We start from the raw sequence: 65398 nt of genomic DNA, 5'->3' as shown, positions 1-65398 counted from the left end.
GACCCAGTCTCTCCCTCGGCGTCTTTGTGAGAAGCACCCGGGGAAGTGGGACTGCTAGGCTGTACTGCTGCTAGAACTCCACCTGGGCTCCACCAGGCTCCAGCCCCCCGCGCTGTGCACCTCTCTGACCCTGAGGCACCTCAACTGGTAGGAGCGGCATCACCTTCCCTCCCGGGACTTGTGACACTTAAGGCAGACACCGAAAAGACAAGTGTTTGGCTCCCTGGCTGGCAAAGGGCAGGTGCTCAATTGTCATAAGTGTCCGTATCAGTAAGGGTTCTCCAGACAAACAGAATCCATAGGGTTTATGTGTGTATATATACACACACACGTACATATGTACATGCATACAAAAATATACAGCTGTGTATATAGGCAGTATGCATACAGACATATACACATATAGTATATACAATACACACACATATACACACATAAAATGCACAGTTTGTATATATACAGTATGTATACACACATATACACATATACAATACACACATACATATACACTATACATACACACATAAAATGCATAGTTTATATATATACAGTATGTACACATACGTATAACATGCAATAGACACCTAGGTACATGTATATCATACATATATACACACATACAAAGATATTTAGGTGTGTGTATATATATAGTATGCATACATATATAATATATGCAATACATACACGTACATATAGACACACATATACACCTACATATAAAAGCATGTAGCATAAAAATATATATGTACTGTATATATAAATTCATCATATATATACATATATATATAAGATATATACACATACATATACACAACGTATACACACACATACACACCTATATGTACATATGTGCATGTAAATACACATATAAATACATACACAAGTGTGTCTATATATAGTATATACATATATACATATAATACCTATACAACGTATACACATACAGGTATACAACATATATACACACCTATATATAAATATACACTGTATACATACATACATACAGTGTACCTATACTGTATATATACACACACCCATATATCAATATATGGGTGTGTGTATATATACAGCATGTTCACATTTATAATATGTATACTATATATATACACATACATACATGCATACAATATATACACACACATATAGGCTTGTAAGTATACTGTATATAGTACTTACACATATACTACAAACGCACGCACATATAAACGTGTATACATATATAATATGTAGACACACATATACAAATTAATAGGCTTGTGTATATTCAGTATTTTTACATATATAGTTTTGTTTTAAGGAGTTGACTCGTGACCGTGAGGCAGGCAAGTCAGGGCAGGACTCTGGGCTGGAGACACAGGGAAGAGCTGATGTCCCAAGGCCATTGGAGGAACAGTTCCCTCTTTCTAGGGAACCTCATTTTTCTCTCCAGTCCTTCAACTGATGGACGAGGCCCACCCACGCCACGGCACTGACAATCTCCTTTACGCAAAATGGACCAATTTCAGTGTTAATCTCTTCCGAAAAATACCTTCCTGGCCACATCTGGAATAATGTTTGTGGTTGCCGGGGCCCCACGCAGTGCGCACGTGAGATTAACCATCCCCGTGGCGATGATGACACTTTATTTTCTCCCTTGACCATTGTCACTACTATTCCAATTAAAATGGCAGTGCCATGAGGGCAGGGCATTTCCTTTTTTGCCAGTACTGAGCGTCCGTGGTCTGGTGCCTAGCATAGGCTACATACACGGCATTTTTGTGAACAGAAGCCGGGATGCCGGCTGTCATATTTAATGAGGAATTATAGTCTTCTTATTGGGGGGGAGGGGTGTGTGTGTGTGTGTGTGTCACGGTACGTCAAGGGCGGGAGTCGAACCCGCCACCCCAGGCACCGAGGGCTCTCCTCGGGTCCCCACTTCGGGCCGGTGGGGGTGGCCGGGGTCAGCCGAAGACGTGCGTGCGTGCGTCGTGAGAGCGGGCGAGTCCACGGGGTGGGCCGCGCGTGCCGTGAGTGGTTCGCCCCGGCCCCCGGCTCACTGTGCTCGCCTCACGCCGGCCCGAGTTCGCAGCAGCGCTGGAGGCCCCAGGCCTGTGACCACAAAGAGGGAACCGGGGGCCGGACGGGAGCGCGGCGGCGGCGGCGGCTGAGGCCCAGGCCAGGCGCCCTCCCCTCAGCCGCCCGCCTGCCCGTGTGCCCCGCCCCCGCCGGCGGCGCCGCGCCCCTCCCCCAAGCGCCAGACTAGCACGGTGCGGGGGCCGCGCGCGAAGACATGGGGGAGAAGCTGGAGCTGAGGCTGGAGTCGCTCGTGGGGGCCGAGCCCGCCGTCTGCCTGTGGCCGCTGCAGGTCTACGTAAGTGCCACCCGTCCCCTCCTCCCGGACCCCCGCCCCTCTTCCCCCACGGCGCGCGCTGAGCCCACCGAGAAACGGAGCGACTCGAGTCGCCAGACCTTCTTTGGAGCCCCCCTTTCCCCCGCGCCGTGGTTCTCCGCGGCCGTTTCCAGCCCCCGCGCGCAGGGTGGGCAGAGGGGAGCCGGCGCCGGCCGGGGGCGCAGACTCGGCCGCGGGGACCCCGCGCTTCCGAGGGGCGCCCGAGCCGGTCTGCGGTTGGCTCTGCAGGGCTGGGGACCCCGGTCCCCCCGGGCCTGGACTGCCGGCGGGCTTGCCCTTCTGTACTTTAGGATCTGACATGTAGGGATTCTGTTTCCTGGTAGTTTATTCTTAGCGCTGTCAACGTGCTTAGGTTTTTTTTTTATTTTTGAGGGCACCCTTTCCTCCCTCTCTCCAGTTTTTTGTGTTTCTGTTTTGTTTTGTTTTAGTTAGGCATTTTGTCCCTCTGATCTTGAGTGGGTGGGCTGGCAGGACACTTGGAGAGGAGGCGTTCCGTCCCCTGATCTTGAGTGGCCTTTGGAAAATGACACGCCAAAGGGAAATTTACACAGAAGTCCGGTGATTCCAGAAATGCAGGGTGTCCGGCCAGGTGGGCGCCCGGCCTCTCGTCCCCTGTGGCGGCGTGGTGTGCGTGTACCTTGTCTCAGGGTTTACGCTTGGGCCCCGCAGCCCACCTTCCGGAGGGAAAGCGCAGCGGGCGCCTTGGGCCGGCGCCTTTGGGGCGCCCTTTCGTGCGCTCAGCTTGCGGGGGACCGGCCTCCAGGCGACCCGGCGGGGAAGCCCGCGCGACCCGCCCCTCGCGCGGGCTCCGTGTGTGTCAGTTTTGTGGAAACTGTGTCGCGACCGGGGTCGGGGTTGGGACGCTGGGACCGCCTGGGAGCCGATGTTGACTCCGAGGCCCGGTTCTCCGCAGTTATCTGAGGTCCGAGGGTTTCCAGCCCTCCACCGCGCACTGGCGCTTTCTATTTTTGCCCTTCCTGTGCCTGGAGGCGTGGCTGAGCCTGGGCTCTGGCTTTTCCGGTTGGGTAACTCCGGGTGTCCCGGGTGGGCGACCTGAGCAGCAGTGGGCCGGGCGGGGAGACATGCCAGGGGAGGGAAACTGAAAGTGGGGAGAACCTTCAGAACTCCAGCTGATCCACTTGCCTCGCCTCCCCGCCCTTCTTACTGCACTTGTCATGCACGGGATGGCTGGCCGGCGCATTTTTCAAAATGTAATAATTTGTGTGTCCTTAGTAGCCGTGAAGCATAGTTCACTTGTAGTGCACAGTTGTAGGAGTTTTGATCGCCATCAGGCGGCAGAGCGATCCTGTCATCCCATTTGCTGCCCTTTGGCGCCAGGGTGCCTCTAGCCTCTTGGCCACTAATCTCCTCTCTGTCCCTAAGGTTTTGGCTTTTCCAGAAAGTCAGATAAACGGAACAACAGCATGTAGCTTTTTGATTCTGGCTGCGTTGGCTCAGCAAAACCTATGCGAGATTCCTCCCGGGTTTGTTTTGTTGTTGTTGTTGTTTTAAATATTTATTTAGTTAGTTATTTACTTGGCTGTGCTGGGTCTTAGTTGCGGCACATGGGCTCTTCATTACCGCGTGCAGTATGTTTTAGTTGCGGCGTGGGGGATCTAGTTCCCTGAGCAGGGATGGACCCCGGGCCCCCTGCATTGGGAGCGTGGAGTCTTAATCACTGGACCACCAGGGAAGTCCGTCATCCCTGTTGTTGCGGGTATGAGAAGCCACTCCTTTTTCTGGCTGTGTTGTATTCCATTTTCCGTTTGTCCATTCGCCTGCGGGTGGCAGGACTTGTGGGATGTTTCCACTTTTGAGGGGATCGGGAATAAAGCTGCTGTAAACATCCCAGGGCAGTTTTCCATGTGAACTTGGGTTTTTACGTCACTTGAGAAAATACTCAGGAGTGGGACTGGGGTCTGTGCTAAGTGTATGTTTAACAACCCTCCTGCATCTTAGAAATGGATATTTTTGAATATTGGAAGAGTTGAGAAATCCACTGTGACCCAGCACCCAGGCACTTGAAACGAAGTTGGAAGTTCATCTGGAGATGGTCACGTTGTCCCCGTCACTGTCTTTTATTCGAGGCAGAGCAAGGCCACAGATGTGTAACCCTTGTAAGGAAGGCCTCGTGTGTCCAGGCCCTGGCAGGACCTGGCTTTCTAGTGGTGGGCGGTTCTGCAGTGGAGAGCGTCTTTCCCTTGCTGGCCGGACCTCGCTTGGCAGGGTGCGGGGTGTGCTGCCTGAATGGCCGGGCGCTCTTTCTGCCGGTCAGCAGCCGTTCCTGGTGTGTCTGTCCTACTACCAGGCAGGCGGTCAGGGGCCCTAGTGAAGTGCTCAGTGAGCCGCAGCCTTCCTAAAGTTTGCGCGTAATGTCTGCTACCCTCCCATTTCCCTGCTGAGGAATTTTGCTCTCTCATGGGAGGTGAGGGGGCAGTGCTTTATAAGAGTTCATGTTTTGTGATGACTCGATGCTGAGTACATTAAGAAAATGGGCTCCTTCCAGAAGCTTAACTTCTCAGAAGGTCAGATTACGCATGTGACTGCACGTTTGAAATGAGTGAGCTTGTTTGTTCATTGATTCATTCATTCTGCAGGCACCTCCTGGGTATTTACAGTGAGTGTTCCAGGGGGCGTGGAGGACAGTAGACAGTATTCTTCTTTCTTTTGATTTTTGAATTTTACTTTATTTTTTTATACAGCATGTTCTTATTAGTCATCAATTTTATACACATCAGTGTATACATGTCAATCCGACTCGCCCAGCTCAGCACACCACCATCCCCACCCCGCCGCGGCTTTCCTCCCTTGGTGTCCATACGTTTGTTCTCTACATCAGTGTCTCAACTTCTGCCCTGCAAACTGGTTCATCTGTTTGAGACAGCTTTGTACTTCCCGCTTCCAGGGGCTCTCATGTGGGCGCTGCGAAGCGGGGTTTTAGATGGTGCAAGGTGGAGGGTGGGCACTAGAACCGGAGCCCAGTGCCCGGGTGTGTGTGCGCTGGATGGGGCGTACGGCCTAGGACTCCTGCCAGCTCGGTGACCCCGGCCGAGTGCCTTAAGGCTTCTAGGTCTCAGTGTTCTCATCTGTAGCATGGGCTGAACAGGACTCACTCTCTCTGGAGGTTACAAGGTCGCACTGTGTTCATGTTTGTAGACCCTACAATGTAGAACACTTAGGACAGTTTGGAGCATCGTTAATTGTTCCACAGATGTTACCTGGTCTGTTGAACGACTTTGCCTGGTACACGCCAAAGCGATTAGGAAATGGATATATCCCAGCTTCATTTCCTTTCCATTAAAACAGGGTTCAGGAAAAAAAATCTGTTTTTCAGTAGTCGTATCATATAGTGGAAGGAGCACTGGTGTGAAGGCAGCTTAGGGTTTGAATTCCAGGGCTTACGCTGTCTGTGGCCTGGGCAGGTTACTTTTGAACTGCAATCCCCACACTTGTAAAATGACATTAAAAACCACTCTTTCTGTGGGTTCTTAGAATGAATTAAGCAGGTTATGTGTGTAAAGTAGCCTGGCACTTGAATGAGTTGTCAGAACCAAGGGCTGCTGGAGACGATGCTTCTGCCCTAGGTAATCTCCCCTTCTACTGGGCGGCAGGTAAACACAAGCGCAGTAGTCAGTGCTCTGGAAGAAGTGAGTTCTGGTGCTACAGAGCACAGAATCTTTTTTTAAAATTTAATTATTATTTTATATTGGAGGTTAGTTGATGTACAATATTGTGTTAGTTTCAGGTGTACAGCAAAGTGGTTTAGTTATTCATATATCCATTCTTTTTCAGATTCTTTTCCCATAGAGTTTGTTACAGGATATGGTGTAGAGTTCCCTGTGCTATGCAGTAGGTTCTTGTGGATTATCTGTTTTATATAGAGTCGTGTGTGTATGTTAATGCCAAACTCCTAATGTATCCCTCCCCCCCCACCTTTCCCCTTTGCAGAGCACAGAATCTTGGAAGGGAAAGTTCAGGGTAGGCTTCTTGGAGGAGGTGCCATCCTTTCTAAGGATATGTAGAAGCTCCTGGGGTGGCAGGAGGGAGCAGTGTGTGTCAAAGTTTGAGAAATATAAGAAAATATGGCAAAACTAAGGTATAGGACTGGAACTCAGGGTTTGGGAAAGAAATGAGAGTTGATACTGGAAAGTTAGTGGGGCCCAAGAGAAGGGGGCCTTGTTTGTCCTGTCAGAAGTTTAGATGTTTATCCTGAGGGCTATGGGAAACCCTAAAGAACAGTGAGATGGACTTGTGGTTTAGAGACTCACTCGGACCTCCATGTGCAAGGCACTTGATTGGGTGCAGGGTGAATTGTAATCTAAGGTTCCCACTTAAGTTATAAAAGGTTGGACTGGATTTTGCAGATCTGAGAGAGAATGGGTGGGGCCTGGTGACCAGTTAGAAAAGGGAGGGCAGCAAGCGTGGGTGACAGTTTACAGCTGCATCTTTTTGAGAGAGACAGAGCACAGTAGGAAGGGATTGGGGGTGGGGAGAGGATCTTACTTCATCTTCAGTGCTTTAGAGGGGCCTGGTAGACAGGTCTGGGCCCAAGGTTCATATCTGGGCTTTTGGGGAGGAGAGGTGTTTGAAGGCATGGGAGAGACTTAGGTTACCCACAACAAGATACAAAGAATCATAGGTCTGAGGGCTTTTTAAGTGGGTATATTGAGGAAGTTTATAAGCTGAAAGAAAGCAACCAGCAGATAAAGGGTGTGAAGATGTAGAAGAGGAAATGATTGTTCATTTGTTTTCAAAAAGCTGAATACTTATCGTGTGCCTGGCCCTTTTCTAGGATCTGGGGTTCTCACCATGTGTTACCTCTTCTGCAAGGACAGTTCCACACATCCCCTGGTGAAGAGAAGTCAGATTATTCTTTGCATCCCATTCAGGTGTAGGAACTGTTCTGTACCTCTGAAGGGACTTTACTTAACCAGAGTAATAAGTTAGAAATCAAAAGAAATTAGAGCTGGAAGGGACCTTAAAGGCCACTGTACTTAATTTTGCCTAATATTTTACATTGATTGTCAGAAAAATGCAGAGCCCATTCTCTTCAGAATTCCTTCCCTGAACTTTCTTTATGACTTTCATCCAGTGGGTCTAGCTTGTAAATTTTGGCCTCCTCCTAAATTTGCTTCTTCGTCCACATTACATTTTGCCCCGACTATGGTAGAAACTCCTGGGTGGTTTCGTGGCCCCTGGTCTCAGTGCCTCTAAGTTCATCTGCCTACTCGGGTTGAGTGATCTTCTAACATGACAAGATATGCCTAAAATAATGCTGCTAATGGCTTGCCCACACAGAGTTAGTGCATACTAGCCGCCCAGCATGTGCTCTGCACAGAGGCCTGTAATCTGAACTGTGCTTTGCCAAGCCTCCTGGGGCTCTTTGGCCCTGAGGAAGGGGAGCTTTTTGTGATCACTCCCTTTGTCTAATTGGTCCTTCAGAAGCGGGGAGCCTTTTTCTAATCAGCGGAGGCACCCTTACTCAGCCAGTGGTAGCCCCAGGCCTCATCACCTGTGGGATACAAGCCATGCTCTCTCCCAGGCTTGCTTGGGCCAACATGTCTATTTTTATTTCTGTCTCTTCTCACACTTGGACTCCTGGTCTTTCGTCATCCCCACCTGCAGTATTTACAGTGCCCAGCAGGTGTCAGGCTCGAGTGTCTTTTCACAGATGTTTCCTCTGCAGTTAATGCACCTCCTACTCCAACTCTGCATAGCCTCATCTTTCTAGACTGTACTTCAGGGTTATCATGAAGCCGTCACTTAGCTATAACTTTTGGCCTCCATAGGCACTTCTGTGCTTAAAGGTTCTGGTTCTTTATCTCATGTGATTGAAATTTTGAGTTTATAGATCTTCGTCCTTAATGAGGCTTTAAGGACAGGAATCATTTCTAATCCTTAGCACAGAGCAGATGCTTTTTAACGGTGATAAAATGTATGGTTTAAATGACTCATTTTACAATAATTTTGCTTTAGCTTCTGATAGAAATAAAGTTTCCAGATGTTGTGTTCCTGCAATAAGAAATAAAGATGTGACCTTCCAGTTGCGTAAAGCTCATCAATGCTGTGTAAGTGCGTCGGGTGTGCTAAGGAACGTGGATCCAAGTGGGCTAGTTGTGAGAGAGAGAGACTTAACTATGTTAACAAAGGTAAGCCTTCATTGTGTCCTGCCAACATCTGATAGTTGCTTCTGGGCAAACTAAATTTATAAAATTTTAAACTGTTCCTCACCATTAAAGGGATTGAATATTGGGCCACTTTGGTGCACCTGTGTCTTGCGAATTGTCCTGTTGGAGATGGAGGTTTAGAAAGTGAGTTTCAGTCTTGTTTAAGTCTCTTCCCATCAGACTGGTCTTGTGATTTCCTACACACCATGTTACTTCCTGTCTACCTTTCCTTGGTGTTGTTCATGCCTGGATTGTCTCCTGTACCTGCTCAAACCTTGGTCCACTCTCATTTGTACCATGGAAGTTTGTCATGCCGGATACTGTCAGAATTAATTTTACTTAAGTTTGTGTTAAGGTGCAAAGCACACGTTTTGTATATTATCTGTTTTTTGTGTTTGTTTATATTTTTATGGTTTCTCTTCAAGAAATATTAGGAGTAGGAAATAACAAGATGTAAAGAGAAAAAAGTCATCATTCTCTTTCAAGTTGTTAGAACATCTACCTGCAATCATAATGCACTGTGGTATGTGTTAAAATAGGAAATATATGTCATGTCCCGTAGGAGCAGGAAAGTCAGTGGTGTTAGGGTGTGTCATGGAAGTAATCACAAAGCAGGTGACTGCTGGTTGGGGTCCTGAAACATTAGTGTGTGTTCCTTGTGTCCAGTAGTGGTCTGGAGGGGTCAGGAAGCGTGCCTTTCAATTTGAGGGAACAGAGGGTTTGAGGTCCTCTCTGTTCTATTGCTCTAGTATAGTATACTGCATAGCAGCTCATAAAATACTGTGTTTATAGTTGATATTTAAATCGCTGATTGATCATCAAGATTGGGATGTATCATTGGAAATGAAAATAGGAAGAGTCTTATGCTTTTTAGGTTTTTCCTTTTTTTCCGATGTCTCAGAAGGCTCTTTGACGGGGGACTTTATATTCTCCCATACAATTCCATGAATACTTATACCCTGGCACTTATTTTAATGGCATTTTCAATTTATAAATGTCTCTGAAACACGTACTGTAAACTATTTGAGGGTAATGACCATGGCCATGGATGACACATCTTAAATGTGCATCGTGTTAATGTTTGAGTGTCAAGTGGTCTACCATCAGTGCTTCCTTCTTTCACCCAGTTTTCTTCCTCATTTCCTTCTCCAAATTTGTCTCATTTTTCTACTCTCCCTTTTGCTTCTCTATTCTTGCTTTCTCTTTCCCATTGCGTGTGTCATTCTTCTTCTTCTTCTTCTCCTTCTGACTTCATTATTATGGCCAACTAAAACCTTTTCTAGGATTGTCTCTATCTTCCTTTCCTCTTCATTGCCATCCACAAACTCTTAGAGAATATTGTTGCTTGAGTCCCTTACTTCCTAGCATACCCATGTACTTCCTGATCACTTTAGAACATTGAAAAGGGTTGGAATTTTTAAAAATAGGTAATTATAATCAGTCTTCTTTCCCCTCTGGCATAAGACTCTTCTTCCTCAATCTGACCATTCTGAAATCTAGAAGTACTCCAGCTCATTGGTCTCCCTTACCCCCATGTTTAGGCCAAAGAACTTGTGAAACCTTAGCCCTGTTTAATACTTGAATTTATCAAAACATAAGAGGGCTAATTCTGCCTAAGGGCACCAAAGAAGAATAAAGATGCCACAGATAAACGTTTAGTCCAGATTTATAATGGACTCTTAAGTGCCTAGTTGAGTGCTAACCGTTAACTCACTTGAACAACAGGGAGGTCATGACACAAACTAACATGTTAATTGTATAGACACTTCACTTCACCATTCCTCAATGTAGCTGATAAACTGCATCCAGTTAGCTTAAATACATGAATGATGAATTTCCCTGCGTATATAAATCGGGAGTTCCTAAAGTTTTCTTTTTCCCTTTGTACAACTACTGACTGCCACCTCGCTTGGTCAGTGCAATAGAAAATGATGACTAAGAAACACATTGTCTCAATATCAGTGGACATAATGTCCTAGTAGTCTATAAAAATCTCAAAATTCTTAATCTAAAAGGTAGTTCTGCCAATCTTATAACCTTTTCCTTTGTTAATATAAATATCCAATCTATGAAGGTCTCAGTTTCCTTACTTAGAATATGAGGTGGATAGATTTGCTAATATCTAGGGACCTTTCCAATTTTAATATTCCCTAGTTATAAGGGCTGAGCCAAATACAATGGCTCCCTTAATCATTAACCTCGCTCATGATGAAAGTTATCAGCAAGTTCTACTTGTAAGAGATTAAACATTCATATCCATGTATATTGTAGCACATTGACTTTTACAGAACTCAAAGTAACACAACATAGTTACATTCATAGACTTAAGGTCACTGTGGTATACTTTACAATTTTTCTTCTCCCTAGGAAGGAAATGTAGATCCCTAGGAAGGGATTTCTTTCTCTGCCTTTCAGTAATGTAAGCCTTTTATTATCTCTTGGATCCTAAAAATGGGTAGGGTTTTGGCAGGTGGAGCTTAGGACAGACATTCCAGGTGACAGGGACAACACAAGAAAGGGCAGAAGGAAGAATGGATTTTCAGAAAGACTTGATATCTTACATGATGAGAGCAGCGTTTCACAATCTCTGTCCTGCAGAACACTGGTTTTAGATGATGTTAATGTAGTTAGAAGACAGAAGCATTTGGGAAGAGCCGTACTCTACATCCCGACATGAAATTCAAGTTTCACTTTGTTACATTACATACTCTGAAAAGTTTTGGAGGAAGGAATTGATTTATTTTTGTTTAATTCAGTCTTACTTACAGTTACTTGACAAACCTATATTCAGCTGATGGGACTGTATTTTGTGAAAGGCCAATCGGAGAAATGGTGAGATGGAGCTTAGGATATTTCTCTGTTGGGACAGGCATGTGATTATTTTTCTTATAATTCTTTACTGTTTGTCCTAACAATTGTTACTTTGCAGGAGTCAGTTTTTTTTGTTTTTTTTACATCTTTATTGGAGTATAATTGCTTTACAGTGTTGTGTTAGTTTCTGCTGTATAACAAAGTGAATCAGCTATGTGCATACATATATCCCCAGGATTCAGTTTTAAGCCTTCTGTTTTTACCTGAGTTATTGGGACTCTTAGAAAGCTCAACAATCCTGGAGTCTTCATCTCTGATGTAGTTTCCAGAAGCTCCTGGCACTTACCACTATTTCCTCTTGATTCTTTTCCTCCGACTTCAGACTTCTTACGATTATGAGCTGATGGTTTTCTCAGCCTCTAGTGTCAAAACCAGCTACCTCACTCATCTTCATTGTCTCAGTTACAAGGTGCAATATTTCCCATGTTTATATGTGTCAAAATATCAGTCAGGAATTGATACATAGCATATGCGTAATAAAAATTGTATTTCTTTTTTTTCTTTGTTCAAAGGTATCCAAACACTGGCCAAGTTCTTAAATTGAAAGTAGAGTGATCTAACTTATTCAGCTCATCCAACCATCAATATTCAATACTTGTCTTTTTTCTTACACATATTTCTTGTATTCCAATTGTGACATTCTAGAGCACAGTGAGTACATTTATAACTTATTACTGCATTACTACCTTGGCTATTCCTTGACCAAAATTTACTTCATACAACTGACAGCCTAATTAACCTACTAGAGGTTTTTTTAATGTACGCATACATTAAAAAAAACTCTAGTAGGTTAACTACATTGCTAATAACTGAATTTTTACATCTCTATGCACCCATGTATCCAACACCAGATCAAGATATTATAAAATATTTCTAACTGCCTACACGGTTCTCTGTTACTTCTTTCTGTTCCATACTCTCCCAGGGCAACACCTAAGCTGACCTCTATCTATCACCATATATGACATATGTGGAAACACACAGTGTGTATTCTTTGGTATCTGGCCTCTGATTACATATCATTATATCGGTAGTTTATTCTTTTATTGTGTTTTCCTGATTTTTTAAACCTAGACATTCATACAGTGTCAAAGTACCACTGAGTTCTTCATATTATTATGCTGACCTCCATCTTCAGGGGCTTTCCACAGTCTTCCACGTGTCTTTCCACCTACTTTCTCTTCTGTCTAATTATGTTTCATTTAACCAACCTCAGCCAGCCTTCCCCCATATTCCCCAACACGTAGCACTCCTGTGTTCAGCCAGTTTTGTCCCGTATTCCATAAGGCCTTTGTGCCATTCCTGACACTGTGCCTGTTCCCTGCCCGGAAGGCCTGTTCCCTACCCTCTATATACTTGTTCAAGACTCAGTTTAAATGCTACCTGTCCTGAGAAGTCTTCTCAGAAGAAGCCAGTACTTTTTGGAATCCTTCTTTAATGAAATCCCATAGCAAGTGTAATCTGTCCTCCCTGATCTGGTAATTAATTATCCATTGTTCCTATCATATAGTGTTTGTTTTCCTTGTGTGCTGTTATTATTTATTGAAGCAGATTGCAGTGACTTGAACCAGGAACTGGGTCATTTTCCTCTTCATTTTAGTGCAAGTTTCTGTGATATGAAGTTAAACTCTTTTTCCCTCACTTCCCATTCACCCTCAGCAGTTGTTAAACATGAAGTACAAGTGAAACTTATTGGTTCACAGGTTTTTGTGGTCCTTGGTTCTGGTCCCTAGGTCTAAGCTGCACTTCTGTAGTGCTAATTTGACTGATTTCTTATTGTCACGTAACTCAGGAATTAACTAAATCATTACAAATTTAGATACATATAAGATAGTATAAAAAAACCCAGTGGATATCAAAAGTTTTGGCCTGGAGGAGAGTGTTGTATGAGTCCTAATTTGGTGGGGCTCACACTTAATGAGCGAGCCTTCCAATATTCCACTGTAAGTAAGAAAGAGGTATGCAAATATATGGTTAATATTTAACAGTGTTGATAAAAAAGAGAAGAGAGAAAGGGACGACAGATATTTTGAGGGCCTTTTGGAATTCATGAACAATTATGATTGGATGGGGAAAAAGAAGAACCGAGGGCTAACCTCCCACAAGTGAAGTCAGGAAAGAGAGAAGGGCTCATCTGGTATGCAGGTAGAGAGGTTTGACCTACAGAATCTTAGAAAACCTCAACAATCTGAGCAGCGTTTGCAAGAGGCAAACTAAAGGGCTAACAAAAGTCTGCAAAAGTGTCACACAAAGAACTCTGGCATGGTGTTCATCATCTAGCTAATCCTAACATGCAGACATTGTTGAGAGTAAAGTCAGGTCTTTACCAGAGTGGGTTTCTTATTTGGGCAACTGGGTCAAATGAAGAAAGGCAGGTGTAGGCTGCCAGAGTAATAAATAAGGAGAGGAAAAAACAAAAAGAACGAGACATATCATTCATCAGTGATTTCCCCCCAGTATTCTTAGCCTCCACCTTATCTCCATCTTGCTGCTAACACAGGAACTAGACTGAACAGGGAGGTAAAAGGTCTCTACAGAAACTGAGGTAATATAGAAAATGAAAAAATAAAACATAAAATTGTAAATTTTCTTCCTGGGGTAATTGAGATGATAGTTGAATAATAACATAAGATCAGGCGAAGTCTAAAGGAATTTTAGACAAGCTGGATCGAGTAGGAAAACTTCTGTTCGCTGGCGTCTGAATGTTAGAGAGACACCAAGACATGTGGGCCAAGTTGTGGGGAGAAGGGAAACACAGACGCAAGCTTGACACTTGGTGCAGCTTTTGTCCTTGGGGCATTTGCTGATTCAGCTCATACAGCCTAGGAGCTGAAAAGCCAAAGAGTTCAAAAGACTGTAACCACAGAAGCCAATGGGCAACAGCTCAAGCTAAAGGCAACAACTAATGGAATGACAAGCTAAGTGTATCTTTAGTCTCACAGGGCTGCGGGAACCATTACATTTAAAGCCTAACAAATACAAGGGTAGTTGGGAATAGGGAGAATCCAAACATTCACATGGTAATCCCAAAGGGCAACACCCATAGAGGAAGGACAAGACAGAAATAGACCAACCTTCACACAGACTGAAAAACGGCTTTGAATGAGCTGAAACTGAGAATGGACTAAGGTTACCAGTCCCTATAGTAACTGTCTGCCATGGGCCAAAGTAAATCTTTTCAAGAGAAAGATAACAACATCCAGAATGTGGAGGTATCTTTATAGTTTCCTAAAATAAGTTAAGCCCAATTTTAGTATAAAAAATAATAGGACATAACCAGGAAAAATACTAAATGATCAAATGTTCAAAAAAAGAAGAAAGAAAGAAAAAAGACAACATAAATAGACACAGGAGGACAAGAGTTAGCAGGCCTTGGTTTAAAAAAAAACAACAAAACTACTATGGTTAAACAAAGAAAATAGACACATGGCAAATAAGCATATGAAAAGATGCTGCACATTCCATGTCATCAGTGAATTTTGAATTAGAACAATAATGAGATACCACTACACACCTATTTAAATGGCTAAAATCCCAAAACTGAAATACCGAAGTTGGTGATAATGCAGAACAATTGGAAATCTCATTTGTGGCTAGCGGGATACTTGGCAGTTGCTTACAAAATAAACATACTTTTACCATACAGTGATCTAGTAATCATGCTCTTTGGTATTTACCCATAGGAACTGAAAAGTTATGAAAAGTTATGAAAGTAAGAGCCTTTACAGTGAGAAAATTCTATGATTCTATGGTTTTTCAACTCATTAATTTGTGTAGTTCATCCACTTTACTCATTGTATACACTTAAGTATATTGTTCCTTGAAATGGCCATTCAAAGTTGTTTCCTGTGCCACACACTATGAATGTTAGGGTTGGTCCTGTGTAGATCTTACCCCCATTGAATTAGTATTATCCCTAAACAAGCAACTTTCTTCCATAAGGAACAAAAAAGAGGTTCAGAAATGTCCAAACTAAGTTTTTATAAAACTGTGTTATCAAATCTTATTTATCAAAAAACTTCAAACATAGCAGTATGAGTTCCCATATACCCTTTACTCAGCTTCCCCAAATGTTAACATTTTATATTACTAGAGTATAATTATTGAAAGCAGAAAGTTTACATTGTCACAATGCTACTAACGATTTATAGACGCGTATTCAAATATTGCCTATTGTCTTGTGGTCCAGATTCAAATCTAGGATCCCTTATTGCATTTGCTTGTCATATCTCCCCATTCTTCTCTAATCTAGGATAGTTCCTCAGTCTTTTTTTGTCTGTTATGACCTTGAACTAATGGAAAATCTTATCCAGTCATTTTGTAGAATTTTTCTCAAATAGGGTTTGTTTGATATTTTCTCATGGTTAGACTGAGGATATGAATTTCTTGACATGAACACATCAGGAGAGATATTATGCCATTTTCAGTACATATTAGAGGTACAAACAAATCTGTATGTCTCACTACTGGGGATGCTAACTTTGATGACTTAGTTATAATGATAGCTGCAAAATCACTATTTTTCCCTTTGTAATTATTTGAAATTGTTCAAATATTCTGCTTCTTGTTTAATTTTCCCATACTAATTTTAGCATCCATCAATAATTTTTGACTCCACCAGTTACTGTGGTGTTTGATGGTTGTTCATTTTCTATTCCCATCATTCCCTCTACATTTATTAACTATAATTTGAGTATAAGAAAGAGCTGTTCTTCTCGTTCATTTATGTATTTATCTGGTTATTTGTTCATATATATACATACATCAGTGTGAACTTGTGGATATTTATTTTATTCTACGGGTTAAAATTTATTACTATCATTAATAGTTTTGTTTCTCAAAGTGTTCCATATTTGGTCACTGGTACTCCTTCCAGCTGTCTCCTATATTTTTCCTACATGACCATACAATTTTTGGAGTAATATCTTACTTTCTGACACCACAAAATGCTCCAGACCCATCTTTTACTTTCCTCTGTCTCAGCCTTGAATCAGTCATTTCTCCGTGAAGTTCTTGTTCCTTGCATTAATAATGGTATTCAGAAACCAGAATCTTGGTATGAGGTGGATTTACCACTATCCAAGCTACCTCATTGTGTTTTCAGCAGAGAGAGCTGAAAAAATATATACGAATACATAAAAATATACAAGTATCTCTATTTTCATATTATCTATCTGGGTGTGTGTGTATACACACACACGTGTGCACACACACACCTTATCTATCATCTGTCTACCTACATATATATATAACTTCAAATTGATATATGAATTCAAATTGATACCTTGATTCCAATCCAACACCACAGGGTTTATTCTAGCCTCCCTTACCCTTTCCTTATTTGTCACTCTTTAACAATTAGAAACCTGATTCTCATTATTTGCAGTCTATTTAGTCATTTGCTCAATTCTGGAATACACATAAAATATTTAAAAATCATTAACCTGTACGCGTGTGAAAAATAAATTTACTAACAAGTTCAATATTTGTGTACATTTTTTTTTGTCTTTAGCTTTTCAGTATATATTCTGCATGGTTAATTACAGTATATTAAAATACTGTTTTCCAAAGTTACTTAGGTTAGCTCTTTCCCACCTCCTTCAGTGTGTTTTTTTTCTTCTGCAGTGTGAGAAAATCCAGTACTTTGTGTTCAACTCAGACTACCAAACCAGAAGTTCTAGCAGAAAAGGTGATAATCCATATGTGCAATAAGATCCCCAGGTGATTCTTTTCATTGGAGAAATATGAGGAACGCTGCTTGACGTCTCTACAACTAAGATGTCTAAAATGAAACTTCAATTATTCCTTCTTCCAAACTGTCCCATCCTGCAAATCTTTTCTTCCTCAGTGAATGGTGCCATGATTCACACAAAAACTAACTCAGTGCAAAAACCTGGGAATGGTCCTCAATTCCTTCCTTTTCTTCACTTTCTGCATAGACTGCATCATTAGGTCCTCTGGAATCTCATCTCTCTCTCTCTCTCTCTCTCTCTCTCTCTCTCTCTCTCCCTCTCATCACATACATAATGTTTCTCTTCATCTTCATTGCCACCATCTTAGCCACTACCATTTCTCCTTTGCTCTACTTGAACAGCCTAGTGTCTACACAACTATCTTTTCATTTAATTGCTTTCTCTTGCATCTAAGATAAAGTCGAAATCCTTAGCCTTATAGATTCTGGCCTTGCCTTTTCTTGTAAGATGTATTTTCATACTTATAAGTACAGGCACACTCACACGCACACACATATAGTTGGTATTGTTAGTTTAGGTTTGGTTTGCCCTCCCATCCTAGCATGAGAAAATTAAGAAACAAAGTCAAACCAAAAAAAAACTTTAAAAATAAATTTGAATAATATCCTTTCCCTCCAGAACATTTCTCTAAAGCAGTATTATCATTAATGGCAGTACAGACCAGAATTTTTTCCCTTAGACATAAAGGCATGGTGAAGAAGTCACATTAAAAACTGGAATCTAAGCTTTCAATGTCAAATTCTGTCTCTAATCTTCTGCAGTAAGCCATAATGATTAAAGTATAGGAATCTGAATCAGAGGTCTGGTTTAGTATAATCTTTTTTGTAATAAGCTTTGTACCTTAGACAAGTCATTTATCTCTCCATTCCTTAATTTCTTCATTTATAAACGGAGACGTTAAGAGTATTGATATTCAAGGCTAATGAAAAAAGAATGCATCTAAGTACTGTATCAAACACTTTAAAAAGTAACGAGTTCAGGTTCTCTGCCGATTTTTAAATTGGAATATCTGGGGGGTTTTGATATTAAATTGTATGATTTCTTTAGATAATTTGGATATTAACTCCTTATCAGATATATCATTTGAAAAAATCTTTCATTCAGTAAGTTACCTTTTCATTTTGTGATGGTTTTCTCCTCTCTGCAAAAGGTTTTCAGTTTGATATAATCACACTTGTTTAATTTTACTTCTGTTGGCCATGCCTGAGGAGATAGACCCCCAAAAAATATTGCTAAGATCGATGTCAATGTATTTTTCCTAGGGGTTTTATGGTTTCAGGTCTTAAATGTGAGTCTTCAATCCATTTTAAATTTATGTTTATGTATAGTGTAAGGAAATAATTCAGTTTCACTCTTTTGCAAGTAGTTGTCCAATTTTCCTAACACCATTTATTGTCTTTATTTCATTGTATGTTCTTGCCTCCTTTGTTGTAGATTAATTGATCACATAACTGTGGGTTCATTTCTGGGCTCTCTATTCTATTCCACTGACCTATGTGTCTGTTGTTATGCTAATACCATACTGTTTTGATTACTATAGCTTTGTAGTATAGTCTGAGATCAGTGCATGTCATACCACCAGCTTTGTTTTTCTTTCTCAATATAGCTTTGGTTATTGGAGGTTTTTTGTTTGTTTGTTTGGATGATTCTATACAAATTTTAGGATTATTTGTTCTAATTCTGTGAAAAATACCATTGGTATTTTGATCGGGGTTACATTGCTTTGGGAATACATACAAATGACCAAAAGACACATGAAAAGATGCTCAATATCACTAATCATCTGGGAAATGCAAATCCAAACCACAGTGGGATATCACCTTACACCTGTCCGAATGGCCATCATCAAAAAGGGAACCCTTGTGCACTGTTAGTGGGAATGTAAATTGGTGCAGCCACTATGGAAAACAGTACAGAGGTTCCCCCAAATGTTAAAAATAGAATTACCATATGATGCAACAGTTCAACTTCTGAGTATCTATCCAAAGAAAACAAAAACACTAATAAGAAAGGATGTATGCACCCCTCTGTTCATTGGAGCATTACTTATAATAGCCAAGATATGGAAGAAACTAGTGTCCATAAATAGATGAATGGATAAAGAAGATGTGGTGTACATATACACATATATATAATGAAATATTACTTAGTCCTAAAAAAGAATGAAATATCTTCACTTGCAACAACATGGATTGACCTAGAGTACTAGGTGTGCTAAGTGAAATAAGTCAGACAGAGAAGAACAAATACTGTATGATTTCACTTATATGTGAAATCTAAAAAAATAAAGCAAAGAAAAGAAAACAGAAACAAACTTGTAGATACAGAGAACAAACTGGTGATTACTAGAGGGGAAGGGGGATGGGGACTGAGAGAAATAGGTGAAGGGGATTAAGTGGTAGAAATCTCCAGTTATAAAATAAATGTCTTGGGGATGCAATCTACCGCATGAGGAATATAGTCAATAATACTGTAATAATTTTGTATGGTGATATATGGTTACTAGTCTTATCATGGTGACCAATTCAAATGTATTTAGATGTTGGATCACTATGTTGAACACTTGAAGCTAACATAATATTGTATGTCAACTCTACTTCAATAAAAAAGTGACCAGTTAACATTAATTGGTATTATAATTACATTTTCTCTGCATAAAGGCACATTTTATTGATTTTTTCATTATAAAGTATAAAAGTACCTTTTACTTTCAAGATGAGTTCTAAGATTACTTGTTAATGTTAATATGGTAACTTAAAAGACCTCTAGATATAATTTAATTTTAATTGCCTAACACAAATATGTCTGATATTCACCAGTATGAATTCAAACCTATTAGTAAAGATGTCAAATGAGTCACCAAAACATTTTTGTTTATTGCCTCTCATTGAACCCTAAATGCTAACAAGACTTTTTGTTGGAATGAGGGATCAAAATTTTATACTCTTTAAGAACTAATGCCATAGCTGTTTTATTTTTATAAATAAAGCTCTTCCTGTTTACTTTGTAGTGTACAATTTTTGAATGGCCTGGAAAGAGAAAAATTATTCTTTGGGCTGACAAAAATGATAAAGAGGCTCATTGCTGATGAAGGGAAGAAGACAAAGAAGAATAGAGAAAGAAGGATTCGTTCCTCTTTCAAAAGGGGGGCAAGATACTAGAGCTTTCTGCAGGGAAACTGAAGCACACCTTTCTTTCTGAGATTTGAAAGGAAGAGATGCCCTACGTTGAAATATCTAGAGTATATCTTCCATTTAAAAATGAACCTAGCTAATCATCCAGTGAGGAAGAAAAGAGTAAAATAGCCTTTGATCAAGTCCTTTCTGTGGTGTTAAATGCAACTAATTATAATGAATATCACATATCTAATGAGTTCAAGAATTCCCCTTGGAAGAATCGGTCTGTCCTTTACAAAAAAGAGAGTTCAAGTGAGTTATTTGCATTTGGTAGGGAAGCTCTACTGTCTAAATCATACTCATTTAAAGGTGAAGTTCAGGGCTTCCCTGGTGGCACAGTGGTTGAGAGTCCGCATGCCGATGCAGAGGACACAGGTTCGTGCCCCGGTTTGGAAAGATCCCACATGCCGCGGAGCGGCTAGGCCCGTGAGCCATGGCCGCTGAGCCTGCATGTCCGGAGCCTGTGCTCTGCAACGGGAGAGCCCACAACACTGAGAGGCCTGCATACGGAAAAAAATAAAAGGTCCAGTTCAAAGTCTGCCATAATTTGTTATTATATATGTAATTTTTGAATGTAATATACAGTTATATATGTATATAACATCAACAAGAAAGTGACCCACTTTAGAGTCAAGAAAATATATAGGTGAAGTGTAAAAGTGTTGGAATAGATATACCATAACAGTAACAACACAACAAAACAAGACAACAACAGCAAAACTGGAGTGGCTAAGAAAATATCAGAAAAAAATATATTTTAAGATGAACATTTTTACTAGAGACAAAGATATTTTAAACTGATAAAATGATTATACCATCTAGAATGTATAATAATTATAAACTTTTATGCACCTAACAACAGAACTTCAAAATACATTGAAGCAAAATCAACACAACGGAAAAGAGAAACAGACAGTTCTACAATAATAGTTGGATACTTTAATACCTTTCTTTCAATAGCAGAACAGACAGAAAATCAACAAGAAAAAAAAAAACTTGCACAACATTATCAATCAACTAGACCTAACAGCCATCTATAAAACCTTCCACCCAACAGCGTCAGAATATACATTCTTTTCCAATGCACATGGATATACTATATGCTAGGCCATAAAACAAATTTCAGTACTTTTAAAGGATATAAACAATACAAAGAGTGCTCTCAGATGACAACAGAATGCAATAAGAAATCGTTAACAGAAAGAAATTTGTTGAAAATCACAAATGGAAATTCAACAATATATTCCTAAATAATTCATGGGTCAAGTAAGAACTCATAAGGGGAATTAGAAATAATTTTAGATGAAGTAAAAGGAAAGTATAACATGTTAATATTCGATTGGTCGCACATAGTCTTTTGAAAAGCAGAGGGGTTAGACAAAGAGATCTAAATTAATTAAAAAATCATTTATTATTCTGGGAATAAAAAGAACTGGGCTTAGTCTCAGTTTTGCCTTTCTTTATCTTTGTGTCTGTTGATCATCTTGGAATAGTCATTACATAGCCAGAATACAGTTGCCATCTCAGGAATCAAATACTGTTATCTCTAGGGCTACCATAACAAGATACCACAAACTTGTTAGCTTAAAAGAACAGAAATTTATTTTATCACAGCTCTAGAGGCCAGAAGATCAAACTCAAGAGTGTTGAGAGGGCCATGTTCTTTCTGACGCCTCGAGGGGAGGATCCTTCTTTGTCTTAACCAGATTCTGGTGGTGGCCATCAATCACTGGTGTTGGCATTTTTTGATTTGCAGCTGCATCACTCTGGTCTCTTCCACTGTTGTCACATGGAATTGTCTCTGTGTGTTTCTGTCTCTGGAAACAATTTAAATAGAAATTTCTATTTTTAAAAAACAAACTGTTGATTACTATGCTCTATTTAGATAGTTCCTCTAACCCACACCCAGTTCCATTTCCCCATATGTATTTGAGAAGGAAAGAGGAACTCCTGTGAGCTATCCTATTGGAAAAAATCAATGATACAGTGCTTTACTAGAGATGCCTCTTACCTAAAATATTTGAATTAAATATAAAATCTGGGGAAATTATCACCCAGTTTCCCTCTTCTAGAGGCATGACCTGAATGATAGGCAGCAGAATATTTTATACCCGTGAGGTTTGCTGACATTATTGATTTGATCCAGAATCTGTATTTTCTCTCTAAAGAAAACAGTATTCTCTCTTTCCTTTCTTTAATTTATAATGTTGATGTCTTAAGATTATTGTCAGAGAGGATGCTTGTAGTTCAAATGATTTGGCTGTATTTCACCAGTATTATTACAAGATAGTCAAACAATGGCTGGGCTCCAGTATAGACCTCGGTCCCTTTGTTCCACTGGGATACGGATGTGAAAGCCACTGTTTCCTTATATTCCAAAGACCAAATAAATAAAACAAATAAATAAACACAAAAAAACAAGTAAATGAAACTATCTTAAAACCAACTCTCTTTTCTTCCTCATCCATGTTAATTCTCTTCTACCTAAAATTACTTCCTGGAAGTGATTTTTATGTTTCTTAGAGCCTCTTTATGTATATATCCACACTAATGCATATAAAACTGTTCCTTGTAGATCTTTTACTTTTTCCATTTGAATAATTATTTTCACATGTCGTATAGAGTTTATCCATTGTCCTAGATATGCATTTCTCCTGTGTATTTGAGCATCATAGGAAGATAAATTCTACTCTTGAAAATGTTAACTGGTGACTGAGACACAGAAAGCTATTCTTCTTACCATTTTTCAATAGTGAGTAGTAGATTCTGTAGGGGTGGAATTTTAAGATGTAAGTATACTGTTTTTCTACACTCCAATTACGTTCCCCTTATCATAGAAATTGACCAGTGAAGTGTGCTGCTGACTTTTCAGAATCCATGTACATACAATCCATTAAGTTATTAGATATAACGTTGGTCAGAAAAGCATACTGTGAAATGTTGCTTTTATTTAAACTCCCACTATTTTCACTCCATGGTTTCAAGATTTGACTTCTTTATTGCCCTCTGGTGGTGGGCTCTGTGAACTGCATATTTACGGGTCTGGGGCACGTATCTTCCCGGAGGTATTCAACTCCTCAGGGACAAGCTAAAGAGTAGATGATAAGAAGCATTCAGATTTATTAAAACTAATTACGAATATCAGTAGCCTGACTGTTGTTTCTAAAAATATAAAATATTTATCCTTCTGTTGTCAAACAACCATATTTCATGAAAAGAAGTATAAATCCTTTTTTGCTTGCAATAAAAGAACAATAATTGAGGGTATTCTTCATTTGGACCAAATACCTTCTCTGAAAATATAAGTGAAAATAGGAGTTGAACTTTCCAAAATATTCTTTAGTAAATAAAACTCCACATATAATTTCAAATTATCATTTAATTTTACCCTAAATTTAAATATCTATATTGACTTAAATGCTGTCCTCTGTAATTTCGGATGATTCCCTCCTTTATATCTTCTTCCTCTCTTCAACAAATAAAATACATATGAATGCCTAACATGAGGTAGGGTATTCTCTGTGAAATAATGATGTTGGGATACTTGATTTTGACTTAGCAGAGGGGTTGAGCCTCTGTGTTGGTGAATTCTCCCCAGATGGTGCGTGTGGAGAGGGTCAGGCATATCTCTGTGCTCCTGAAGTTTTCTCTGTGAAACTGTCAACCTCCAATATCAGAAATAACTTCCTTCGTGAGAAGGGATTTTCAGACATGAAAAGTTTTCTCTTAAAGTGCAAGTATTTTTAAACTCTATAAAATATAGAGCATTATAAATTTTCTTTAGTTACTACAAGCTGAATTTTAACTGAGAAGACTGGGAAGTCCATGTATGTGTACATGCATGCATGCATGCATGTTTGTGTGCTACACGTGTGTGTGTGTGTGTGTGTAGGTCTACTGAGGATACAGAACATATTCTGGACATGACAGAGCAGTGGTGTATCAGAAGGGAAAAGAGTATAAAGGACCAGCTTCACCTGCTTAATTTGTCCCCTGACCTGGTGTCGTCTTATTTTCCACCATCCTTTGCTGATCTGTATACTAAATACCCAGGGCTCCTGGGTACCTCCAGGTACCTCTGTAAGTTTTACAAGCCTATCAATATCCCATGTACAGTGGATGGAACCTGGACTTTTTGCCCATATAGTTTTCCTTTCCCTCAGAGTTTTCGTCTGAGCTATGTCATGGGGTAGGTACTGTTGTGAAAATTTGTGCTCACTTGTTAAATAGAAACTACTCATTGAACTGTTTAAACAAATAAACAGTATCTTGAGTCAATTGCAGGGCACCTCCAGTCTCCACAAAGCAGAGTTACTTTGGGACAGGAAGTTCGTTTAGTTTCCCCTTAAATCAAAATACAAAGTTACTGAGCAATTGTAGGACCAACCCTGTAGTTGCAAACTTGGGAAGAGATCACAGGATTCTGTCATCGTCTGCTTATCCCCTTATTGGGACAGCAAATAGCTCAATAGTTCTTATACTGAAGTCAAAACGAAGAATAATACCGGAACAAAGTCTGCATTGAAAGTCTGTGTCTTATTTTTATTTTCTCTTGGCACATAGTAGGTAACTGTTAAATGTTCTCTTGATAAATGTGAAAAACACACAAGGTACTTCATCTACTAGGGGTCATAAAATTTCAACTTTTCTTTTGGTGTAGGGGTTGATGATGAAAAGTTTGGAAACTTCTGATCCATGTTAATGTTCCTGCTTTGAGAACTGCAGGGTGCAGCTTTTAGATGGAAAAAGTTGCCAAGAGGACCAGAAGTAGAATAAAGGCATTTATGTAATTCTTCCTTATAGTTTCATTTATTGGTTTTCAGCATCTAACTTTGAAAAGTTGCCTGAGGCTGCCTAGGGTCTGCAATAAGGATCACAGCTGTGCTGTCCTACCCCCTCCCCACACGTGGGAACAGAACCTACCCAGCAGTGCTAATAGAGGCCCATGGCTTTCCGCCCACCTCCGCCCACTGCTCAAGGCAGTGGCTTTTTTCTACCAGCCTCACCCTTCTCCATGTGAATCTTTTTCTTCTTTCCAGTTTTATTAAGATGTAATTGACATGTAACACTGTATAAGTTTAAGGTGTACAGCATCATAATTTGATACATGTATATATTGCAAAGTGATTACCACAATAAGGTTAGTTAACACATCCATGACCTTACACAATCAATTACCTTTTGTGTGTGTGTGTGTGTGTGTGTGTGTGTGTGTGATGAGAACATGTAAGATCTACTATCTCGGAAACTTTTGAGTATGCAATAGAGTGTTGTTAACTATAGTCACCATGCTGTACATCAGACTCCCAGGATTTATTCATCTTATAACTGGAAGGTTATACCCTTTGACCAACAACTCCCCATTTCCTCCACTCCCCAGCCCTTGACGGCCACCATTCTACTCGGTTTCTGTGAGAGCAGCTTAGATTACACGTAAAAGTGAGATTATGCAGTGTTTGTCTTTCTCTCTCTGACGTATTTCACTTAGCATAATGCCCTCAAGGTTCATCCAAGTTGTTGCAAATGGCAAGATTCCCTTATTTTTTAAGGCTGAATAACATTCCATTCTACATATGTGCCATATTTTCTTTATTCATTTGTCTGTCAATGGACACTATAGAAACAGAAACTCACTCAGTTCCTACAAGTGTCCAAGGTAACAATAGACAAAATATGGATGTTGGTGGGTGTAGATCCAGGCAGTAGGTTAGACTACATCCCACAGGCAGGAAGGCCGCTATTTTAGGAGGAGCTGCCTTGAATATGAATCAAATAATAATTGATTTATATATCACCAGTTCAGAACTAACTCATCTGTTTTCAACACCTCACCATAGATATGAAATGAGAATGAGTGGAAAAAGAGGCTTCTGAAGGCAAACAGTCATAAAACCCATTATTATTCTGTAAAAAGGAGACTATACAGTCTTACCTTCAGAACCTCAACTCAAACAAAGACATGTAGCAGCCTTAGTAGGATATAATCGCAACAGAAAAAATACAAGCAGAAGGCAGAGGAAAAAGAAGTGCCATTTGGTATGGGAATAAATAGCTCTGTATGTCTCAAAAGCCTCCTATAAACATGTCTGGGTGTCAATATAGTGTAATAATTAATATCCATAAACCCTGAGTCTTAAGAAAAAAGAACTGTATCTTTTGCTTTCTTTTAGAAAGGGACAGAAAGGTAACTATATTTGCTTTAATAAATACAGAGACTTAGTGCACTTAAATATTTGATCAACTAATTTAAAAAATGTTTCTTACAGTATACATCATTTTCTGATGAAACGGGTAAAATAAGGTTCTAGGGTGTGAGGAGGGCATGCGGTATTCTACACATTTTCTTTTCTGTCCTTTTGTAGCTGAATATCCTTTTCCAGGCCTAAAGAAGTAGTAAAATTATGCACCTAAGATTGAATAAAAGGTTTCATAGACATATTTTACATATATGCCATTAGATTTCCACAGAGTTATTTCAGGCTGCTGACAGGTTGCTTGCTTGAGCTGAGACCCCTCTAAACAAAGCCCAGGAAGAAGCTAACAACTGTGAAAGCCAACTTATTTATTCTGTGAGTAACTTGGCTGCAGAGCAGACTAATTACCCCTTTAACCACACTGTTTGAACTCATTGTACTTATCTGGGAATCACTATTCTGAAAGTAGAGAAGGGGACTAGGGAAGTTAAAAGAGACAAAAGATCTAAATATGGTCTCTTTGCAGAATCTCAAAGGTCAGGCAACAGGCTTCTTTCTGATGGTTTTAAAAAGAGAAGATGAGCTGTGGTTTAAAGGTCCACTTTGGAATTCAAATTCTACCTCAGGTGTAGCCTGAATGCTAGTCTCCACCTTGAGTGAATCACTGAAGGATCATTTCTCAGCACATAGTCAGTGTTTGTTAAATTTTCATATTATTTTATCCCAGTGAATAATATTGCTGAGGGATTTTGAAACTATTAAATTCCGCCAAAGGACTTGATTCTGTAATGATACCAAACCTTGGAAAATAAAGGAAGTAGAGATTGGTGAATCCTTGACAAATTATTAGAGTTGTAACTGATTGTTTCATAAGGAAAGATAGGGAATGGATCACTTAGGAAACTGAATGAATACTTTGAATCTCATCTATTTCTGTTAAAACTACAGGTTAGTTGAGCTCAAAAATTGTAGGTATAAAAATTGTGTTTTTTGGTAATAAAATTTGTTTTAACCCTTGTCTCAATTATGCATTTAAATGTTGACCAATTCACAAGTAACTGTTTACAGTCGATGGATTGGCCAGTGGCTTTGGGATCATTCATTTTATAGTCTGGGATTTCCAGTGTGATCTTTATTTTCCCATTTATACTCTATTTCATACATTTTATTAGCAGTAGTAGTAGAAATAGTAGTAGTAGTATCATTATTATTTAGTTAGAGTAGAAATGTTTCTATAACTTCTTACGATCAGACATATACTAAACAACACACATTTTGAAAGCACTGGTGTTGGAGTAAATTCGATGTTGATGAGACTAGTCACTGCCCTTAAAGGAGCTTGTCTTCTAGTTGGAAAGATGTGACATATACAATAATCTGAGGCATTAAGTAAATACATGGGTCTGAGGGCAGAAGATCCTGAAGGAAGCAAGCTACAAAGAACTCATTTTGAATCCTGGCATTAATATTGGCAGATCTCCTCACACCTTTTTACGACAGTTATAGACAAAGCAAGTAAGACTGGAGAATACACTGCAATGGCCCAACTAAGATTTAACGTCATTTCAGCCTAGGGGATTCTTTCTAGGCTTTGAGTATATGATAATTTAAATGCTACCTAAATAGTAAATTTACTTTAATGCTGACAACGTAGAAAAGATACTTTGCTGCAAAAGTATACACAGTAGTAACAGGTGGATTTTGGAAGAAACTAATATTTTGTCTTATACTGGTAACTACACTATTGCCCCAGACCTAGCAGCAGCCTTTACTCTTTGTTGTTTTCTTCTAAGACTGAAGAGCCTCTTTATTGTTTGTGCTGATTTTTTCCCACCAACAGATCTCAGAGCAATCTGAGTGCACTGGCCAGTTGGGACAAAATTATCATTAGAATTCTTGGCTAGAGAAGAAAGCTCCTAATTTAAGAATGGCTTTTTGCCTTCTGAGAGCTCAGAAGAGCACATTGCAAGCCATCTACATTTATAAAACATGTTTTAGTATGGAAAATTTCAAACATCTACAGAAATAAAGAGAAAGAAGTAGAAACTTTCATCCATTGTTCTCATCAAATGTCCATTTCAGGCCAATAGATTGTCTCTGCACCCTCTCTTACTACTACCACCATCATCCCCAGCAATTTTAAAGCAAATCCCAGATTTCTTTTTCTCAGTGAAAACGTCAGTATCCATATTTCTAAAATGCAAGAACTGCCCTTTTTAAGCTCAACTATGTCATTATCACACATCCGCAAATAATAATGATTCCTTAATATCAACAAATAGCCAGTCAGTTCATGTTTCCTTGATTGTCCTCTAAATGTATTTTTATTTTAATAACCATTATTTATTTGATTGCTGATCCAAACACAATTTCTTTTAAAGTATAGGTTTAAAAGAACTCAGTTTGCTCATTTTTCTTGCAAGTATTTGTCCTTGAATTCAAAGCATTCATCCAGTAGGGTTCCCAACTGTCTGGATTATGCTGATTGCATCCCCTTTCTGCTTATATGTTTATCATGCTCCTTTGGTCCATGTATTTACTGTCAGTTGGTAGATAGATCTAGAGCACTGACATAATTCAGGTGTGATTTTTTTGTCAAGTTTACTTCATAGATAATACTGATGAATTCCAAAAGGAACTATAAAGTGTCTGTCTTACTGTGACGTTGCAGCCATTAATGATCAATGTCTAGATCCATTAATTTATTAAGGGTACCAAATGGTGATATTCTACTAACTAGATGATTATTCATTTACTAGCTAGAACATTATTTCATCAACTACTTGGTTGCCCTGAGTTACAGTTTAATTAGGAAAGGAAGAATAAATGTTTCTTTTATTTTATTTACCAGTTTTACAAAAAAAGAAAAAACAAGAGAGAGAAAGGTTGACTCTTCCAAAGATGACTAATGAGGTATTTTCTTGCTTTGTTGTTGTTTTCAGTGAGGTTGTTATAAATATCGATGCAGAGATTGTCCCCTCTTAGGTTCACGGATCCTGTTCAAGTTGGCTCCTGAGTCCTTTCCACACAACCACAGTAGTCTTTGAAGTCTTCCCAGCTCTCTTATATGACAAGAGGTACCAGGAACATCTTGTTCATTTCTTATGCTGGATTTGAAATCAGCTGTTTCTCCAAGGAGACATTATCCACTGTGTTTATTCAAACTTGTGTTCCTTCTAGTTTAACCTTCTCTCGAGACATGATTTTTTTTAAACAAATTACTTACTGAATTTTTCACCTTTTCAAATCTTGCTATTCTCCAATCACTTCATTTCTGAATTTTTCTAATTTCTTTTATGTTTTTCTTAAAACCAGTTTCTATTCCTTTGAAAATTTCTTTTACTTTTTCCGCAATATCAGGCAATAAATTTCATTTGTTCTGTGGACGTGTCTTTCTGTGACGTTTTCAGGATTTGCTGGAACTTTCTTTTCACCCCTCTTTTTTCTTTTTTTTTCTCACTGATTTTCTACAGGATGTGAATGGAATACTCTTCTGTCGCTCATTTTTAAATGAAATAAGTTTCCACTTTAGGAGGGAAACATAGATCAGAATATAATTTCTAGCTTCAGAACTCCAGGGCTCACTATCTTCTATTATTTTCACAACATAATTTTTTTTATTTATTTATTTTTTGCGGTACGCAGGCTTCTCACTGCTGTGGCCTCTCCCGTTGTGGAGCACAGGCTCCGGATGCGCAGGCTCAGCGGCCATGGTGCACGGACCCAGCCGCTCCGCGGCATGTGGGATCTTCCCAGACCGGGGCACGAACCTGTGTCCCAGCAGGCGGACTCTCAACCACTGCGCCACCAGGGAGGCCCCACAACATAATTTTAAAAAATGACCTTAAAATTTCTAAAATCTTCCTCCTCGGCCCTCCTATGCCCATTTACCCAGGCCTCCTCTTTCCTGTCCTTGTTGAGTATGGGGATTTGTTCTGGAATGGTGCTTTGGTTTGATAGGTGTCAAGGTTTCACAGACCCCAGAACACTTGGCATCCTCAGAACATTTCAAAGTTCTTGCACTCAGCTGCAAAGTGGAGCCTGCAACATTCACTCCCGGTTTCTGCCGCTGTTCTCAGTGAGTTTTTCAATCTCAGTGAGTTCATGAACCATAGTAACCTTTGGCTCTCCTTAAAGAGAGAGAGAGTCCTTCCCTCGTCTTCCTCCCACACACCTTGGGATACACATATGTAGGTCTTTTTCCTGTTGTTGGTTTGTTCCTACCTGGCTGTATGTTGCAGTTAATGTGGACACCTTGTTGTAGATGTTGTCTGTGGGTTTTTGATCTTGCTATCCTAGATGCTTTTCTTTCTTCTTTGTGGGGGTGGGGGGTTGTGTATTTAGGGGAGGGGTGGCATATTCAGGGATAAAAATCTTCTCTGTAGCCACCACCATTTCCCCAGAATCCTCTGCCATTAATATTTAAAACAAAATCATGGGAATCATTATCCGGATCCTTAGGATAATCATTACACTGTATCTGTCTTTTTTCCAGGCTTCAAGCTGCCTGTGGCTCGCCACGTTAGTATACTGACATGACTGGGCAATGCCTAATTTGATGGGCTCTTTCTGTACTACCTTCCTCCTAATCATGACAGTCTTGTACGCTATACATAGTCTTCTTCACTGATAGGGAATTTAGAAAATACAGGAAGCCATGGGTTTAATAGCTGAAAGTGGAATTAATGTGTTCTTTTTCTCAGGTAAAATATCATAAGACTCCTTAGGCCAAAGTTGTAAAATGAAATCGCAACTTTCCTGGAATCATTTTGCAAACGTGAATGCCCACATAAAGTACACTAGGACTTGAATCCAAGGAATAACACATTTTTAGAGCCTCCAAATGTATAAACTTAGTACAATTCTGCATTACTTCTTAAGGCAACTGAAGAAAATAATTTTGTGATCAAATAAATATTGATTTTATTAACAGTTATTTTAAAAGTTTACAAAACTTATAAAAAATGTTAAGGCTCTATCAGCCTCATCAGTTGTTAATTTCTTTTCTAGAATCTTGGATTAAGGAACAGTCGTTTGAGGGGAAACATGGTATAAAATGGGAAGATAATCTAACAGTAAAGATAGTTATATCTCTTCCTGTGTGATGAACTACTCCTAAGCTTGGTGGTTTAAAACAGCAGGCACTTTATCTCCTCACAATTTGTGAATCAGCAGAATGGGCTGGGATCTCCTGGGTGGATCTATCTTGCTTTCACCTGAGGTGACTACTGAGGCTGCCATCATCTGGTTGCTGGACTGGGGCTGGTTGCTTTCACATGTCTGGCCATTGGTGCTGGCTGTGGCCTGTGCCTAGTCTCCACTAGGTTAGCCAGGCTTCCTAACATGTCAGGTTTCCATGAGGACAAGCCCTAAAGCACGAGTGCTCTTCAAGCTTCAGCTCTTGATATGCCATTGGGCCAAAGCAAGTCACGTGACCAAGCCCAGGTCAAGGTGGAACAAAACTACACAGGGTGAGAAAACGGGGGGAGGGGCATTTGCACTGGGGGTCAGTAGTCTAACAAACTGCTGCAATAACTCTATAAAGAAAAACACCCCGGAGGACAACTGGTAAAAAATGAATGTGTGCGGGGTGGGGTGGGGTTTGGCATAGGGGGGCAAAGGCAGTAAACAGAGGCTACCAAAATCTGAAGATTCTGGAATTTTTGGAAAATCCACTGGGATTAAAGGAGTTACACAACCATGTTCTGACACCAGAAGAAAGGTGCCAGTTGAGCATCAGGGAAGTCTAGCGCTCTTCCTCCATCGCATCAATTTTCACGTTTCTTTGACTCAGCATATTTGTAGAATGAATCATGACTTTCTATAAATTTTTAATTCAGTTTTTCAAAGAAATAGTGACCTCGCTTCTATCTGCTGTGCCGCAAAAATGCCGTAGAAAAAAATTCCTTCTGTTAAATCGCTCACTAGGTGAAACTGTATGTGTAACCTAGTACCAAAGAGGTATTAAGAATCGCCACAGCCGAGCCGGCCCTCCGCATCACGCACCCTATAGCAGCCAGTGGGTGAGCCGGGAGTCGAGGAGGTCACCGTGGGAAGGAGGGGCACGGGCAGCGTGGCAGCCTCCTTCCGTCTCCGTGGAGCCACCTCCGGCCTCCGGTACAGGGAGTCGTCTGCAGCAACCAGTGGTGGCCAGCCTTGCAGCGCTGTGTTCTAGGTCAGTAGCTTCCAAGACTCCAGTTGGATTCATTGGAGTAGGCAACGTGGGGAGTCCAGTGGCAAAAGAGCTCATGAAACATGGCTAGCCACTCACCATTGTTGATGTGTTCCCTGATTCATGCAAAGAGCTTCTAGATGCAGATGAACCCTGTAGTGTCTTCTGCAGGGGATGTAGCCGAAAAAGGTGACAGAATTATTACAATGCATCAATGCACTAGAAGCTTATTGTGGAGCAAATGGAATTCAAAAAAAAGTGAAGAAAGACTCACTATTAATAGATTCCAGTACTGTTGATCCTATGGTTTTCGGAGAATTGGCCAAAGAAGTTGAGAAAATGGGAGCGGTTTTCACGGATGCCCCTGTTTCTGGTAGTGTGGGAATGGCTCGATCTGGCCACCTCACACTTAGGATGGGAGGGGTTGAGCTGCTGTGGTGCATGGGCTCCCATGTGGTGCATCGTGGAGCTGTTGGGACTGGCCAGGCTTCGAAGATCTGCAAAAACTTGCTGCTGGCTATTAGTAGGATTGGAACTGCTGAAGCTATGAATCTGGGACTCAGGTTAGGGCTTGACCCAAAACTCTTGGCTAAAATCCTAAATACGAGCTCAGGACAATGTTGGTCAAGTGACACTTATAATCCTGTACCTGGGGTGATGGATGGAGTTCCCTCGGCTAATTACTATCAGGGCGGATTTGGAGCAACACTAATGGCTAAGGATCTGGGATTAGCATGAGACTCTGCTACCAGCACAAAGAGCCCAGTCCTTCTGGGCAGTCAAGCCCATCAGATCTGCAGGGATGTTGTGCGTGAAGGGCTACTCAAAAAAAAAAGACTTCTCATCCGTGGTCCAGTTTTTGCAAGAGGAGGAGACATTCTGAGTTTGCCCTCTGGCTGTGAACACTGAAACATTGAAACCAAACTGTGTCTTGGAGCCCCTTATGGCTCACTCCACAGGAAAATGGGCTTAATCAAAGGTCAGCTGTCTGCTTTTGAGTGTGTAGGTCAGGGGTTCCCAACCCCTTGGCCTTGGACGGGTACCAGTCCACAGCCTCTTAGGAACCGGGCTGCACAGCAGGAGGTGAGTCGCAAGCAAGCCAACTAAGCTTCATCTGCTGCTCCCTATGCCTCACATTACCGCCTGAACCTCACACACCCCGCCCCCCCTCCCTGGAAAAATTTGCTTCCAGGAAACCGGTCCCTGGTTCCAAAAAGTTTAGGCACCTCTGGTCTAGGTCACAGTAGATCCTGGGATTTTTCACCCATTCTAAACTGCTTATTCTTTTTATCTATTTAGCAAACATATCATCTGTAATTTTTTTCTCTGCAAGCCACTGATGGTAACTGCTAGCTAGCTAGCTGATTGGCCTTTTTCAAAAGTTTGATTCCTAAGCATCTTCAGCTAAAACGCTGCCTACTTCACTCAGGATATTATTTACTCCACTTTACAAATAAAACTAAAATTGTTTTCAACAGGATAAAATCTATCCTCGAGGAAAGAAAAGAAATTGGTGTGAGAAAAGATATTAGAGAAAGGGGAAGTATAGTGAGTTACTACCTGTGTCCCTCAGAAAATTTGTCCTGTTAAATAACCCAGTGGTGATATTCTTGCATTGAGATTACTGGTTTATTTTCTAGGAGTTGTTAAAGCAAGAGAACTCCTTGCTGCATGTTATGTAATTTGGACTCTGTTACATTATCTTGTTGTGCCCCTCTTGTAACAACTTCCCATACTCAGCAAACTTGTTTTTTCATATTTTTGCTTCCTTGTCCATTTTTACTGCATATTTTTTGACTTCAAAAGAATGACATCTTTAGAACTGTTTCAGAGCCAACGATGATATGTGCTTTAGATAATTATTACACTATGCTAAATATAACCATATTCTTTTGAATTCAAATAGATTTCTATGCTGATAAAAAAAGAGAGGCACATTTCATCAATGTTTAAATAGTATCCTTCTTCCTCTAAAACTTAAAATAGGATTCAGTCTGATTGCTAAAGGGTTATTTTCTTCAACAACAAGAGCTGACTTAGGCCATTTCTTGGCAGTGGAATCTGAGCATAGAGGTCCCTGTCTGACTGCCCTTTGTTTCTCACTCACAGTATCCTGGGTGAGTGTAATGGACGGGCGTGCCCTTATGACTTAGCCCACTGCTACTGCTCCTGATGAGGGCTAATGGTGTGGGCCACTTTAAATCTTGCCCAGCAAAGTGCTGACATCTGGGGTTTCCTATCAAGTTTACCAGATATTTCACAGTAATTTCATAATTTACACAACATAAAAACACTGATTTTGAGCTTAGGAAAGCATTTCATTTAAACAGATAGAGAACACTACTCTACAAAATGGTTTAAAATTTGTGAGCAATTGCATTAAATAAACTCTAATATAAATTAATCTAATACAAGTAAACTAATAGTTGCAAAGCTACTGGTTGCTTCAGAAGCGGTGGCTACGGATAACTTCAAAGTTGTTTCCTCAATTCATTAAGAGGAGAAACTATTTGCTGTCAGCTTCTTCTTGGGGAAGCTTAGTTTGATGCTGATTCGCGTTATGAATGTATAGGAACCATTACTGGTTCTTCCTTTCCATATTCAGTGCACCATTATACTTCTATCCTCTTAAGATCTGGATATCTGTTACTGCTACTGTTGGCTGGAGCCTGGGAGGAGGAAAGCTATCAAGAAAAAAGGTCAACAAGTGTTAAAGATTTTTAGCATACCACTGAGCCTTTTTATCAACCATAATCATAAGAAATAATAATTAAAATTACTTATAGCCTGGTCAGTGAGACCTTGAGTAAATTGTGGAAGCATCCATGTTTCATACAGTTTCAGGGGATGGATATTTCCTGTTATTAACTCTATATCCTCTTCAACTGGAACAGAGAGACCTTTCTCTGTTGAAGCAGTTTTGTCTTTTTCCTGGGCATTTTCAGTTTTCTCTTAGGAGAGACTTGTAAAGCTTACATATACAAACTTACACATACACGTATAAAGCAAAGAAGGGATAGGGCAGTCTTGAGAGGACACGGTTTTGTAGCAGGCACACAAGACAGAGCTAATACTCCCTGATTGCATTTGCCTCCCTAGCCCCATCTCCTTTGTGGAAAGCATCAGCATTCTGACTGGTCTCTGCACCCCACTAACTGGACGGAACACTGCATTGGCATTCTTAGGGAGCACTGATGGTCCCTCCGGAAACTGTGGTTAGAGCTTGTGCAGCCAAAGTGCACAGGAAAGAATCAAATATACTTCAGATAACATGCTTACTCTGTTTTGCTTAATTAGCACTTACTCCCTGTAAGAGGCTGATTTCTGCTTTGACAGGGAGTAATCGAACTCGGTATTCACGCAAACCATAAAATTAAAGTTAACATACCTCAGCTTTTCATCCTACTGGAAGAAATGTATGAAATCTAAAGTTATTTTTTAATTGCTGCTGTTTAGAATGCCTGAAGCCCATTTGCTGAACTTGTTAAAGAGCAGTGTTAATGAGGGTATTTTTCGTTTCTTTCTTTTCCGACCACAGCATGAATTCTCAGCCCAAAGTGTGCCCTGTTTCCCACAATAGAGACAGGGGAAAAAGTGCGAGTCTCTCACCACAAAGCATGAGACAACTACAAATACTTCTCTCCCAGAGTTAACATTGATGAGAGTCTTTGTGGAAAAGAACTTCCTCTTTTTGCGGGAATACAGTAGAAATGCAAGATGTATTCTCCACAATTTCACTATTGGAAAAATAATTTCATAGTCTCTCTCTCTCTCTCTCTCTCTCTCTCTCTCTATATATATATATATATATATATATATTTTTTTTTTTTTTTTTTTTTTTTTTTTGCGGTACGCGGGCCTCTCACTACTGTGGCCTCTCCTGTTGTGGAGCACAGGCTCTGCACACGCAGTCTCAGCGGCCCTGGCTCACAGGCCCAGCTGCTCCGTGGCATGTGGGATCTTCCCAGACCGGGGCACGAACCCGTGTCCCCTGCATCAGCAGGCGGACTCTCAACCACTGCGCCACCAGGGAAGCCCCATAGTCCATATTTTTTATTGGTCTTCTTAAAAACATACACAGTGTTTACAATAAGGAGTAAAAGAGAAGATTTTCAATGTGATATTTCAAGGAGCATTTTGTAAAGGCAGGATCCAGTGCCAACTTTGGAAAATTAACACACACCTATGAGATCAAAGAGTCACCTGCAAAAAATTTTATTATGTTTTTCTTTCATACTAGTTTCCTAAAGGTGCATTGTTACTTCTTGGTAATGTAATAGTCAGAAAATACAGCAAATAGTTTCTCCTCTTAATGGTGGCCATTTGAGGAAGAAGTAGCTCTTACATAAGTGTCTAGTGACCTTATCTCTTTTGATACAATACCTCTTGGTTTCAGAGGCTTGCACAGATTTCCTCTAAATGAATAAACTTAGTAAGATTTTTCTAACTATCAGTCTAAAAGTAGATTTAGAAATCTACTTCTGAAGCAGTTTTGTTAAGTAATTATTGGTCAGTTCTCTTTCTGATTGGTACTTCTTTCTGCAAAACAAATCCCTGTACTTAGAACAATTAATACCACCATCCCTGGCTCCTTGATTATTACACAGTGATGTTTCTTGAGAAAAAAGCTTACCCTTTTTGGGGGGAAACTTCAGTCCCTGAAGTAATACTTCATTAAAACTAGATCTGCTTCTAATGCCAGTGTGATGCAGATCAGTATCCCCTTTCTTTTGACTTTCCAGGATGTGTGAAGAGAATGGTATGGTTTGGTTTAGGAAGGGTTGTAGCTTAAGAGGATTGCATTATGTTTCTGTGTCACTTTGGGGGATTTTATTTCAATATTATATCCTGTTCTGTAAAAACACCCTAGTCATTCTCTTACTTATTATTAAATAATTAAACGCTGCCCTTTGTTTACTTTCCCCTTCTGATCAGAAGACTCCTCTCCACTCTAGGCCTTGATCTGAGTTCCCATTCATCAGCTTGTAGTAGCTACACTTCTGGTTTCTGAAGTCAGACAGATATGGGTCCCATTTCTGTCTTCATCAGTTATAATTTAGCCTCTGATATATGCATACCAGAGCTGGGAGTGACAAACATTTTGCTTCTCCTTATTTTCCCAGGGTTCTGTGCATTTTAATAGAGGATCACAATATTTGAAGTAGAGCTGGGATGGGGTGGAACGAAAGAGCAGGAAAACATGCTTTTAGGAAGGTCTGATATACAAATCACATGGAGGTAACTGCTTGAGGGAAAACCACCCCTACCTGAGTATTGTCAATAAAGTAGCACAGGGAGGCAAACGAATCAATTGTTCACTAAAAATATTCTTCTTTAGAGGAATAAAATTCACAAGAAAGCCTCATTGCAAATAAAATATATTTGTTTTCCTAAAGGAAGATATTTGGAAAGTCGTAGTAAATACCTCTTTTGACCTTCTGTGTCCCTAGTGTTCTATCTCCACTAAGTTTTATGAACACTACATAGAGGAGGAGGCTGAGTCTCAAAGGCCATAAGTAAGAGATGGATTTCAGAGCCTTTGCAAGGTCCTTTATGCCCCATGACTTCCCATTGCTTGTGCTTTTCATCCAGATAGGTGCTTAGGATACCAGAATGAATACATCTCTTTCGAGAGGTTTTTAACAGACATTAGATCCTAAACAAGTACAACACCTAACAAATAGGACAGAATGCTTTATTTAAAGCAGAAACAGAATAAATGCTCACCTAGTATCATTTAAATCCCCATTAAATTATTTTTTGAATCAACATGTTTATATTTGAGGGTATTTTCTTATTTTTTCCTAGTTCCCTTTACTTGCACCTCCTTTCTTTTTCACTTTTCCCAACTGAAATGTTTATGGTTTCAAAAGTAATTACTTCTTGAAGAAAGTTTTCATGTATACTAAGTGCTACCTAATGGAAGCCATAGCATAGAGTCTGCTAGCGTTTAGAGTGGTATAATACATAGCCAGGTTGAATCAAGTGGGAGAGAAGGTTCATCATTCTTTTAAACTGGCAGTGTTGCCAGAGGTGGATTAATATGCTCTTTGAATCTCTTATGTGCTGTAAGTCTCCTTGATCACAATCACTGTGTTAATGGTTGAGGTTTTGAATTAGTGGTGTCTCCTGGGCTCAGCTGGGCCAAGTCCCTTCACCTCTCTGGCCATATTAGGTGATGGTTTTCTCATTTCAATACATGATCTATGTTAGAGGGAGTGTTGACTATACCAGACTTTTAACGTGGGCACCCAGAAAGTGGAAGAATCTCTCTACTGGTGATGAATCATAACTCTTTTCATTGTGAATATAGTCCTTCCCTTAGGTAAGGTAGGAACACCATGAGAAATAGAAAGTTCTCGGGTGTCTGTGGAAGCTGGAGTGCTCTCGACCTGTCAGCTCACTGGCAGAGCAGGCTTCGTCCAGACACTAGAGAACAAAATGTGAAATTGGCACCAGCCAGCCTCTCCATTGCACAGGATATCCCTATTTAAATTTGACAATCGGGATATTTTATAATTTGAAATTCTTGTCATCTGGTTTTCTTTAGTTTTTTCTTTGGGTTGAAAAGACTGAGAAGCTTGTTAAAAAATCTGGAATTCTGACGGTGAGGCTTAACCAGATCTATTGAGTCATCAATCAGCAAACATTGACCAATGCTTACCATTCCCTCAGTTACTATACTAAGGACCCAGACACGTCTCAGATAGTGGCCTTGCTCATTCACTGTATTTACAGTACTTTTTTCTAAATGTAACCAGAGCTCAGGTAAAGACAAGACATTGATTTGAGTCTGAAGTAAACAAAGCTGACTGGTCTGACCCCTTCAGTTTCCAGAATTCTTTTGTTTCAGGTAGTAATTTTCCCAGACCAATAGAACAAAGTCCTATCGTCTATTTATTTAATATTTTATCACAATAGTCCTTGCCCCTTTGACCTCTACTGAGGAAACTTGCATAAGAAACTAAAATATGCTTAGGTTCTATGGGTAAGTGCAGATAATGATATGAATGAAATTGAAAATGAAAGCAAAGGTAGAAAAGCCAGTTCTGAATAGATGAAGTAAGACAGAGGTATTTGAAAAATCAAGTAGAAAAGATACAATAAGGAATGGAGAGCTTCTGGAAGTTTTCCAATAGGTGAGGGGTTGGTACATCATTTTCTTTTAATAACATGTCTGGCAGTTGTATGCCAGAGAAAGTTATAAGGGGGTTGACTATGTGCATGAAGTCCAGTGAGAACACTGTTTCTGTAGGCCACTGACGGTGTTCTGAGTGTACATTCTATAGTACTAGAAATTAAGTTAGGAAACAAAGGGTAATCTGATGTCATTTTAAATGACATTTCACAAATGATTAGAGAGCTAAAAGGTGTCTTTTTTCACTCAGCCAACACGTTGAGCACGTACTATGGGGCAAGCACTGTGCTTATGGGTAAGAGATAAAAGAAAAAATAAAGGCCAGAGGAACTCAAAAGAGAGTGTGAGAGATGCATAAACAACTCATTACAATCAAATAGGGAGAGGCTATTAAATAAATAGATCATAAAAATGTAACTTTGTAAAACAGAACTTAGAGTCACTAACCCTGCTAATAGGGGATATTAAAGAGAATGCCAACAATGAGGGGGTTTGGAATTAGGTTTTGAATGTCAGTAGGAATGTTCCACGTGGAGAGAAGGTCAGGGGCATACCAGGCAGAAGGAACATCCTGGACTTGAGAACCAACACAATATGTTTAAGTGATTGTAACTGAGATTTTTTTGACTAGAGCGTAGGGTATAAGTTGCCAAATGGTAGAAAATAGAGTATAAAAGTTAGGCTGGAATAAAAGTATAAAGTGTCATAATTCTTATGATGAAAGTTAGGTGTTTTCCTACAAAATGGGTTACTTATAAATATTTTAAAAATAGAGACTGCTGTGTAAGGCTTGAAAAAGCACTAAATCAGAGTTGTACAGAGCTCAGGCTTAGTGGTGAAAATTTCTGTATTTTGTTTTCCAGGTTGGATACTGTTACAATTCTTCAACATTTCTTTTTCCTAAGTAAAGGCATCTGGTGAAAATATGGGATCCATTTTATCCTGGGGAAGTTTTGTCTTAACCTTTCTTCTATGTATTTTTCCTATTTAAAATGCTTTTGCAGAATCAAATCGTACGAAGTTCGGATACTTGAAGTACCTGCTCATATTCTCTCTTGGACATAATGGGAATAATTGGGAAGTCTTCTCTAATTTTGAGACTACCATGACTACTCTCTTATGTTGGTTATTCCTGTAGATGAACCAATTTTAGGTTCATCTGAGTGATTAGTTAAACTTACTCCTCACAGATTGATTCAGCAGGTCTGAGAAGATATCTCAGAATATGTATATAGAGAGATAAACAGTAAGAAATTACAGTAAGCACAAAAACAGATAAAGATCATTCATAATTCTTCATAAGATCTTATTTTCTCTCATTTCTCTCTTATTTTTTTCATAACTTTTCTTTAATCATATGAAAAAGAAGGGAATTTACATGGAATAACAAAAGATATGCAAAACTTAAGGAAACACAATTTTCTTAAATTTCTCAAACTTATTTGTATAGGATTCAGAATGCACTTAAAATGATTAAATGACTTAAGCTAAATCTTTTTTATTGCAAACTGTTTTAACCCAATTAACCAAGCAAGAAACTGAGAGTCATTCTTTACTCTTCTCCCCACCCTTAAACTCTGGAACAATCCCTAAGAATCGTCATAATTATACTATATATATATATATATGTGTGTGTATATATATATATATATATATATATATATATATATATATACACATACATATATATATACACACACATATATATACACACATATATGTGTGTATATATGTATACACACACACACACACACACACACACACATATGTCCATTCTTCTCTATGTCCATTGTCATATCTTTTACATTTCTTACTCGGATGTAACATCCCAGTTCACTTTTTCCCTGACTCCAGTATTATTTCTGTCTTGTTTATTCTCTGCATTGCAACCTAAATTTCACTCAACGGCTTAGAGCTCTTTGATAGCTTCTCTTTAATTTTGGGGAAAAGGCTTCAAGCACTGTGCTCTTGCCTACTAGTCCACCCTCATCTGCTTTCTCTATCCTTACTTAGCATCTCCTTCTTCCATAAATTTTCAGCAATACTCAGTAGACTTCAGGGTTAGACTTCTCTTACTGATGAACTTTCTCCAGGTAATGTCATCAATTTGTATCATACTTTACTCATTCAATCCTTGGTTAATGCACTCTCATCATACAAGTTTCAAAATAAACATTGAATCTCTGGCTTTTCATGACTTCCATTAGAGATTAAATTCCCTTTCTACGTGTTCTTATAAAACTTGGCTGTCCAGTTACCTATGAGAGGTAAAGTTCTATTTTATAGTTCATTGCCCCTACTACATTGTAAACTGCATGTGAACAATGTCCTTATTTACCAGTGTTGTAGGTACTCAATGAATATTTATTCTGTTAAAAGATTTATTCTGTTAAAAGTTAAGAGACTGTTTATGTTCCATAAATAAGAGAAAATGTAGCTCAGAACCAAGTAGTGGCAAGAGGCTTGAATAAAAGTAGACAATATTGAGAGAGAGTAGGAATTTAGGTTAGAGAGTACTTGGTTACTGAATTAATTGTGAAGGTGAGGGATGATTATACAGCGTCCAGAGTTTTATTATTCCTTTAAATTAATTTTTATTAGAGTATAGTTGCTTTACAATGTTGTGGTAGTTTCTGCTATACAGCAAAGTGAATCAGTTATACCTATACATATATTTCCTCTTTTTAATATTTCTAACCATTTAGGTCACCAGAGAGCATTGAGTAGCGTTCCCTGTGCTGTACCATAGTTTATCATTAGTTATCTATTTTATACATACTGGTGTATATATGTCAAACCAAATCTCCAAATTGATCCCCCCCTTCCCCCCGCCTTGGTATCCATGTGTTTCTTCTCTACATCTGGGTCTCTATTTCTGCTTTGCGAATAAGTTCATCTGTACCATATTTCTAGGTTCCACATATAAGTGATATTATACGGTATTTGTTTTTTTTTGATATTGATCTGCATGAGTTGCTTATCTAGTTTACAAATTTATTTATGTTTATATTTTTTGGAGATGAATCCCTTGTCAGTTGCTTCGTTTGCAACTATTTTCTCCCATTCTGAGGGTTGTCAGAGTCCAGAGTCTTCAGTGTTCCCCCAGTATCCAACTTGGACAAGTGTACAAATAGTGGTGGTCTAAATGATGTAGAGAGATGAATAGTGGAAGTAAGTATTGAAGGTAAAATTAATCGTTCAGTAACATCACATAATTAATTTTAAGTGCCCATGTTATATTTGGGCAGAGTTGTTCAGTTGGCAATTAGTTAAGTTTGTAAGAGACTCAGGAGAGAGAGATGTACGTTTTAGGTCAAGATCTGTGATATATATGGTGGCTGGAATCACAAGAGTAGATGAGACCATCTATCAAGGGCAGAAGAGAGCTTCTGAGAAATACACATCTCTTGGCAGAGGGCAAAGTGAGAGTGCCCAGTGAAAGAGATAAGGATGTCCAGAGGCAGGAGGAAGAAGTAGCAGGTTAAGATGCTACTGTTGTTAAGGTGAAAGATTTTTCTGAGATGACAAGTTTGATCAACAAAATCAAATATTGCTGAAAGGTGACATAATGACCAAACAGCATTCACTCAATTTAATCACAAATTAAATGTTGGTGAATGCAATTCCAGTGCAGATAAGTAAGAAGAAAAGAGCAAAATTGTGTGAGTCACGAGGTACATAAAGATAAGAAAATACAGACAGTGAGAATAAATACAATTTTTGATAAACTGCACTGTGAAATTAGGAAGAGAGAAAAGGTAACTAGAGAATTACTTGGCATCAAGCAAGAGTAATTTTTAATGGGAGGAGGGCAGCTTTTTAATGGGAGGGGGCCAAAATAAAATCGCTAAAGAGGAAAACCTTAACAATCCCAGTGAGGTGGGAAAATGAATGGAAGATACTGAGAAAGTGAGAATAGGTATTGATAAACTATGTCGAAAAGCTATTCATGGACGTAAAGAGAAAAAGTTAGTTTGGGGTGTTTTTGCTTTATAGTCTGTGTTTTCTCTGTGAAATAAAAGTTTGATGGGAGGTGATGTCACCTCGAGATAGCACTCATCAAATATCCTATGTGCTTATCTACATTTTTCATCCTCCTTTGTAGTTCAACTGTTTTCCTTTGATTCGTTGTGGCCAGTGGCAAAGAAGCAGAATCAAGTGTATCACTTCTGAGCTGAGGTCATTAGGAGCCAGTGTCCCTCTTGTCTGGTCCTCTGCTATTGTGACATGGGAGGTCAGATAGTCCAGATGACGTGGCTGCAAGATGGATCAGGACCATGTGATCTGTAAGGGCTTTACTCAGTAGAGAAATAACGTACTCGTATTTTCCACTGAGATTCCTGTGTTCAATAGATCTGCCTGTGAGAGCTCAGAGAGCATAGCGAAGGCTGAAATGACAAAGACAGAGGGAGAGATGTTGGTAACAGATGGAAGGCGCCTGGCAGATAATATATTAAATGGTAAACAAAGCTGCTGGAGTAAGAGAGAGAGTATATAAGAGATGAGAAGAAGGCCAACTGTCTGTAGTATCTAACGCTAAGGAGTGAGGAGAGAAACAACTGAAAAATAAAAATAAAAAGAATGATGAGAAAGAAGCTAGGTGGTATGCCAACAGAAATCATAAGATGGCTATAAAACATAAAGGAAGGTAGTTTTCAAAGAAGCGCCATTTAATGGAGTCAGTTGTTTCCCAAAGGCAAAATGCTATGGGAACTGAAAATAAAGCATCTGATTGGATGGCTAAACTTTTATGAACAAAAGTGGAACCATTTCAGGAAAGTCATGGGAGAAGATGCTGTGTTACAGTGGGGAGAGTAATCAATGTATTGTGAGGAAAGTTGCCTTCATTTGCAAGAAATGCCAATTAAGAAGTGAAGAGAGCCTTTAAAGGGAAGGGATAATGTAAGAAAATCAAAAAAAAATTTAAGGAAACTTGAATAATTCGTAGACAAAGAGGGAGGTATTAGTGAAAGACTGAAAATCAGAGAAAGCTATCTTAAGTTGTTGTTATGGACTGAATTGTGTCCCCCGAAAAATTATATGTTGAAGCCCCTCCTAATTTGACTGTAGAAGATAGGAGATAGGTCCTTTAGGGAGGTAACTGAAGTTAACTGAAGTCATAAGGGTGAGGAAATAATCTGACAGGGACTGATGATGCCTTTATAAGAAGGGGAATAGATTCCAGAGATCTCTCTCCCTCTGCTCGTAGAGGAAAGGCCGTGTGAGGACACTGCAAGAAGACAGCCATCAGCAAGCCAGGAAGATTGTTCTCACCAGGAACCAATTCTCATGGTATTCAATACCTTAATCTTGGACTTCCACCCTCCAGAACTGTGAGAAAATAAATTTCTGCTGTTTAAGTCATTCAGTCTATAGTATTTCACTATAACAGCCCAACCAGACTAATACAGACCTTCATGTACACTGCAATATACAGAAGCTAAACAATGATTGTGAGCCAGAGATTCCATCTTGAACAGAAGTGTAATGACGCTTGAGGTACTCACAACTTCACGAATTTTGTCAGAAAGATGTGAAAAAATGTCAGTCAACCAACGGTTCTGATAGTGGATATTTTCTTTATGTGTTTGACATAAAGCAGTGTCTGACAGCCTCCCTGATACCCATCAGTATCGCAGTTTTGATTCTGTGGCTCCAGTTCCACATGGCACCAAGGTGCTCTGTACTGTCCATTCTTGGGTTTTTGGGTGCTGTACCTATTGCCAATAGGTGGGTCAAACCACTGGGGCTCTTCTGAAGTCCTCCCTAAATTTGGACCCAGCTTCAGCTCCAAATCCGAGTCTTCAGAGAGCCCAGGCTGAGGCTCGCCTGCCACAGTAGACACGTTGGCTAACGGGTTGCACTGCAGCACCCGCTCAGACAAGGGCACCATCACGTTGCCACCGTTCTTCTTCTGCAGGGGTGGACCCGTGGACAGTCAGCTTGGCCCCCAGCACAGCCAGCTGCCTGTTCACTCTCTCGGCCCCTGTGAGGAAGGTGTTCAGCCCTGGCTTTGAGGTCAGAGTCGTCTCCTCTCTGGGTTTGTGTGAATGGAGGAGCCGCAGCCCTGGTCTGGGTGGTGTGTTGGCCCTGGGTTTCCGGGTTTGGAGGAGTATCTTACCACCTAGACCCCCACCTAGGGCTGAAGAGTTCAGGGGCTGTGGACCGTGGGTTTTGGGGGCAGAAGATATTTAACCTGGCGTTTGAGGAAATGGAGGGAGAAGAGGCTCAGGTTCAAGGGCTCCTGGTTTGAATCTCTTGCTTTAGGTTTGAGGGCCAGGGCAGTCTCTCACCAGAAGCTGCAGGATATCATCAGGAACATTGCGAGTGTTCTTGCACATACCCCGGGCAGCTGAGTGGGAGAAGATGACCGGTGCCTGTGACACTTGTAGGGCTCGCCGTGTCACAGCATCCGAGACATGGGCCAAGTCCACCATCATGCCCAGGCGGTTCATTTCTGCCACCACCTTCTGCCGGGACAGGATGGGGAGAGGGCATGAGGGCTGCATTTATCTTGTGTGTATTTATCTGTAGGGAACAGGCGGGGCTGTACATCCATGTGGGGCAGGGTATGGAAGCCGGGTCCTTACCTCGCCAAAGCCGGTGAGCCGACTGACATTGCTGTAGAAGGGGTGGATACCCTTTGCTGAGCTCTGTGCCCTGCAGGATGGCCAGGAGGCAGTCTAACTGGTGGCCATGACTTGGCTACAAGAGCGTAGAAAGAGGTTCTGTCGAACCGTCTACACCTGCAGCTCCCTGGTGCAAGAGGAGGGACCCAGACTGGACTGTGCCTGGCAGTAGGAGGGCCCTTCTGGGGATTCAGTCTTGTTCTGCAAACCTCCATTCCCCTCCCGACCCCAGGTTCAGGGCTGGATCCCAGGGGTAAACTTGCTTTGGGCCCAGCGTGATCTTGGGCAGATCCCTGCCTCACTGGGCCCTTACCACCTGCACTGTGCTCACCAGGGCGTGTTGCAGGTGTGGGTGAGTGTCACGTAGTGCACACCCAGCGCATAGAAGGTACGCAAGATGGAGAGGCTCCTGTCCAGTGAGTGGCCGCCCTCCACACCAATGAGGCTAGCCAACTTCCGGGTGTTGTTGAGAGCTGGGGGCAGGTAGGTCAGATGATCATTTTCAGAGGCAGGGGTAGCTAACTGAAGTCCCTAACACCTACCACCACCAGTCTCTTTACCATTTTTTTTTGTTTTTTTGGCCGTGCCGCGCAGCATGAGGGCTCTTAGTTCCCCCACCGGGGATCAAACCCGAGGCCCCTGCAGTGGAAGCGTGGAGTCTTCACCTCTGGACTACCAGGGAAGTCCCCCGTCTACCTTTAACTGAGGTCACAAGCTCCAGCTCAGAATAGGAGGCACACATGAGGCAGATGAGGTGAACTTGCTCCAGGGTGAGGCGCACAGCATCGCGTTCGTGGGTCCGGCATGGGACGTAGGCTCACCAGAAGTGAGGGAAGGCAAGGGCTTAGTTTGGGCTTTGGAGCTCCTTGGGCTTCTCATAGCCTCCTCAGCTGGCACAACACTCACTGTGCCCAGAAGTCACATGTAATGCGTTGCTTTTTCTGTGGTACTTGGATGCCCGTCAGGTTGGCTCACTGTGACCCCTGTTCCCCCAGCATCCATGGCATGGCACTTTCTAGGTCACTATGGTAACTTAGTTCCAATGTGACTAACCTGTGGTCTCTGAGGCCCCCAAACTGCCCCACATTCCCCAGCAGCCATGGTGGCACCTTGTGTGTCCCTTTGGTACATGGGCACCCACGAGATCATTTTTTCAGCCTGTCCAAGCTGGTCTGGCCATGGCTGAAATTGCACAGATTAACATCCTGTAGCCCGTGGTGGTAAAACTGCCTCAGGACCAGGGGCATGTCGTTGTGGCTGGAGGGAGGTCAAGGCAAATAGGTGGGCTCCTTAGGTCTTGGGATCAGGCAGGACACATTGCCTGGCCTGGGCCAGCCTGTGGGTCCCCCACCTCCCACTGTCACACAGACTATACTAGGAGCAGCTGAGGCCTGGGCTGAGGGGTTCCCACCAGGGAGGGGATGACAGAGAAGGGGAAGGGCATCCATAGATGATGGAGAGGACATCCAGGGGTGGTGTGAGGGAGCCTCCCCACTAGCTCTGCATGCTCCGGACCTCCTGCCCTCCCCGGGGCCAGGCTAGGCACCCAGCGGCCCCCAGCAGCCTGCACACACTGCAGCCACCCGTCCACAAGCGGGAAGTCCCGCATCAGGGCCCGCGTGCGCTCCCGCGGACTTGGGGTGCTGGAGGTGCCCGGCGTGGTCTTCACCGGTAACCGGCCGCAGCAGCAGACCCAGCAGGAGCAGCAGACACAGCAGAGGCCGCTGGCTGAGTGCGCGGGGACCATCGAGGCGGGCAGAGGCGGGTCTGAGGGGGCGGGCAGTGGGGTTCTGCCTGTCGACACAGGGCACCCAGCGGCGCGGCCTCGCGCGGGGGGCGGTTTGAGGGAGGGGATACAGAGTCACAGGACCCTGCAACCCCTGCGCAGAGAGCCGCGATCCGGGAAGCCCAGCAGCCACAGGGCGGCAGTGCCCTCCCGCCCCCTGCTCACAGGCAGCTCCTGCTGGCTAAGCTGGCCTCTGCGGAGAGCCCACTCACCTCCCATCGCGGGTTCCCTCCACCCCTGCCTCTCTTCCCACTCTCACTGCTCTGAGGGGGCGCCCTAGGTTGCTCTCCCCGGCCTGTAACCTTCCTGTCCAAGCTGGGGTGCTTCTCTCAGAGGGCCACCTTCAGCCCGAGGCCTCCCGGGAGCACACCTTGTCCCCATCTGCCTGCAGCCGGCCCCGCCCACCCTGAGGGCTGCGTGCCAGTGTCTCTGTGGCCACAGGTGCTCTGGGCTCCCGGTTTCCCGGGACTGGGCCATGAGGGCTTGTGTGGGGAAAGAGAGAGTTTCTGGAAATGGGGGGGTAACCATGTGAGCTGTGGATTCAGGAAGGGGCCCTCTGCCCCCGACCTTCTCTCTCCACCTACTTGACTCCCCAACCTGCATGACCATTCTCTGGGGACTTCAACCAGCACCTGGGAACTATCAGGAACCTCCCCCACTTCTGTCAGCCAGCCTCAGGAAAGAGCGCCCTCAGGAGCCGCTACACCTCCCCAGGGCCTGAATAGAGGGACTTTGGGGATGTGAACTGAACGACCTTCTGGGGAGAGTCAGCGACCCTTTTACTCAACAGAGCAGGAACCCAGTCAGCAGGCTATTTGACTGGAAGGAAATGAAGTGATTTCCATGGCAGCAGAGCCCCCACCGCAGCAACCTTCCTCCCAGAGCTGCTGGCTGACCTTCTGGCCAGGATCCCTCCTACCTCAGCGTGGAAGGCCCGGCCTCGTGGAGAAGTATAGGTTCTGAGGAAAGACCTGGCACCTGGGTTCTGCTGCTACACTTGCCTTATCTCGTGGCCCTTGTGGCTCTAGCTTTCCCAGAAAGCTCAAGGGCTTAAGTGCCTGTGCTTACTCAGAGGCCACACGCCATTCCCCATTTCCAGCCTCAGGCCCTCCCCCTAGCTGCCTCCTCTAGAGACCCCTTCTCCTCAACACACACACTCTCTCTCTCTCTCTCTCTCTCTCTCTCTCTCTCTTTCTCTCTCTCTCTCTGTCTCTGGGGATGTGCCTTCTCACAGAAGCTCAACCACAGAGATGCTTTAGGGACTGTGCCCAAACTCCTTCATCCCCAGCCTCTCAAGTTTTTGCTCTGATCCCTGGCACCCCCTGGAGCTGTTCCACCTTTGGAACCTTTCCCAGGTGGCAGGAGTGCCTAGCACAGGGGTAGTGACCTAAGTCTGAGCACTGGCGACCCTAGAAATCTGTAACACACAAACATTTTATTGAGCAGTAAGGGACCCCAGTGGGGACAGAAAGGGCTGGCAGTAAAGGAGCATGTGAACCTCGGGGCAGGGTGCATGCTGCTTGACTCTCCATCCTGTTCTTGCTTCAGGGAGCAGGTCCACCATGCTCCAATCGCCGGTTTTTGGGTCTGGAGCAGCCCAGCTCTTCGTCCGAACTTTCTGAAGAGTGCTTTCGTTTGGGAGCACGTCTGGGGACTGGCTTCACTGCTTCCACCTTTGCTGGTGGGGCCAAAGGGACATCCCCGTAGGCCCGGTAGCCACCAACCAGGCAGTATGTCTCCCCATGCCAGCCCAACTGCGTTTCTCCACACCCTCGGTAGAGGACATGGTAGTGCCCGGGTGTGGGAGGAGAAACGGGAGCCACTGCTGCTGCAAAGAAAATCAGAACTGATCAGTCACTTGTGCTGTGCACAGTCTCCTGCCACAGTTTCCCCCTCTCATGTCTCTCCCAGTTTCTGGCTGAAGACCTTTAATGTACTTGACATCCAAAACACAGCCTTGGCCCATCACCTCTATGAGTCCCTAGAGAAGGGACACTGGCTGCAAAAGCAATCCCTAGAGCCTACGGCTGCAGCAGATGAGGAAGTCTCTTCACCGTTTCCAGGGAAAACAGTAGAACCCGAAAGAAATTGCACTCATGATGCTCTCCATCTCTGCCTTCCACAACAGAGAAAACATTTCTTGCCGTCTGTCACTTCTGAGGCTTTAATGGAAATGTCTTTCAAGTTTTGGAAAGAAATAATCTAATACAAATCTGTTAAGAACCCCTCTCACCTTGGCAACCCCTCTTGGGCCCCAGTTATACTGCCTGTTTCAACCACACTGAACTCTAGCCCTCTGGTACTTTTATCTAGATGAGAACAAGGCTAAATACTGAGGCCGAGTGATCAGGAGACTCAGAACCGGGGTCTGGGTACCAAGTCTAGGCTCACATCAACGCAGCCTCCTGGGACACCATCTCCTCAGCCCTCCAGTCTCATTAGCACTTCACCACCCCCCCCTTCATTCTTCCGGTCTTCCCATCAATATGGCACCACCCTGTCCCCGAGTACTCAGCAACTCAGTACGGGATGTGTCTGAGGGGACCGCTAGAGATGTCTGCATGACAACACAGAGGTGCCTGGGTTTGAAGGTGTGCTTCTAATTGTGGCCCCTCTTCCTCAAACTGCTCCATTTACCGTCTGCCAACAAAAATGCACTTGTCTTTTGCTAAGAGGCCACTCAGGAAAGGGTCTGAACGGAAGCATCCTGTAGCCCAAAGGGGAAGGCTACATTATAAAGCTTAGAACCGTCCTGCACACTTGTCCAGGGATGACCTTTCACTTGTCCTCAGCAGTGAGCCCTGTGGGTCCCTGAAGGTGTCCCAGGTCACTGGTATTACTTACATGTGGGAGTGTGCTCAGTTGTACATGGTTGGCAGGCCCCACAGAAACATGTGCCAGCCAGGTGAGGTGGATTGTATCCCACACCTCGTGTGGAGGTGGCCGGTCTGGGTGTACCTGCTGCACTACCCACCCAGGGAACAGAGCACAGGGTTGAGTATCTGTAGCCTATGACGTCAGACATGGGCTCTGACCGTCAGAGAAACTTCCCACCAGTTCTCCACCAGGTACGAATCTGCTCGGTTGTCAGTTACCATGGAATCTGTTACCATGGAATCTGTGAGAAGGCCTGCGAGGGCATCACTACCCAGTGAGGTCATATATGGAACCTGTGACTTGAGGGGCAGGCTTCAGGAGGAGGGGCAGTTTTTTGGAGGAGAACAGGGTAGAGGCAGAGGTACTCTGCCTGGCCCCTCACAGCTGGGCCTCCCCACCAATGCCCTAGTCTAGTAGACACCCCAGGTGGGGCGTGCTGGTGGTCTGGCACAGCCCCAGGGGCCACAGGAGGTCAAGAGAGACCCACATTCTGTGATTGGCTTGAGAGGCAAGATTAACGTAAGAGACAGCTAGGTTGTATGGCGCTTACCCTAAGAGGCAGAGATTTGTGTGGACTGGGGAATCAGGGAAGGCTCCTTTGCAGTGGGCCTGAAGGACAAGTGAGATTTGGACCCATGAGGAAGAGAGGGAAGACATTCCAGTTTGGAAGAATAAAAGCAAAGACACACTCTTCTCGACCTTGTCCTGCCCCCAATATAAATTCCTAGCACCCTGAAATTTTTACAACTGAGGACTTAAAAAAACCAAGAGGTTAAGGGGCCTTCGCAGTGGTACACAGGTAGTGGAGAGGTGTTCTGCTCAATGGTTAGGTTCATGTCGGGGCTCCAGGTTTACAGCTGATAGGAATGTGAGGACAAGCTCCTGCCATTTCAAACATTTCCAAGTGATACTGAGAGAGATGTTAAAGGTGCAAAATGCGGGTGCTGAATGACCTCACAGAGTGGGAATGGTGGGCCCATTTGAACATGAAATTGAAAACAAATTCATGACAAAAGGACATAATACAAAATGACAACATAATTACTACAGGCCCCTCTCCCCTAGAAGTAAAAGTCATTAGAATCCTCTCTCTCTCCACCATGAAAGAATGAGATAAAGACTCAGCAGCAGCCCCCGTGAGAAACATGGTCAACAGTGTGAAGAGGTGTTACTAAGACGATTTGGTCCACCTCAGAGAAGGAAAGAGACAACTCTGCCCTTAGCCTGATCAGGCCCACAGGAAGCAAGCACATTTGGGGCAGCCTCTGATAGTGTGGCAATGAGAGAGAACCTTCTTTAGGAGGGGACTCCCTGTTGCCGACCCTGAAAAAGCAAAGATGGGACATTCGTTTAATGGGACTGTTGCAGAGGCGTTGTTCCCAGGAGGTAGAGACTGCTTCGACTACCATTTTAGAGGTTGGGCCACCGTGGTTGAGAAGCACAGCACCTTCTCTTCCTAAACTGCTTGAATCAGCGGGTACACGTTAGGACAGACGAAGTCAGGCCTCATTGGAGTGGACTGCCTCTGGGAGTGGTAGAATGTAAGCTGTGAAGGGGCATGCTCTGGAGGAGGTTTGTCATGGCAGGTGGGCCAGCATGAGACCATTCAGATTCTCCACGGCTCCAGAGATCACTTGACTGGGAGCATCCCTGTGATGTGGCGGGGGGACTCCTACCTTAACAGGACCTGGCTGGGCATCTGGGGAAGGCGGAATAAATGGTTTTATTAATTTACGAGAGCGAGAGACTCACAAAAGCACTGAAAAAGACTTGTACCTGGATTCTTGAGCCAACCCTAAGAAAACTTATCTAGATCTGGAGTAGGGCTCTGGAGGCTGCACTTTTAAGCTTCCTGGGCAGTCCCACCACAGTGCTCCATGGATAGAGTGACCAAATTATTGTGTGTTCTCGGTTGCTTTGGGGAGTCAAAGTGGGCAATATTAAAAACTGCAGCAGGCATACGTATAAACGGAATATTCAAGGCAAACAGAGGTGTATAGTTATTCTATGCATGAATCAGGTTTGGGAAAAGCTAGCCTGGTGGTTAAAAAACACAACCCTTACGACAGGCAGACCAGATTCTGTCCTACTTGCTTGTGTGATTTTGACCCAGTTCTTTTATCTTTCTGACTGTTTCTTCATATGGAAAAGAGCTATGGCTGTACATTTAGCACAATATTCTCTTTTGGCAAAAGTTGCTCTGGGTCCATTTGTGTTCTCTGCAACTGAATCCTTTCCAGTGTGCAAGCATTTTTAAGTTGTTTGGTGAAGTATTACATTTGACTTTCAACTGTTCATTACTTTGGGCAAAGCTTATGTAGTGCTGCAGAGACTAGAACCTATGCAGAGATAGTGAGAGGATGTTATAAGCTTATTCTGCCGGTCGATACAAAAGTTTAACCTTTTCTCCTCTTCCTCCACCTGCCGCTAAGACATGAGAAAGAAGGCAGAGCCTGGAAATGCACACCAGGCAATACTTCTGTGTCAGTTTGCCTTTCATTCCTCTGCCAGTACTTCCCAGAGAGATTTCACCAAAAGTGCCTAAGCTTGCCATGGCCATTGTTGGGAAGAAAGTTTCTCTCTATTGCTAGTCACATCCCCTTTTCCTTCTTCTGGGGGCTTAATGGATGTTTGGGGGCAGGAACTAAAATTTAAACTAAACGGTAAAAAAACACAGAAACAAAAAACAAAACAAAACAAAAAACATGTGTTCTTTTTTTTAACATCTTTATTGGAGTATAATGGCTTTACAATGGTGTGTTAGTTTCTGCTTTATACCAAAGTGAATCAGTTATACATAAGTTCCCATAACTCTTCCCTCTTGCGTCTCCCTCCCTCCCACCCTCCCTATCCCACCCCTCTAGGTGGTCACAAAGCACCGAGCTGATCTCTCTGTGCTATGTGGCTGCTTCCCACTAGCTATCTATTTTACGTTTGGTAGTGTGTATATGTCCATGCCACTCTCTCACTTTGTCATGGCTTACCCTTCGCCCTCCCCATATCCTCAAGTCCATTCTCTAGTAGGTCTGTGTCTTTATTCCTGTCTTACCCCTAGGTTCTTCATGACATTTTTTTCTTAAATTCCATATATATATATATATATATGTGTGTGTGTGTTAGCATACGGTATTTGTCTTTCTCTTTCTGACTTCCTTCACTCTGTATGACGGACTCTAGGTCCGTCCACCTCATTACAAATAGCTCAATTTCGTTTCTTTTTATGGCTGAGTAATATTCCACTGTGTATCTGTGCCACATCTTCTTTATCCATTCATCCGACGATGGACACTGAGGTTGTTTCCATCTCCTGGCTATTGTAAATAGAGCTGCAATGAACATTTTGGTACATGACTCCTTTTGAATTACGGTTTTCTCAGCGTATAGGCCCAGTAGTGGGATTGCTGGGTCATATGGTAGTTCTATTTGTAGTTTTTTTTTTAAGGAACCTCCATACTGCTCTCCCTAGTGGCTGTACCAATTTACACTCCCACTAACAGTATAGGAGCGTTCCGTTTTCTCCACATCCTCTCCAGCATTTATTGTTTGTAGATTTTTTGATGATGGCCATTCTGACCGGTGTGAGGTGATACCTCCTTGTAGTGTTGATTTGCATTTCTCTCATAATTCGTGCTGTTGAGCATCTTTTCATGTGTTTGTTGGCCATCTTTGGAGAAATGTCTATTTAGGTCTTCTGTCCATTGTTTCATTGGGTTGTTTTTTTGATATTGATCTGCATGAGTTGCTTATCTAGTTTACAAATTTATTTATGTTTATATTTTTTGGAGATGAATCCCTTGTCAGTTGCTTCGTTTGCAACTATTTTCTCCCATTCTGAGGGTTGTCAGAGTCCAGAGTCTTCAGTGTTCCCCCAGTATCCAACTTGGACAAGTGTACAAATAGTGGTGGTCTAAATGATGTAGAGAGATGAATAGCGGAAGTAAGTATTGAAGGTAAAATTAATCGTTCAGTAACATCACATAATTAATTTTAAGTGTCCGTGTTATATTTGGGCAGAGTTGTTCAGTTGGCAATTAGTTAAGTTTGTAAGAGACTCAGGAGAGAGAGATGTACGTTTTAGGTCAAGATCTGTGATATATATGGTGGCTGGAATCACAAGAGTAGATGAGACCATCTATCAAGGGCAGAAGAGAGCTTCTGAGAAATACACATCTCTTGGCAGAGGGCAAAGTGAGAGTGCCCAATGAAAGAGATAAGGATGTCCAGAGGCAGGAGGAAGAAGTAGCAGGTTAAGATGCTACTGTTGTTAAGGTGAAAGATTTTTCTGAGATGACAAGTTTGATCAACAAAATCAAATATTGCTGAAAGGTGACAGAAGGACCAAACAATATTCACTCAATTTGATCACAAATTAAATGTTGGTGAATGCAATTCCAGTGCAGATAAGTAAGAAGAAAAGAGCAAAATTGTGTGAGTCACGAGGTACATAAAGATAAGAAAATACAGACAGTGAGAATAAATACAATTTTTGATAAACTGCACTGTGAAATTAGGAAGAGAGAAAAGGTAACTAGAGAATTACTTGGCATCAAGCAAGAGTAATTTTTAATGGGAGGGGGGCAGCTTTTTAATGGGAGGGGGCCAAAATAAAATCGCTAAAGAGGAAAACCTTAACAATCCCAATGAGGTGGGAAAATGAATGGAAGATACTGAGGAAGTGAGAATAGGTATTTATAAACTATGTCGAAAAGCTATTCTTGGACGTAAAGAGAAGAAGGTAGTTTGGGGTGTTTTTGCTTTATAGTCTGTGTTTTCTCTGTGAAATAAAAGTTTGATGGGAGGTGATGTCACCTCGAGATAGCACTCATCAAATATCCTATGTGCTTATCTACATTTTTCATCCTCCTTTGTAGTTCAACTGTTTTCCTTTGATTCGTTGTGGCCAGTGGCAAAGAAGCAGAATCAAGTGTATCACTTCTGAGCTGAGGTCATTAGGAGCCAGTGTCCCTCTTGTCTGGTCCTCTGCTATTGTGACATGGGAGGTCAGATAGTCCAGATGACGTGGCTGCAAGATGGATCAGGACCATGTGATCTGTAAGGGCTTTACTCAGTAGAGAAATAACGTACTCGTATTTTCCACTGAGATTCCTGTGTTCAATAGATCTGCCTGTGAGAGCTCAGAGAGCATAGCGAAGGCTGAAATGACAAAGACAGAGGGAGAGATGTTGGTAACAGATGGAAGGCGCCTGGCAGATAATATATTAAATGGTAAACAAAGCTGCTGGAGTAAGAGAGAGAGTATATAAGAGATGAGAAGAAGGCCAACTGTCTGTAGTATCTAACGCTAAGGAGTGAGGAGAGAAACAACTGAAAAATAAAAATAAAAAGAATGATGAGAAAGAAGCTAGGTGGTATGCCAACAGAAATCATAAGATGGCTATAAAACATAAAGGAAGGTAGTTTTCAAAGAAGCGCCATTTAATGGAGTCAGTTGTTTCCCAAAGGCAAAATGCTATGGGAACTGAAAATAAAGCATCTGATTGGATGGCTAAACTTTTATGAACAAAAGTGGAACCATTTCAGGAAAGTCATGGGAGAAGATGCTGTGTTACAGTGGGGAGAGTAATCAATGTATTGTGAGGAAAGTTGCCTTCATTTGCAAGAAATGCCAATTAAGAAGTGAAGAGAGCATTTAAAGGGAAGGGATAATGTAAGAAAATCAAAAAAAAATTTAAGGAAACTTGAATAATTCGTAGACAAAGAGGGAGGTATTAGTGAAAGACTGAAAATCAGAGAAAGCTATCTTAAGTTGTTGTTATGGACTGAATTGTGTCCCCCGAAAAATTATATGTTGAAGCCCCTCCTAATTTGACTGTAGAAGATAGGAGATAGGTCCTTTAGGGAGGTAACTGAAGTTAACTGAAGTCATAAGGGTGAGGTAATAATCTGACAGGGACTGATGGTGTCCTTATAAGAAGGGGAATAGATTCCAGAGATCTCTCTCCCTCTGCTCGTAGAGGAAAGGCCGTGTGAGGACACTGCAAGAAGACAGCCGTCAGCACGCCAGGAAGATTGTTCTCACCAGAAACCAATTCTTATGGTATTCAATACCTTAATCTTGGACTTCCACCCTCCAGAACTGTGAGAAAATAAATTTCTGCTGTTTAAGTCATTCAGTCTATAGTATTTCACTATAACAGCCCAACCAGACTAATACAGACCTTCATGTACACTGCAATATACAGAAGCTAAACAATGATTGTGAGCCTGAGATTCCATCTTGAACAGAAGTGTAATGACGCTTGTGGTACTCACAACTTCTCGAATTTTGTCAGAAAGATGTGAAAAAATGTCAGTCAACCAACGGTTCTGATAGTGGATATTTTCTTTATGTGTTTGACATAAAGCAGTGTCTGACAGCCTCCCTGATACCCATCAGTATCGCAGTTTTGATTCTGTGGCTCCAGTTCCACATGGCACCAAGGTGCTGTGTACTGTCCATTCTTGGGTTTTTGGGTGCTGTACCTATTGCCAATAGGTGGGTCAAACCACTGGGGCTCTTCTGAAGTCCTCCCTAAATTTGGACCCAGCTTCAGCTCCAAATCCGAGTCTTCAGAGAGCCCAGGCTGAGGCTCGCCTGCCACAGTAGACACATTGGCTAATGGGTTGCACTGCAGCACCCACTCGGACAAGGGCACCATCAGGATGCCACCGTTCTTCTTCTGCAGGGGTGGACCCGTGGACAGTCAGCTTGGCCCCCAGCACAACCAGCTGCCTGTTCACTCTCTCGGCCCCTGTGAGGAAGGTGTTCAGCCCTGGCTTTGAGGTCAGAGTCATGTCCTCTCTGGGTTTGTGTGAATGGAGGAGCCGCAGCCCTGGTCTGGGTGGTGTGTTGGCCCTGGGTTTCCGGGTTTGGAGGAGTATCTTACCACCTAGACCCCCACCTAGGGCTGAAGAGTTCAGGGGCTGTGGACCGTGGGTTTTGGGGGCAGAAGATATTTAACCTGGCGTTTGAGGAAATGGAGGGAGAAGAGGCTCAGGTTCAAGGGCTCCTGGTTTGAATCTCTTGCTTTAGGTTTGAGGGCCAGGGCAGTCTCTCACCAGAAGCTGCAGGATATCATCAGGAACATTGCGAGTGTTCTTGCACATACCCCGGGCAGCTGAGTGGGAGAAGATGACCGGTGCCTGTGACACTTGTAGGGCTCGCCGTGTCACAGCATCCGAGACATGGGCCAAGTCCACCATCATGCCCAGGCGGTTCATTTCTGCCACCACCTTCTGCCGGGACAGGATGGGGAGAGGGCATGAGGGCTGCATTTATCTTGTGTGTATTTATCTGTAGGGAACAGGCGGGGCTGTACATCCATGTGGGGCAGGGTATGGAAGCCGGGTCCTTACCTCGCCAAAGCCGGTGAGCCGACTGACATTGCTGTAGAAGGGGTGGATACCCTTTGCTGAGCTCTGTGCCCTGCAGGATGGCCAGGAGGCAGTCTAACTGGTGGCCATGACTTGGCTACAAGAGCGTAGAAAGAGGTTCTGTCGAACCGTCTACACCTGCAGCTCCCTGGTGCAAGAGGAGGGACCCAGACTGGACTGTGCCTGGCAGTAGGAGGGCCCTTCTGGGGATTCAGTCTTGTTCTGCAAACCTCCATTCCCCTCCCGACCCCAGGTTCAGGGCTGGATCCCAGGGGTAAACTTGCTTTGGGCCCAGCGTGATCTTGGGCAGACCCCTGCCTCACTGGGCCCTTACCACCTGCACTGTGCTCACCAGGGCGTGTTGCAGGTGTGGGTGAGTGTCACGTAGTGCACACCCAGCGCATAGAAGGTACGCAAGATGGAGAGGCTCCTGTCCAGTGAGTGGCCGCCCTCCACACCAATGAGGCTAGCCAACTTCCGGGTGTTGTTGAGAGCTGGGGGCAGGTAGGTCAGATGATCATTTTCAGAGGCAGGGGTAGCTAACTGAAGTCCCTAACACCTACCACCACCAGTCTCTTTACCATTTTTTGTTTGTTTTTTTGGCCGTGCCGCGCAGCATGAGGGCTCTTAGTTCCCCCACCGGGGATCAAACCCGAGGCCCCTGCAGTGGAAGCGTGGAGTCTTCACCTCTGGACTACCAGGGAAGTCCCCCGTCTGCCTTTAACTGAGGTCACAAGCTCCAGCTCAGAATAGGAGGCACACATGAGGCAGATGAGGTGAACTTGCTCCAGGGTGAGGCGCACAGCATCGCGTTCGTGGGTCCGGCATGGGACGTAGGCTCACCAGAAGTGAGGGAAGGCAAGGGCTTAGTTTGGGCTTTGGAGCTCCTTGGGCTTCTCATAGCCTCCTCAGCTGGCACAACACTCACTGTGCCCAGAAGTCACATGTAATGCGTTGCTTTTTCTGTGGTACTTGGATGCCCGTCAGGTTGGCTCACTGTGACCCCTGTTCCCCCAGCATCCATGGCATGGCACTTTCTAGGTCACTATGGTAACTTAGTTCCAATGTGACTAACCTGTGGTCTCTGAGGCCCCCAAACTGCCCCACATTCCCCAGCAGCCATGGTGGCACCTTGTGTGTCCCTTTGGTACATGGGCACCCACGAGATCATTTTTTCAGCCTGTCCAAGCTGGTCTGGCCATGGCTGAAATTGCACAGATTAACATCCTGTAGCCCGTGGTGGTAAAACTGCCTCAGGACCAGGGGCATGTCGTTGTGGCTGGAGGGAGGTCAAGGCAAATAGGTGGGCTCCTTAGGTCTTGGGATCAGGCAGGACACATTGCCTGGCCTGGGCCAGCCTGTGGGTCCCCCACCTCCCACTGTCACACAGACCATACTAGGAGCAGCTGAGGCCTGGGCTGAGGGGTTCCCACCAGGGAGGGGATGACAGAGAAGGGGAAGGGCATCCATAGATGATGGAGAGGACATCCAGGGGTGGTGTGAGGGAGCCTCCCCACTAGCTCTGCATGCTCCGGACCTCCTGCCCTCCCCGGGGCCAGGCTAGGCACCCAGCGGCCCCCAGCAGCCTGCACACACTGCAGCCACCCGTCCACAAGCGGGAAGTCCCGCATCAGGGCCCGCGTGCGCTCCCGCGGACTTGGGGTGCTGGAGGTGCCCGGCGTGGTCTTCACCGGTAACCGGCCGCAGCAGCAGACCCAGCAGGAGCAGCAGACACAGCAGAGGCCGCTGGCTGAGTGCGCGGGGACCATCGAGGCGGGCAGAGGCGGGTCTGAGGGGGCGGGCAGTGGGGTTCTGCCTGTCGACACAGGGCACCCAGCGGCGCGGCCTCGCGAGGGGGGCGGTTTGAGGGAGGGGATACAGAGTCACAGGACCCTGCAACCCGTGCGCAGAGAGCCGCGATCCGGGAAGCCCAGCAGCCACAGGGCGGCAGTGCCCTCCCGCCCCCTGCTCACAGGCAGCTCCTGCGGGCTAAGCTAAGTGGCCACTAAGAGGCTAAGTGGCCTCTGCGGAGAGCCCACTCACCTCCCATCGCGGGTTCCCTCCACCCCTGCCCCTCTTCCCACTCTCACTGCTCCGAGGGGGCGCCCTAGGTTGCCCTCCCCGGCCTGTAACCCTCCTGTCCAAGCTGGGGTGCTTCTCTCAGAGGGCCACCTTCAGCCCGAGGCCTCCCGGGAGCACACCTTGTCCCCATCTGCCTGCAGCCGGCCCCGCCCACCCTGAGGGCTGCGTGCCAGTGTCTCTGTGGCCACAGGTGCTCTGGGCTCCCGGTTTCCCGGGACTGGGCCATGAGGGCTTGTGTGGGGAAAGAGAGAGTTTCTGGAAATGGGGGGGTAACCATGTGAGCTGTGGATTCAGGAAGGGGCCCTCTGCCCCCGACCTTCTCTCTCCACCTACTTGACTCCCCAACCTGCATGACCATTCTCTGGGGACTTCAACCAGCACCTGGGAACTATCAGGAACCTCCCCCACTTCTGTCAGCCAGCCTCAGGAAAGAGCGCCCTCAGGAGCCGCTACACCTCCCCAGGGCCTGAATAGAGGGACTTTGGGGATGTGAACTGAACGACCTTCTGGGGAGAGTCAGCGACCCTTTTACTCAACAGAGCAGGAACCCAGTCAGCAGGCTATTTGACTGGAAGGAAATGAAGTGATTTCCATGGCAGCAGAGCCCCCACCGCAGCAACCTTCCTCCCAGAGCTGCTGGCTGACCTTCTGGCCAGGATCCCTCCTACCTCAGCGTGGAAGGCCCGGCCTCGTGGAGAAGTATAGGTTCTGAGGAAAGACCTGGCACCTGGGTTCTGCTGCTACACTTGCCTTATCTCGTGGCCCTTGTGGCTCTAGCTTTCCCAGAAAGCTCAAGGGCTTAAGTGCCTGTGCTTACTCAGAGGCCACACGCCATTCCCCATTTCCAGCCTCAGGCCCTCCCCCTAGCTGCCTCCTCTAGAGACCCCTTCTCCTCAACACACACACTCTCTCTCTCTCTCTCTCTCTCTCTCTCTCTCTCTCTCTCTCTCTCTCTGTCTCTGGGGATGTGCCTTCTCACAGAAGCTCAACCACAGAGATGCTTTAGGGACTGTGCCCAAACTCCTTCATCCCCAGCCTCTCAAGTTTTTGCTCTGATCCCTGGCACCCCCTGGAGCTGTTCCACCTTTGGAACCTTTCCCAGGTGGCAGGAGTGCCTAGCACAGGGGTAGTGACCTAAGTCTGAGCACTGGCGACCCTAGAAATCTGTAACACACAAACATTTTATTGAGCAGTAAGGGACCCCAGTGGGGACAGAAAGGGCTGGCAGTAAAGGAGCATGTGAACCTCGGGGCAGGGTGCATGCTGCTTGACTCTCCATCCTGTTCTTGCTTCAGGGAGCAGGTCCACCATGCTCCAATCGCCGGTTTTTGGGTCTGGAGCAGCCCAGCTCTTCGTCCGAACTTTCTGAAGAGTGCTTTCGTTTGGGAGCACGTCTGGGGACTGGCTTCACTGCTTCCACCTTTGCTGGTGGGGCCAAAGGGACATCCCCGTAGGCCTGGTAGCCACCAACCAGGCAGTATGTCTCCCCATGCCAGCCCAACTGCGTTTCTCCACACCCTCGGTAGAGGACATGGTAGTGCCCGGGTGTGGGAGGAGAAACGGGAGCCACTGCTGCTGCAAAGAAAATCAGAACTGATCAGTCACTTGTGCTGTGCACAGTCTCCTGCCACAGTTTCCCCCTCTCATGTCTCTCCCAGTTTCTGGCTGAAGACCTTTAATGTACTTGACATCCAAAACACAGCCTTGGCCCATCACCTCTATGAGTCCCTAGAGAAGGGACACTGGCTGCAAAAGCAATCCCTAGAGCCTACGGCTGCAGCAGATGAGGAAGTCTCTTCACCGTTTCCAGGGAAAACAGTAGAGCCCGAAAGAAATTGCACTCATGATGCTCTCCATCTCTGCCTTCCACAACAGAGAAAACATTTCTTGCCGTCTGTCACTTCTGAGGCTTTAATGGAAATGTCTTTCAAGTTTTGGAAAGAAATAATCTAATACAAATCTGTTAAGAACCCCTCTCACCTTGGCAACCCCTCTTGGGCCCCAGTTATACTGCCTGTTTCAACCACACTGAACTCTAGCCCTCTGGTACTTTTATCTAGATGAGAACAAGGCTAAATACTGAGGCCGAGTGATCAGGAGACTCAGAACCGGGGTCTGGGTACCAAGTCTAGGCTCACATCAACGCAGCCTCCTGGGACACCATCCCCTCAGCCCTCCAGTCTCATTAGCACTTCATCACCCCCCCCCTTCATTCTTCCGGTCTTCCCATCAATATGGCACCACCCTGTCCCCGAGTACTCAGCAACTCAGTACGGGATGTGTCTGAGGGGACCGCTAGCGATGTCTGCATGACAACACAGAGGTGCCTGGGTTTGAAGGTGTGCTTCTGATTGTGGCCCCTCTTCCTCAAACTGCTCCATTTACCGTCTGCCAACAAAAATGCACTTGTCTTTTGCTGAGAGGCCACTCAGGAGAGGGTCTGAACGGAAGCATCCTGTAGCCCAAAGGGGAAGGCTACATTATAAAGCTTAGAACCGTCCTGCACACTTGTCCAGGGATGACCTTTCACTTGTCCTCAGCAGTGAGCCCTGTGGGTCCCTGAAGGTGTCCCAGGTCACTGGTATTACTTACATGTGGGAGTGTGCTCAGTTGTACATGGTTGGCAGGCCCCACAAAAACATGTGCCAGCCAGGTGAGGTGGATTGTATCCCACACCTCCTGTGGAGGTGGCCGGTCCGGGTGTACCTGCTGCACTGCCCACCCAGGGAACAGAGCACAGGGTTGAGTATCTATAGCCTATGACGTCAGACATGGGCTCTGACCGTCAGAGAAACTTCCCACCAGTTCTCCACCAGGTACGAATCTGCTCGGTTGTCAGCTACCATGGAATCTGTTACCACGGAATCTGTGAGAAGGCCTGCGAGGGCATCACTACCCAGTGAGGTCATATATGGAACCTGTGACTTGAGGGGCAGGCTTCAGGAGGAGGGGCAGTTTTTTGGAGGAGAACAGGGTAGAGGCAGAGGTACTCTGCCTGGCCCCTCACAGCTGGGCCTCCCCACCAATGCCCTAGTCTAGTAGACACCCCAGGTGGGGCGTGCTGGTGCTCTGGCACAGCCCCAGGGGCCACAGGAGGTCAAGAGAGACCCACATTCTGTGATTGGCTTGAGAGGCAAGATTAACGTAAGAGACAGCTAGGTTGTATGGCGCTTACCCTAAGAGGCAGAGATTTGTGTGGACTGGGGAATCAGGGAAGGCTCCTTTGCAGTGGGCCTGAAGGACAAGTGAGATTTGGACCCATGGGGAAGAGAGGGAAGACATTCCAGTTTGGAAGAATAAAAGCAAAGACACACTCTTCTCGACCTTGTCCTGCCCCCAATATAAATTCCTAGCACCCTGAAATTTTTACAACTGAGGACTTAAAAAAACCAAGAGGTTAAGGGGCCTTCGCAGTGGTACACAGGTAGTGGAGAGGTGTTCTGCTCAATGGTTAGGTTCATGTCGGGGCTCCAGGTTTACAGCTGATAGGAATGTGAGGACAAGCTCCTGCCATTTCAAACATTTCCAAGTGATACTGAGAGAGATGTTAAAGGTGCAAAATGCGGGTGCTGAATGACCTCACAGAGTGGGAATGGTGGGCCCATTTGAACATGAAATTGAAAACAAATTCATGACAAAAGGACATAATACAAAATGACAACATAATTACTACAGGCCCCTCCCCCCTAGAAGTAAAAGTCATTAGAATCCTCTCTCTCTCCACCATGAAAGAATGAGATAAAGACTCAGCAGCAGCCCCCGTGAGAAACATGGTCAACAGTGTGAAGAGGTGTTACTAAGACGATTTGGTCCACCTCAGAGAAGGAAAGAGACAACTCTGCCCTTAGCCTGATCAGGCCCACAGGAAGCAAGCACATTTGGGGCAGCCTCTGATAGTGTGGCAATGAGAGAGAACCTTCTTTAGGAGGGTACTCCCTGTTGCCGACCCTGAAAAAGCAAAGATGGGACATTCGTTTAATGGGACTGTTGCAGAGGCGTTGTTCCCAGGAGGTAGAGACTGCTTCGACTACCATTTCAGAGGTTGGGCCACCGTGGTTGAGAAGCACAGCACCTTCTCTTCCTAAACTGCTTGAATCAGCGGGTACACGTTAGGACAGACGAAGTCAGGCCTCATTGGAGCGGACTGCCTTTGGGAGTGGTAGAATGTAAGCTGTGAAGGGGCATGCTCTGGAGGAGGTTTGTCATGGCAGGTGGGCCAGCATGAGACCATTCAGATTCTCCACGGCTCCAGAGATCACTTGACTGGGAGCATCCCTGTGATGTGGCGGGGGGACTCCTACCTTAACAGGACCTGGCTGGGCATCTGGGGAAGGCGGAATAAATGGTTTTATTAATTTACGAGAGCGAGAGACTCACAAAAGCACTGAAAAAGACTTGTACCTGGATTCTTGAGCCAACCCTAAGAAAACTTATCTAGATCTGGAGTAGGGCTCTGGAGGCTGCACTTTTAAGCTTCCTGGGCAGTCCCACCACAGTGCTCCATGGATAGAGTGACCAAATTATTGTGTGTTCTCGGTTGCTTTGGGGAGTCAAAGTGGGCAATATTAAAAACTGCAGCAGGCATACGTATAAACGGAATATTCAAGGCAAACAGAGGTGTATAGTTATTCTATGCATGAATCAGGTTTGGGAAAAGCTAGCCTGGTGGTTAAAAAACACAACCCTTACGACAGGCAGACCAGATTCTGTCCTACTTGCTTGTGTGATTTTGACCCAGTTCTTTTATCTTTCTGACTGTTTCTTCATATGGAAAAGAGCTATGGCTGTAC

At 43.4% G+C, this 65398-nt stretch overlaps 1 pseudogene across 1 annotated transcript; it reads left to right on the top strand.

The window, feature by feature from the left end:
- Positions 1–4880: 4880 nt before the first annotated feature.
- On the top strand, positions 4881–33783 carry LOC308610727 (3-hydroxyisobutyrate dehydrogenase, mitochondrial-like; annotated as a pseudogene). Its single transcript has 3 exons — positions 4881–4914; positions 5295–5347; positions 32564–33783. The product of its transcript is annotated as a 3-hydroxyisobutyrate dehydrogenase, mitochondrial-like (transcript).
- The last annotated feature ends 31615 nt before the right edge of the window (positions 33784–65398 follow it).

This window comes from Mesoplodon bidens (genome assembly GCF_964165515.1).
Source record: "Mesoplodon bidens genome assembly, contig: HAP1_SCAFFOLD_407, whole genome shotgun sequence".
In the NCBI taxonomy this organism is placed as follows: Eukaryota; Metazoa; Chordata; class Mammalia; order Artiodactyla; family Ziphiidae; genus Mesoplodon; species Mesoplodon bidens.
The sequence above is the reverse complement of the archived record's forward strand: the minus strand, read 5'-3'. Positions and strand labels throughout refer to the sequence as shown.